This window comes from Puccinia triticina, chromosome 14A (genome assembly GCF_026914185.1).
Source record: "Puccinia triticina chromosome 14A, complete sequence".
Taxonomy (NCBI): domain Eukaryota; kingdom Fungi; phylum Basidiomycota; class Pucciniomycetes; order Pucciniales; family Pucciniaceae; genus Puccinia; species Puccinia triticina.
In genome coordinates, this window is record NC_070571.1 from 2,959,271 (window position 1) to 3,025,193 (window position 65,923).

The following is a 65,923-nucleotide window of genomic DNA, read 5'->3' on the forward strand; positions in this document are numbered from 1 at the left end:
ATCGAACTCGTGTTTCATCAGGAGTTTCCAAGCGTCGGCCGGCCGTCCGAAGGAGCCACATCCCGCTACTCCGCCGAATGCTATCCTTGTGTCCAGGAGTATCTTATCGTCGAAATCTTTGATCATCAAATACGGCCATTGGCCGGGGGCTGTGGGTATCTGGCGGTAAGCCTTTTCCCAGTCGAACAATGCCAGCAATACTGGTTGTTCGAGCGCTCTTCGGGCACCTCCCAAAAAAAAAAACCACCATGGGTGAGCCGTTCCCCAAGTCCTTTGTTTGACTGTCCAGCTGAATGTCCAGCCCTTTTGCCCCTCCTCCAAGTCAGCCTCCGTTCCAACATTCTTGACCTTGTCTTCCGAGCCATCACCATCGACCACCACGCACTCGCCCTTCTCCAGTTTTCTCTTTGCAAAGGACCACGAACCACCCTCATGTGACAAATACAATCCAAAAAGAAGTAAGTCGATTTTCCTTCATCTCTGTCTGTAGATGCTCTGGTTGCTGGCAAGGCACAGCAGCGGTCTGCCCTCCAGAGCATCTACAGACATTCTCACTCCCCTCACACTACAGCCCTCAGTAACTGACATACTCTTTTTATTCACCATCTCAATTCATCATTCCTCCCTCCCAGGCTTCAATTATTCCGCTGGGCAGCTTCAATTATTCCGCTGGGAAATTGAGCCTCTTCAATACACTTCTCGAGTATCTCTACCCACTGGCGGACTGACCCGGCCTGTCGACTCTTGCTTGACCGTGCACTTTCCGGTACACTGACGGCCGCCCAGCAAGTAACACGCCTGAAGCAGTGGTGCCAGTGGAGAGTTCTCTGTCTCCCACCCCCTCCGGTCCTTCTTCAGTCCGTCTGGTAAAGGCATTGCTAAACTCCGTAACGCCCTCAACCCACCCTGGTTCCATGGCCTCACTAGCTCTCCGAGTTTTGTCGCAAACCACTCGGATGATCGGGCCGGGAGACAGGTTGAAGATGCACTCAGGCATGCAGAGCAACACCAGCCCATTAGGTTTGCAAATTGTAAGTCGTCCATCCTCTGAACATCCTGACAGCATGTAGCTTATTTTGCTGCATTTGATGCGGTTGATTGCTTCTTGCCAGATGTCAATTTGGCATCTCTCTCCCTCGGCCACAGAATTCCTGTCCCAAGCCTCAGCTCACGGCAAGTCCGCCAATCTGACTTCCCCTGGAAGGAGGAGCGGGTGAACAACGCGACTCTCGATGCAACCTTCGTTGGAACCAAGCCTAAGGGATCACCCTTCGACCAGCCCTCCTATTTGAACAAGCGTGGTGGTGGTGGTGGACAGGTCTATCGCCGAAATACCGCGTCGGTTAACCGTCCGGCGCCACATCTCCAGTTGCATGACGGCCATTGTGGCGACGGCAGCAGCGAGGAGGAGCCGTGTTGGCTGATGGGGGATTTTCTTGGGTTAGTGGAGGTGGCGAACACGATGTAACGGATGGCAGAGGTGTATGTGGACCAAGCGCTCCCTGGGAATGTTAACCAACTCGACTTCCTGAGCTTTGCGGGCGGAGAAATTGGCCTGCGCATCCACACGCACGTATCCGCCTGCCTCCTGCCCCGCTTGCACAAGAAACAAAAGACTGAAAAAAGGACTTGATGATGATTTGCGTAGACTGCTAAAGGGCAACCATCTTCCAGCCTCTCAGGATATTCACAAGGTCTTTCCCGGCCATCATCAGTGAAAACAAACATACATTTGCGCGTTGAACCTTACCCCGAACAACTCGGTCAAGGGCGAAAGACGTATCGGACGCTGCAAGATGTGCAAATTTGACAACGGCGTCGGCTTCTTGATTGACGAACGTGTTGACCAAACCCCACAAGATGGTAGGTTTTCGGCATCAGCTCTCAAATATCCGTCCCCCTCCCCACACGCGCTGATCCCCTGTTCTTCTACAGTCAAGATCCACTGGACGGACATCTTAGCGGATGCTTTGATCAAGTCACTCGCCAAGGAATCTAGTCCCCTCCCCCCCTGTGTTTTCTTCCAGCTGTGTGACAACTTGATGCTTTTTTCCTCTAGGGAGAAATTGTCGAATACACCCTCAACATCACCGCCAATGGTTATTATGCTTCATATGTGACCGATCCCGGAGGGCGCCCGAAAATGAGCGCGGAGCAGGCCATTGTTCAAGCTAGTTGAGCCCACATTTCCCTGGGACAGATAGATGTTTGAGTTGAAACTGACTTCTTGTCCAGTCGACAAACAAGCTATAAGCTTTTCAAGCCAGCCGCTAAATCTACCCCTCAAGATTTACCAATCTAAATGGGAAAGTCTGATCCGTAAGTTGCTGCTTCAATATTTACGTTCTGATCCAATTTTCTCTAGCCCCCGGAGATGGTAAAACCTTGCTCAGTCAACCAGCCAATCAAAGTTCTAACTCTGCTACCACTCCGCGGGCCGCACCGACGAATGATCTGAAGAACACCCCAGCCAGTGCTCCCCAAACCAGAATGGCAAGGCTGGCAAATTTCCCACCGAACAACTCAAAGGGCTCATCACCGAGCCCCGAGGATCAGATAGGCCCCAATGCCAAGACCGCAACCAGGTCTCCCAGGCTGGCAGCCGCTGGTCTACATCAACCAAATCACCCTCACCCTCCCTCCGGAGTCCCAGGTCACATCCGCAGAGCTGTACACCAACCGGGCCAAGATGTGACGTTCCCAATGCTTGCCTAGAATAACTTAGAGCTCAATGATGTGGTCCAATACCCCTCCTCTGCAAATTGGATGTACTCTACTACTCTACTACTACTACCCCTCATCCTAAGAGCATCCGCATTGGTTGCGGATTAAGGGAGGATTAGCGTAACTAATCCTCCTTGGCAACTGTAAACTCCTCCCGGGAGTACAATTTGGAGCAAACTTAACTAAGTCCCTCCCCTACCTGAGGCTTTGCCGGAGGGACTTGTGACTAATCTGCAATTCTTGCATGAGAGATCTGGATAATTTACCACGCTTGTGGTTATATTCCTCATAACTCCGCCATTTCTCAACCCTTCCTCACAAGACCCATTTTTTCTGAATGACACTGCTCTCAACAAAATTATCATGTATTTTACATTACTTGAATCTAGCATGTCTATCTGTAAAATAAATATTTCAAAAAACATAATAAAAATAAAAATAGTTGTGAGGTTGAGCACACACTTCATTTCATTCTCAATTCATAATGCACTGACCTAGCCTTTTGATAACATTGTATCAGCAAATGGACCTTGAGATGACGGCGCACAGGCGGTTATTTTCTGATCCGGTGGAATTTCCAAGAATTTTGAGGAAATGGTTGTTTTAAAAAAATAAAAGGGGGGTGAAGATGCAGGCAGCGGAGGTTGAAATTAGATCAGAAGGAGGGGCAGATGCAGGTGTAACATCCACCAAAAACTCAGAAGGTTTGGGATGGACAGGGTTGAGTTCTGGTGGTTCAAATGAAAACACCACCAAAACCAAAATATCTCTCATGCAAGAATTGCAGATTAGTCATAAGTCTCTCTGGCGAAGCCTCAGGCAGGGGGGGGACTTAGTTAAGTTCTATTTTGGAGTAAGCGGGAGTAAATTTACTCCTTGCTAATCCTGGGAGTAAGAACTGCATGCAGACGCTCCTCCCCACCCAAAAGTATGCACCAAACACAGCTTACATAAGCTGTGGGTGCATACAACATAATTACACATCTTTCTATCCCACACTGATGCGGTTTCTGGCCCAGATTAGTGCAAATCCGGGAGTAAGCAGATTTGTTACTCCTCAAGTTACACTGTGAGCCTGAGTCTCTATAGTGACAGCAGGACACAAGAAATGGGGGACAACAGTTTGATTTCTTGGGATAAAGAAAATACAACTGTAAGAGAAAAAGAGAAAGAGAGAGAAAGAAACCAAGCAGGCTAAGATAGAAGAGAAGTACTAGGTTATTCTAGTGGGAATGCACGTCCACTGGCAATGCTACTCTTCAGAAGAGTGCTGCTAATCTGTGCTAGAAGTGCTACAGCTTCCTCTCAGGAGGGTATCTGGATTAGATAAGTTTAATCCAGCCACAGTTTTTTAGACTTCTCTCTGGACAGTCAAGGTTCTTAATGGGAAACCTGAGGGACAGCCCTGCAACCTAGATTTTGAGGCAAAGGCCAAGTGATTATAAGGGACAGCCCTGTGATCAAGATAGAGGCAAAGGCCTGTAGAATTGAAGGGACAGCCCTGTGATCAAGATAGAGGCAAAGGCCTGTAGAATTGGAGGGACAGCCCTGTGATCAAGGAGGAGGCAAAGCAAGAAGAAAAGGCAGATCAAGCAAGACACAGAGTTGTACCTCTGAGATAATCAAGGTTCAGTGAAAGAGGTTACTTACTGTCAATATCCTAGGCGCCTGTGACGGTAGGTATACTGGGAGTAGAGTAGGCTCTTTGGTGGTGATCCTGGGGTTATCTGGGTGGTGGTTCTGGTGTGCTGAAGTCTGTGTATCCTCCAGCTGCATGGGGGATCCTGACTTCGAAAATTTTCAAGGTTGGCTGACATAATCACATATGTACATGTGGTTGGAGAGCTCTGTTGCGCCTACAGGGCGCTGCTGCGCATGCTCATCACAAACAAGGAACTCTATGAAGGAGTTGAGCTGTTGGAAAGTGGCCAGTGGACACTAGGGTTGAAATTGCATGGGAAAACAGAATCTGAAGTCAAAACAAGGTTAAACCTTAAACTTAAAAAGATATAAGAGAGTTGAGGTAGAAATAATGACAAAGGCAGACATTAGGTCAGCTGCGCTGACTCTAAGGCTGACATTCCCTACCACCAAAATTGGTTTGATTTTTCAAATTAAACCAAAAAACTGATGGGTTAGTTCACTCAGATTGGGGTCAAGAGTAATTTGGATAATTAGCTATTTCTAGATCAAAATCAATCAGGGGATCTGAAGTACCATCCTGCTACATAGTATTCACCCAGTGGGTGTTTCCTTCTTTAATTTAAATCAGCTCAATATTTGTTTTCAGGGGTCTCATTGATTTTATATCCTTTTTTTTTTACATGTCAAATCATAATGAGGATTGATTTAAACATTGATTTTCATGTTCCTTTCTTCAGGAAAGTCTCTGGAGAGGTTAGTAACTTGATTGAAGAACTGGCAGTTGAACTTTCTTAACAATTGGCTGCACAGGAATATTTTCTTTCTCTTCAGTCTCTTCAGTCTTTCTCATTTTTTGTTTCTTATTGCAAATGAAGCAAGGGATTGTTTTTACTCAGGTTAGGGGGACTCTGATTGGTTTCCATCAATGAATATAAACTAGAAATTATCTAATGATCACCTGAAAGAATACAGCAGCTTCTCTTAGTTTGCTCAAATATTGTATAATCATTATTGCCAAGTCAATAATTTGCATCATTGCAGACAACATATTCTCCCTTTTTTCGTTCAGGTTGTCAGCTTTTCCTAAAGATTTTGATTAATTGCTACAACTTTAATGGGATATGGCCTGCTAGTTCAATCATTGGTATCTCCATACTGATATCTGATTCCAATGCACCACCTTGCAGTTTCAGTCAGTAGAATGGTAAGTCAGCTGATTATCATACTGTCTAACATCTTATAGTCTCTCATAAAAAGCTCTGGGTTCTTGATCCAAACCTCATGGTTATATGGAAGTTCACCAGAGAATTTATCCCAATTAGTGTTCTTTGGGGTACTTTGTTACAGTCCTGTCTAGATCCATTGGTCCAGACTCCATGATCAATCAAAGGGAATTCACCTTGTGGAGGGATTTTCATCTCAATGGTTGAAAGATTGACTTCATTCATCTTCTGATGGTTCTCAGGATCAAGAACAGGAACAAGAGCATAATTATCTTGTGCAGTTGCTGTTCTTGTTGGAAATTCATGAGTGGATTATTATGGTTCAAATGAGGAGGTTAATCTCTATCAGTTGTTTCCAATAAAGATTCCAATTCAGAATTGACAGCATTTACAATGGAAGAGATGTCATTCAATATTCTCTTAGATTCTTTTGAATCTACTGTTTTCCTTTGCATGAAGTGAATTGATCTGGTTACTAAGGCATGAGACTCATTTACCAAAATAAGTTCTTGCAAACTTTCTAATTTCTCATCAATGTGTCTTTTCAATTTGGTCCAGTTCATCAAAACTCAAAATGGTTCTCTCTTTGGCAGTTTATCCTACATAGGAAATGATGTTATCAAGTAAAGATGGCATGAATTATTCTTTAAAAATGTCTAAAATGGAACTATTCAATACTTCTTTGAATTTGTTCACACAAGACTCCAGCAAGGTATCAGGAATTTTCCAACAGTGGTAGACAATTCTGATAGAAATTCAGAGAAAGGGACTTGTAATTTTTTCTTCTAATAACAAGGGAAAATCCTTAGACAAATCATTATTAAAATTATTCAAAAATTCTCTAGTTGAGGGGCTAGAGATGTTGTCAATATCCAAGCTAAGTACAATTGCAGAACATTCTTGAGGGGGTTAGGACTGTTGAATTGTGTAAGGGGGCTCCATAGACTGATAGTGGTGTTGCTGTTGTTGGGGCTATCCTCCAAATGGTTGAGAGGGATGGTGCTGGATCATTGAGTTCCCACCTTGCTTTATGGAAGCTAGCAAGGGTCTCGCAAGCTGTTGCGGTGGCGGCGTCGGCGGCAGAGGGCTGCTTCCCTGGTTGTGGTGATGTGTATGACACTGGTAAGCCGGCGCTAAGGCTCGGTGTTGGAAAGCTGTAGGCTCGCGGGTCGGCGTAGCCATCTGAGGTAGGTAGGAGGGGTGTCGAGCTGAGGGCAAGCTCGTATTGGTCTGCACTATTGGCGCCGGTGCACTCAATGGTGTGTTGTTGGTCCAGTGGTATAAGGACCACTTGAGGCTGTCAAGCTTGTCCGGTGGAGCCCATCCTCAACATAGTCTGAGGGTCTTGTCCCACCCGACTAATTCCATCATCATATGTTTAGTTGTAGCGGCTTGGGAGAGAAGCAGCCTAAGAGATTTTTTGTTCTGAGCCTCTCGAGCCCTGACGGAGAGATTGAGCAGCTTGTTGAACAGGTTGACAAAGCTTGCAAGCTTGGATGACCTCCATCGGTTCGGAGGATATCTCCAGGCGTGGGGTCTGAGCAAATGGATGGAGGGCTAGAGATGGTGACGCATCCAGCAGTAAGACTTTGTGGCGTGCACCTTTTCTAGGCTGTTGGTCATGAAGGGACACAAGAACAGCACCTCTTGAGCTGTACCCAGGTAGCAGCTCATTAGATTCAAGATCTTCTGATCTACCGGACGCGGAAATGGCGCGGATCTGTTCTACTCCAGCACTGGGGACGTAGCCCTTGAGTTAATTAGCACTCGTGGAATACACATATCCGGCGAGAGAGGTTCCTCCTGCGGGAAACACGGAAAGTCTTTGTTGACTGGAGGCAATGCCGACTCTAAGCTGTAGAAGCCGCTCTTTGGCAGCGGGGCAGAGATGGTATTGGAGCTTTTGCTCGGCGGAGAGGTTTCGTCCATTCCGGCTGCTTAGTCGGCGATAGGTGCTTTACAGTGTTGTGCTGGTCTCTTAGACTGAATTTTTGAATCCTCAGGCTTCCAATCCGGGTAGACAAACGGGATAGCCTCCCTTTTCTTTTGACGGCAAGATCTGGGCACCTTCGAAGTGGCAATAGGAGGCCACTTGTCTTTATTGATAGAATTTCCTTCTTTTGGCCGCTCAAGGCTGCTTTGGTCGAGGAGCTCTAGCTCAGCGGAATCGGAAGAGATTCACGAAAGGTCTGAAGACGCTGGTGGGGATTCCACCACACTCTTCCTAGTTTATTAGGTTCTTCCTAGGGGATGATATTGAGGGTGAGCTCTTCTCCTTCCCTGACCGCGCCAGGTGTTGCTCCCTGTTCTTTGTGTCACTCTCATGAGATAATCTCCGACTTGAGGAGCCTCTCTGTTGAGTACCTGGGGAAATTCTAACTCTTCCCTGATCCTCTCCAACCTCTCCAAGTGGTTTGGTGCAGCACATTTTTAACTTGGTGCACTATATCTAAATAAGAGAGTGGAGTCCCAGTGGTATGCACCAGACAGTTGGAAATAAGAATGAGGGGCTGTCAGGATTCTATATCGCAGTGTGGAAGCTTCGGGGGTCTCACAGGCTGCTACGGCGGTAGACACATTATCATCTAAAGGCTTTAGTTAAGAGTTTTCATACGCTCCTGGGTACACGGAGGCGGGGGCTGGACATGGCTGTAGGCTTGGGCATGAAACGGGTAGTCTATCTCTTGAGCCCGGCGTTGAAAAGATGTATGCTGGGAGGTGGGAATAGCCATTAGCGGTAGGTCTTGGGTTGTCTCGGCTCGTCGTGGACAAGATCCGTTGCTCTGGAGATGGGCGCCGGCATTGGGCTCGGAATGGACGGTGGAAGGTTCCGAATGGGGGAAAGGAGCAGGAAGGACGGTGACACCGTCGACCGTAGGCGTTCTTGGTTCGCTAGGTTTGTAGTCATGAACGGACGCTGGGCGATCGCGTTCAGATTTGGCGCTGTGAGCAACGTCTCCAGATCAATAGGACGGTGGATAGGATTCTATCTGTTTGAGACCAACACCAAGGACGTTGCTCTCGAGTTGATGAGGGGCAGAGTGACATCCATGTCTAGCGGCAGGCTGGAGGAACAACATATCGAAGGAGATCGGCGGTAGCAAAGATCCTAAGCCTTCGAAGCTGCTATTCTGCTGCGGGGCTAAGGCGGTAGCGGAGCCTTTGCTGAACTGAGAGGTCCCTTGCATTCCAATAGTCTGATCGGTCTCTGCTGTTTTCTTTCGTCTAGAAGCTCTCTTTGGCTGAGTCGCGGAATGCGCTGGAGTCCACTCGGGATAACGGACGGGCACCGCTTTCTTTTTCTTTCGGCTACTCGGTTTCGGGTCCGTCGACGTAGCAATAGGAATCCAACTCTAAGTTATCGATCAAGGTTCTTCCTTTAGGCCGATGCGATGGTCGTTGGAGTTTTCAAGCATGGCGGAGTCTGGCGAGACAGGTCCTAGATCTTCGGAATCAGGCGGAGCAGCGGAGCGGAAGTCGTCGGGATTTTCTAGCTCAGCGGAGTCTGGCGGAAGAACTTCTAGTTCTGCGGAATCAGGCGGAGTAGAGGAGCGGAGGTATATCGATCAGCTCAGATGTTTTCTTCCTCTGCGCTGTCCTGCGGCGTTTGACAACTTTTTACGGTCTATATCGGCAATTACAGATAAGAAGCCGAGGAATCTTTCGAGCGTATTTAGATTTTTTTTATCTCTTCTTGTTTCGAAGATATAGACGATGCAATGGGGAATAAGTCCGACAAAAGGGTAAATAGCGGTGCGGAGGAGTCGCAATTCTGCACTTTCACAAGTACACAGGGCGTAAATTTTTTTTTCAAGGGTTCAGTTAGGAAATTTATCAATATAGAATCAATTTTAGGATGTTTTTGAAGAATTTTGACATTAGTAGGATATGTAGAAAGATTTGTTTAGTGAATTTTCGAAATTTTTAAGAGTTTTTTGTTTGATTTAATCAGGATGATCAGTCCTTTGGCTTTTAAGCAGTCTAGAATTATGAAAAGGTGAGTAATTTTCCCGATGAGGCCCCCAATTGTGAGCCTGAGTCTCTATAGTGACAGCAGGACACAAGAAATGGGGGACAACAGTTTGATTTCTTGGGATAAAGAAAATACAACTGTAAGAGAAAAAGAGAAAGAGAGAGAAAGAAACCAAGCAGGCTAAGATAGAAGAGAAGTACTAGGTTATTCTAGTGGGAATGCACGTCCACTGGCAATGCTACTCTTCAGAAGAGTGCTGCTAATCTGTGCTAGAAGTGCTACAGCTTCCTCTCAGGAGGGTATCTGGATTAGATAAGTTTAATCCAGCCACAGTTTTTTAGACTTCTCTCTGGACAGTCAAGGTTCTTAATGGGAAACCTGAGGGACAGCCCTGCAACCTAGATTTTGAGGCAAAGGCCAAGTGATTATAAGGGACAGCCCTGTGATCAAGATAGAGGCAAAGGCCTGTAGAATTGAAGGGACAGCCCTGTGATCAAGATAGAGGCAAAGGCCTGTAGAATTGGAGGGACAGCCCTGTGATCAAGGAGGAGGCAAAGCAAGAAGAAAAGGCAGATCAAGCAAGACACAGAGTTGTACCTCTGAGATAATCAAGGTTCAGTGAAAGAGGTTACTTACTGTCAATATCCTAGGCGCCTGTGACGGTAGGTATACTGGGAGTAGAGTAGGCTCTTTGGTGGTGATCCTGGGGTTATCTGGGTGGTGGTTCTGGTGTGCTGAAGTCTGTGTATCCTCCAGCTGCATGGGGGATCCTGACTTCGAAAATTTTCAAGGTTGGCTGACATAATCACATATGTACATGTGGTTGGAGAGCTCTGTTGCGCCTACAGGGCGCTGCTGCGCATGCTCATCACAAACAAGGAACTCTATGAAGGAGTTGAGCTGTTGGAAAGTGGCCAGTGGACACTAGGGTTGAAATTGCATGGGAAAACAGAATCTGAAGTCAAAACAAGGTTAAACCTTAAACTTAAAAAGATATAAGAGAGTTGAGGTAGAAATAATGACAAAGGCAGACATTAGGTCAGCTGCGCTGACTCTAAGGCTGACATACACCCACACCAATGTGGATGCTCTAGATGCAATTTTAGCATCAGTCTTGGAGCCTGATCACTAGGGGCCCAGCCCTGGTGCACACCCACAGGTTTGATTTCTGTTGAGGTCTGTTATGTGGAGAGGAAGATGGGGTCTGGGTTCTGGGGTTCTGGGGGTTCTGGATCCAAGATGGTAGATTGCAGGATGAGGAAGAGGCTTGGATCTCCAGCCTCTTGAACCTTGAGTATGGTCCGTTACATGTACGTGTAGTCTATGTACATGTGAGTCTGCGCTGCAGAGCCCGCGCTACGGCTCATAACAATTTCCACATTGGCTTTTATGCCTTGGAGCCCTTTTTTTTGGGGGGGGGGCTCCATCGAGTTTTTTTTTTTTTTGAGTTTTTAAAGAAAGAGTTTGGTACTGCCCCAAGAGCAACCCTTGTGGTGCCCCCACGCCTCAGCCAGCCAATGAACTTTTTCATTATCACTGATGAGTCTGCCCACCCCATCCATTCCTTGCACCTGCCGTGACTAAGCCCCTCATGGACTTAGTGGGCGTGGGAGGGAAGTGCTCTGCGCCCTCGTAGAGCGCTAAGAGAGCTTCCTTTATCTCATTTCCCTTCTTTACATTTTCGAGCAGGCGCGGCAGCGTAGGCCTCCAGCGCCCGCTCTAGGCCGGCCCAAGCGCCCTCTAGGGCTGCTTCAAGCCGGCCGTGTGTGGGTCGGGGGGGGGCTTTCCACCCCGTGTCCCCCGAGCCTCTGGAGACGCCCCAGAATTCCTTCTGGGCTTTGGAGGCTCGAGAGGAGGGAAGAACCCCCCGGAGAAGAAGAAAAAAGAGAGCACGCGAGTGGGGGATCAGTGCTAGACCCATCTTCTCTGGCGTGAAGACCAAAAGCCTGAGCCTTGCATGATACCCCATTCCTTTTGGTCGAATTGCCTGATCTGGCTGCTTCGTCCTCATGCTAATTAACTTCCGTTTACCCATCTGTCCTCTAATGTGGACAGTAAAGATAGAGAATGATTTAGTTGAGCCGTAGAATATTGCCTAATGTAGAGTTTGTAGCAGTTAGATTGCCACCGCCCTAGGGAGCATATCTCCTCGGCGCTGATTCCAAGGGCCATGCGCAAGGAGGCTCCTCCTACGCGAAATGAGTGGCCAGATAGCCTATGAAAACCCCCTCGTGCCCATGTCCTGGACAGGATAGAAATCTTCGCTGCTCGCGTCAGGTTTCGGCGTTCTCCTTCCGCGTTGTAGCCAAAGAGTGAGGTTTTCTTTCCGCTGGCTTCATCTAGTCGCCTTCGGACCGCCAAAGTCGGGCATAGCGCGTGGGGCAACTTCGCCAGCTTTATCTGCTGTGTTTTGCCAGGCTTGCACGTCTTGGCGCTGCGCAGCGTTAGGACCGTTTGGTTTGGATCGGCCGTGGAAACGTCGGAAGTGAGAAGCTTCATTGACTTGTCCAGTGGCCCTTCCTTCGACTCGTAGGTTAGCTCCGCCAACCTCGCCATCCCCCAGAATGCCACGAGTGCGAGGTCTAGGACTGCTCTCTCCTCGGCGGTGCCTTCGATCAATTGCTCGGCCAGGAAGAAAAGGTGGCGTAGATGGACTGCCTCTTTCTTTTCTTTCTTTGGGGTTGCTGCGTCGGCTTTCGCTGAGGCCTTGAGGAAGATGTCGATACGGTCCTCCCACTGCCTTGGGTAAGGCTTCTTGTGGTATAGATGCCACGCCTTGAGGCCTGACAGGTACTTCACCAGCGTGGTGGACGCTACTTCGTGTCCTTCAAGATTATCGTCGTCTCTCCCGGCCCAACAGCAGAACGTCTCGATATCATCGTCTGTTAGAGGGAGTTCAAAACCTTCTGGATGCTTCTGAGCCAGGCTCTTCTTGAGTTTCTTGACGGCGGTGTTATAGCTTTTCAGCGTATTCCAGGCATACCCCTTGAGGTAGAACTCTTGCTTCTTTGTTGGGTTGAGCGGGTTGGTCCCGTTAGCCGTAAAATCAGCAATCTTCCCTAGCTCCATTGTGTCTCTGGGGGTATGAGCCCTGGTAGGCTTCTGAGGGGCGCTCTCTCACTGGGAGCGGCGGCTCTGATGGCTTTATCCTGTATAGCCTGAAACCTCAAGGGCCACTAAGATAGAAGAAACAAGGGGGGGGAAACGGTATGTTTTTATTTAATACAGGTTTCCCGGCACCACACTCTGCGGCGGCCTAATGCTGCCAAAACAGGAGATCTAGGTCTAGTGGTAGCATAATAGGAAGTTGAAACTCGGCTCCTAGCCCCGTTCAGTCCCCTCTGGAGAGCGCGTCTGCCTTGTTCTCGGCCAACGTGACTCGCCTTGCCACGATATCTATCTGTAACTCTACCAAGAGTTTCTGGATGGCCTTCCATTCCTTGTTGACATGGAAGTCGTGAGATCTTCGGTTGCGTACCGCCGCCTCTGTTGTGGTGTTGTTGGTCCAGACAATGAAGGTCTTGCCAGCCCGGGCTCCTAGTTTCTGGAGCATACAGATCCCGATACGAACCGCTACTGTCTCCACCCAGGCGATGTTCCTGTGTGGTTTGGAGACGCCTTCCCAACCTTCTGCCAGCTGGAATCGGGCCCAGTGTTGGCCGATTAAGACGCCTATGCCGTAGCTGGTCGATGCGTCACCCATCCAACCGATTTCGGTGGGCTCCGGGTTGGGAATGATGTGAGTCTCCTTGAAGGAGCATAATGTCAACAACCAGTGTTCCAGGTCTATCTTCACGGTAGCTGTGACGGGCCGCTTTGCCTTCTTGTTCTTCCAACTTTTTAACCATGCATAGAGTCCACAGAGGTAGCACCTCAATTGTGGGAGGAGGTAGGAGACGTGGTTTAAACGTCCTGCCAGGACCTCTACTTGGTTATAGAGGAATTTCTTTTTGGGCGTCCGGAATTCTCGGATCTGGGTCAATTGCTCTTGCAGTTTCCCCGGTGGTAGGCGTACCGTTTTCCGTGTTCCATTCCAAATGAAGCCGATAAATTTCTGTTCTTCGGCGAAGTTACAGAATTTCTCTTTGTTTGTCTTCAAGCCTAACTGCGCGGAACGGTTTACCACCTCGTTCATGTCCACTGCCGAGTCGAGTTCTTTAACAAACAGGTTGTCATCGACCCAGCGGAATACGGTAATTAGGTTGAACTCTTTCATCATCAGGTGCTTCCACGCGTCCGCCGGGCGGCCAAAAGATCCGCAGCCGGCCACCCCGCCAAAGGTGATTCTTGTATCCACATAGAGCTGATCATTAAAATCCTGTACTAAAAGGTATGGCCATTGGTCCTTCGCTGTTGGGATTTGGCGGTAAGCCTTTTCCCAGTCGAAAAGTGCTAGCAGGCAAGGTTCCGTCCGGCTTCGGAAGAAGCTAGAGACCCGGTTGAAGTCGTCCCAAGTTGTTGGGAAATTATCCGCGTCCACAAAGGAATTGACGGACGGGACTATGGGGTTGTCTCGCGGAAAGGAGAGGTCATTGATCGGCCGCAGTGACCCGTCACCATTGATGACTGCCCCGAGGGGGTTGGATCGAAAGAAAGGAAAATGCTTGTGGACTTCTTCATGCGTGTACGGCCCGAACATGCGCTTCGCTGCCACCTCCTTCTGGATGGACGCTTTGATTTTGTCCCTTGCCAATAAAGCCAAGGCGTGGTTTGGTGGGGTAAAATGTTGGAGGCCCTCGCATTTGTGCTGGGGGATTCCTTGAGGGAAGCCGTTCTCAAAACCATCAAGAACGTCCTGGAACTCTGGTAGAAGGTCCGCTTCTGCGAGCGCCTTTCTCCACTCCGGAAGGTTCATTTCACACAATACCCTTAGGGGCCAGGGGCAACTTGTATGTGCTTCATTTTCCCCCTCGGGATTTGGAGGGGAAGTGTTGCATTTGAACGTGAAGTCGTAAGACGGGCTATTTACAAAAGTTTCACGCAGATACAAGAGATTTAGACATCAGAAATTGAAATTCTACTCGTGTCTTGGTTTCTTGATGGGTTTTAGGTCTGTTTCCTACATTCAGGGGAGTGGGCCGTACCATCTTAGTCCGTTGTGGACGTTTAGGGAAAGACAGGGTTCATAGAAACAGGGGGAACTCACGAGGTGGCCTCCTGGCTTTTTGGGGCACTTCCTCCACCTCCCGCTGTTGCGTTGAGTTCTTTGTGAAGTGGGTTAAACTTTTTCCCCTTGTAGCCACCAGATCTGCCTGTCTTTGGTCCGTTTTGGCCGGCATGGTCGCCATCATCCAAGGGTCGGCCGAAGTTCGTCTTCTGGCCTGGGCCTCTGTTCTGCTTGGGCGCTCCCGTTAGAGGATCCCATCCTGCCCGGAGTCCGCCCTCAGAGTACGGGTTGTTGGTCATGCCGATCTCCCCAAAGTTCCGGGCGTCCGAGTAGGTTTCTTTGGCGATGTCTTGCCTGAAGACAGAGATGTCTGCGACCGTGGGCTGAGGCATTCAATTGAGGGTTATTATCAGGAGAATGTCTCAGAGTAGCTACATGTATGTAGGACTCACTTTGCCATTGACCATGACCCTGTGGGCAAAGACTGTGGACCTGACGTTCACATTGTATCTGAGTGCCGCCATGAAGCCATGGCGTGCTAGGATTCGGTCGCAATGGCCCTTGTGGATGAGTACCCAGCCCGCAAAGGTTCGGAACTGGTACACGTCGCGTAGCGCGATGTAGAAACCTTGGTGGTTAGTGGTCCACTCGCTGAAAGATTGGACCCAATCAGACGGGTAGGGGAGTCCGGTGTAGCAGTTGCGGCTTTCAGAACCGGATTCTTCCCCCTTCGGTCGCTTCTCTGCATAGTGGAGGATGGCGCGGTCTTGCCATTTCTTGTTGAAAATGGTGAGAGGGAGTGGAGCTCGAAGCTCCTTTAGGTTTTTGTCAAAATAGGGCGTGAAACCCACATCCTTGTGGGAGTTCGTCTTGTTTACAGCTGGTAGAGTCTGCTTGTCAGCTGGCGCTACCTTCCGTGCCTAAAGGAATGAATTTGGAGGCGGCTTACCAAACTCCAGATCACCCTCTTGCAACACGGTCACCTCGTGATCGACTGGGTTGCCGTCCGCTTTATTGCTGGACTGGCCAAGGATCTCGACCGACTCGTCGCGAGCGTGCTTTGCCGGGACTGATCTTGCCGGCTCCTCTGGTGCTGGGTTGGAGGCCACAGCTTTGTAGACCTCCCACAGCATCGCAGCTAGCTCCTTGTCTCCTGACTTGGTGGCGGCTAGGGCTTCGGCCATGATGGTCGCTTGCTCGTTTGTCCACTCTTTATTGCCGCGGGATTGAGTCTTTCCCTTTGGTTCTGTCGAACGCGAAAAGTAGGTATGAACCATCAAAGGGTGGTATCTTTCCCCAAGAAAAAGGGAATATTTGGCTTACCGCTGCGCTCCCCTAACAGGGAGATGGTCTCTGGGGGACCTTTGGCGGATTTCTGGGCGGGGCCCTTCCCTTTGGCTGCCATACTGGCTGTCGCGGACTCGGTGTCCTCGGAATCGGGGGGTACCCCTATCTTGGCGGCGCTCCTGGTTAGGACGCCTTTCTTCGGGGCTTGCCCTTTCCCTGCCACAGGGGCTTGGGAGCTGGTCGGGCCCTCTGTCTGCCTTTGGTCGCCTGCTGACTCCTTGGAGTGTACAGCTGGGTCCCTAGCATCAGTGACTGCTGGAGTGGCAGTAGGCTCGGGTTCCTCGGTTGGGTTTAGGCTCGGGCCTGCGGCCGCGGGGCGGATTCGTTTGGTGAATTCGGAGAATCAATCAGACATGGTATGAAGAGAGTTTGCGGAGGTCTAAAGAGTTCTAGTAAAGGAGTGTTGTCTGGATTGGTTTGTCAAAAAAATGTAGAGGAAATTGAGGACTGAAGGGATGTGATGCTCTAGGCGAATGCGGAAGGCTGGAGCTGGGGGATAAACCATGGCGGGAGCCGCCGGTTTATAAGCTGGCCAGCGCCCTTCCTCTTTGGGGCTAGGCCTTGATCCACATTGAGCTGACACGTGTAACCGGAGCTGTTTCCAGGTTACCACGTGATCATGGCGGAGGCGTCAGGAGAAGGCTACGGGCGTGTTCCCTAGCCTACTCGTGGCTGCCATCTTCCGGACGGGAAAAGCCTCGCGTAGGCGTCGGAAGGAGGAGTGGGCGCCACCCATTCTTCCTGTGGCTTTCCCCTTCCCAGGGGAAGGAAGACAACCCCTCCGGCGTGTCTCAAGGCCTGTCACTATGGGTTTATCCCATGGACCACAGGACCTCGCTGCGCTGCGCTCCGGTACCCTACCAAGAAAGGCTTGGGGGCTTCAGCAACCACAACTGACACTGGAAGACTTCCTGTCAAGATCTGTGGGTCTCCCAGAAGTGATCTAGAGCCCAAAAAGCTATATTTCCCTTCAAAAGTCCAGACTTTTTTGGTCTAAAACAACATCTGCGGGGGCCCCAGATTGCCCAGGAATTCCTCCATTGCTGTGTAGCCTTGCCAAATTACCACATCAATTACACTCATCCCAGTCAAAGCAACATGCCTTGAACCCTAGAAAAGACTGGGATGCATGGAGACCCAGGATATACCTGAAAAATTAACACTTAAGAACTTCTGAATGCCCCAAAGGTAGAGCATCCACATCCGTTGCCAGATTAGCCTGGGCTAAACTAGCTTTGATTACAATTAAGGTTCTGATCCAGAACCCGCAGATCCGCAGGAATCCGGAAACCCCGCAGGCCGGATCAGGGTTTGGGATTGAGCTCAACAGATCCGGAATCCGGTCGGATAGTGAAAAGCACTCCAAAAGCAAGATTTATGCGGGTAAACCTCAGAAAACACCCAAAAATAGGGTCTTTTTGCGGGGAATACCCGTCAAACCCGCATGAATTGGGAACTCTACCGGGGAATCCCCGGCATACCCAATCAAATTGGCACTTTTTTTGGGAAATGCCTCTTGCTTTCAGATCCGGGAAAATCCGGCCGGATTCCGGATAAGACCAGGGTCAGGGTGCAGGATGGGTGATATCCGGCTCCGGGGCACTGGATCAGAACCTTAATTCCAATTGGCCATCCGCATGGGTGGGGATTAGTGGGTCCAAGCTGTTGGAGGTTATGTGTTTAGGTGCCTATATGTTATGTGTTTGGCACCTGAACACATAAATTTCATGCTTACAAGCATTATGAATATTAAATTTGAGATTGAATGACCCAGGAAAGCCCCTATGGAACACAGTAATGAAAATGTATGAATTTTTTGTCAAAAATCAAAAAACCTACGCGCCCCAAATGTATGAAAAGTCATTTTGACCGGTAAAGGTAATCACCTCAAATGTATGATTTTTTTGAGGGCAAGGAGGGTAGTAACTAAAAATGTATGAGAATCAGGGGATGATGCAGTGATGACTCAAGCCCCCCCCCCCCCCCCCCCCCCCTTAACAGCAGTCTGGCGTCCATACTTTTTTTCTTCCCCCCCCCCCCCCCCCTTGGCAGCAGCATCATTGATGGCAATATTGCTAGGTGACTGTGAGTGTGGTAGTAACCTGATTAACCAGACAGCATAACTGCTCAAAAAAAAGTATTGCTGGGAGTATTTCTTCACAGCAGCCAAAAAAATGTGCACACAAAATTTGTATGAATTTTTTGACCAAGCTCTGAACTTACACACAAAATTTGTATGAATGAGCTCCAAAAATATGAGAAGTTAGGTTACTGTGCTCTATAGGTGCTTTCCTGAGTCCTGAAATTAATCCCAGGATTTGTGGGGTCTACATTTAGACCCCACTAGCTCCAAATGGAGCTCCGGGTCAAGTTGATCCCCAGTTAACCCAACCCAATATTTGTGGGGTCTACATTTAGCCCCCACTAGCTCCAGACGGAGCTCCGGGTCAAGTTGTTCCCCAGTTAATCCAGCCCGATGTCGAACTAAGTGCCCTGATCTGGGCTAACTTAGCGCCCGTTGTGGATGGTCTTACGACACAGCCTCTCTAGAGGAGAGCCCCACAGCCAATCATAGTGAAGGGTTGGGAGAATAAATCATTGCAGATTTCCACAATCGCATAAAGGGGGGGGGCTAAAAACAAAGAGACAAAATATAGAGGAGCACATTTTCGTAACGGAGGGCCTTTGGAGTAGAAGCTATTGAAAAGAATGTGGAAGCAAAAAACTAACAATCCAGTAAAGAATCAGTGAAACAAAACAAACGTAAACAGTAAGAGAAAAGAGCCGGAGCAAATTAGAATGGAAGTGAATGATACGAGCAGCTGGAGGAGCTTTCCCCTTCACATTGAGTAGACGAAATCGGACAGCTGAGTGGGTTAATGAACTGGAAAACCTTCAAGGCGTAGTAAGAAAGAATAGTAACACAAAAGAGTTGGGAGGTAGGCAGACAAAACCTGTCGACAAGGGCTAATCCTTGTAAGCAGCTGATCTATAAGCCTATCTACAGAAATTTACGTGGCCGAGACAACGCGTACAAGGGCTTTGCTTTTGGGAAATTTCAGAGGGGTCGGCCACCAGGCGCTGCCTTGACATTCTGGGCGATCTCGCCGATCACATTTCCGGCACTATTTAACAGTGCAATTCATCAATCAATTCTGCGCGAGATGCAGTGGATAGAAAATCAAGCCGGCTTACGGGTTATAATTACAGGCCCAGAAGGTAACTGGAGATTGGGGGAGATTCGCTCCGCGAACGTCCTTGCACATGCCCATGTGGCAGCCGACTTCAGTCGTTGCTTGCCAGACGACCTCTGCAAAAATGAAAAAAGGTTGACACGCTGTTAACAAGATTCACTGGGCTATAGTCCAAAGAAATAAGTCCCCGCGCTCACGAGTGAAGTGGGAAGGCTCGGTGTTGCCGCCGGTGTAAGAGTCTTTTTCCTCAGGCCCAGTCACCCAACCCGTCACGACCTCCTCGATGCTCGACTGGCCCGCGGACATGTTCTGGAAGTGGATTTGGCCAGTTCAGTAAATTGTGGTACCTCTGGTACGACAAAATGGTCCAACAACTGACTTCACCGAATTCATTGTTCTGGGTGTGTTTCCACACGCATGTGTCAGTAAGGCGCTTGGAAGCCGCGACTAGAGTTTCGCTCCATTTGAGGGGACCGGCTTTGTACTGAGCTCTGAACTTATTATGAAATCCCAACCACCTAACGAGGTGACCAACATTTGTTAGGATAGAATGGACTTCAAAAAAAACAAGGGGTTTCAAGTTAAAGGCACTTACTGATGGATATCCGATCCATTAGTGGGAATCCGGGGACCAGTATACTTCTGGTAGAGATGTTAAGTTAGTTTTGAGAATACTTCGACGCAATTACGAAACTTACAGGGATGGTCTTGGGTGGCCGACGATATGAGCCTTGGGATGATGGCACAGGGCGCGGGTTGAAGTGAGCACCTACGTTGGCGCTGCTATACGAGTCTGAATTCGCACTGGCGGAGGCATAAGAGTACGAATTTCCATTCGAGGAGGAATAAGAGTCTGAATTTTGATTGACGGGTGTGGACTGTGGAGGTTGAGACGATGTCCCAGATTTGTATCCGTCTTGCGTTGACCATGTCCACCAGCGCCAGTTGTTTCTTTTATCGAGCTCGGTGCCCGATCCGACCGGACGAGGCGATGCCAAAGACAAGATTCCTTGAGATTGGGAGAGAAATATGAAACAGACCCATGCGGCGCAAAGCATTTTGTTCGTCATCGGGGCTAACAGAGGATATCAACAAGAGCTATCTAAAGATGGTTGAAAGGGTGGTTTCTATTGAACCAGAAAGAATGTCTGAAGGGTTGGCAATGGTTCAGAATGAAGGCGACGAAACTGGTTGATGTGAGTGGGATAAAGGGCCTTATGATGTGTTGCGGAATGCACCGATATGCACTCCAATTTGGTTTAGATTGAGCTTGTGCGCAAACGAGTGGCACTGCCTGCTCGGCTGGATCTTGAGCTGCAAAGAAACCAAGGGAAGTCGTGATGCTTGGACAGTTTGATATCAACCAACTAGCAAGGCGTGTTATGATATCACTAAGGGAGATTGTGTGAAGGTCCGCAGATGAGCGGAGGCGACGAAAGGGTTGCCTTTTGTACCCGATTCCAGTATGCTCTTTTATAACAAAGGGCAACAAAATTCCCAAAGGCACTTTCGCCTCTCAAGTCCGCCGCTCGTTGGCCTTTCTGGGCCCATGATGCCCGGCCCATCTTGCGAGCCAACCACAAACAAACATCTCACCTGCGGATGTGGAGGAGTAGGGAGACACTGGGAGACAGAGACATGCTAACCCCTCATCCTTACAATCTTACAAATTTGCATGAACGATGTTTATGTAAAAAGACGAGAACATCTCTTCATCATGCGGTTTCCTTGCAGTTGCACCCCCTTGCTCATGGCAAGAAGACTGCATGATCAAAATGTTACAGAGCACAGCTGTTGTTAACGAAAACATTCATCTAAATATATTTTACATATTTAAATATGTATTTACAGCACACAGTCCTCCATATTTCAAATATATCTTTTGTAGCTTGGGTCGTGACTCGATGCATCAGCGTGCACTTGCAGCAACATGCACAATTACCCGAGTTGCGGAATAAAAAAATTGTGATTCTTTTCCAGGGTACGAATACATTTACATCCATATTCATGAACATCAATTTACCGACTCTCCATATTCACGGTGAGGAGTTTAATGACAGAACATGTGTTGGAACCGTTGGGTTACATCCGCAGTCAGTGTGTAAATTCTGCAGTGACTGCGCGTTGTGCGACAAACTCGACACCGTGATATGTAGAGCAGCGGAGAAATCCGAGCGAGGACGGCTGGACCTGAAGACGGTCGGCCGATGATGCATGAAGCTTCCATCTGAAGATGTAAGTATTTCGTGATCCAAAATTTACCGGCATTTCAAGGCATGGTTCCTTTGCTTTCGCTTTTACATACGAGAAAACACGGCATCAGCGATCATGGTTTAGCTGCCTGTCTGCATGAGTCGTACAACTGAGAATGAAAATCTTTTGTATGGCCGAGAAACGGTCTCGGTTAACTCTATTCTCTTCACTGCCTCACAGGACATTGCCGCATGTCTCAATCACACAATGTCTTGAGAGAGATACCTAAGTATGGAATCATGAGGCACCGAGCGTTAATAACCAGGTAGAGGTGGTGCAGAGCTCTCCTCCTGAATTTAAGCCAATCCTTGTATTTTCTTTTGGAGAAAGCTTGGATTTTTCCCAATTTTTCCGGTTTTGTTGGTATATTGGAATTATGGTGAGTTCAAGATTGACTGGTCTGCCTCAACTATCCCACAGCCTCCCTCATATAATGGACCCAGCACTTACATAGTTGGCTCCTCCCTGCCCCTCCTTAATTCATGAGAGAGAAGTGGCTTATTGAATGGATGACTTCCCGTTGGCATTTGGAGAACACTAGATGTACCTATAACTCCAAAGTTAAGACACCTACCAAAACAAAAAACAGCACACATGAAAACAACAAACTACAGGCCTGGGAAAACATTTTCCTTTTTCCTGAAAATCAAGAATTTGTATGTACCACTGACTTCCTGTTGGTTCTGGGCAGTGGGAGCCTCCCAGAAAATTCTTTAGGCCCTGTTTGGCAACGTCATATTACGCAGTGTAATAATAGGAAACATGCTACATTACATATGGTAAAACATGTCTTCTTAGGATAATCTTTTGAAAGTAAACCCTCATAAGGCTTGGCAGTTTACTTCCAAAAGATCAGGCGGAAAAGTAATGTCTTACACAATGTAGGGGGACATGGCAAGATTATTTATTGTGTAATAATCATGCTGCCAAACAGGGCCTTGCACTTTTCAATTCTAAAATGCTCAAAATCTGCTTCTGTCTTCTGCCTTGTGTAAATTAACAACTGATTCCTGTAAAGGTCCAAGTGAACTAGGGGGGTTCACAATTGAATTTTAGGAGCTGAATTCCAGGCCTTTATGAAAAAAATATCAAAATTTTGGTAAAATGCACAGGAGCAAGTGGTACTGACCAATCAGTCCAATTGTTAACTGTTTGAAATGCTCATAAACACTTTAACATGTTTCCTAAATTTTTGTAAATTTCAATTGTGAACCTCACAGTGGGCCACTACGCTAAACTACGCTATTTTAGCCCTAAAGTTTAGCGTAGCAGCAAAAAGCGCCAACCTTTTTTTAATAGATTTAGCGCGCTGTTAGCGCCGCTACGCTTTGCTAATTTTCAGCGGCGCTAACAGCATACCAATTTTTGTTTAGCGTTAGCGCTGCACTACAGCCGCTACGCTACGCTACGTTGCGCTAAGGCCGTTGTGGTATGCTTTACGGTATCCCATATGCCAAAATCAAAATTTTCTGCTTTTCTTTCTTATTTCTATTAGTTTCACTCTTAATCTCCCTTTTCCTCTTTATTTCTATTAGTTTCACTCTTAATCTCCCTTTTCCTCTTAGAAATTACTTAATACTCCTCAAGATTCAGCTTCTTGGGACAAATTTACCCCTAGTCTTGCTTTACAGAACACTCATAATGGTACTCATTCAGAAGTTACATACTCTTACACACTCACAACACCCCTTACAACCTCAAACAGTTACACAATCCACATTTACAACACTTAGTTACACAAACGGTTACATAGATAGCTACATACATACTTACACACAGCTGCATCATCACTTACACACATACAGTGTACACATGCAGGTACACATGCGGGTACACATGCAGGCACACATGCAGGTGCTAGCTGCATGTAATAGCTGCATGTAATAGCTGCATGCAATAGCTGCATGCGCTAGTGGATTTTCGTTGCATAACAACAGCAGGTGACCTGGTTACAGCATGACTACACTAACATCCAGTCCTGACCAATCACACCTCCTGATTCAGCCTGCAGGTCATAACCCATAATCACCTGTACAGTCCTGACCAATCACATTCACCCATTCAACATATGTACTAGCCAAAAACCCTCATGTACCTAGCTAAAATCTCTCATGTGGAGCTCCTCTGGAGCTAAAATCCCTCACCATTGTCTATAAAAGGAGGCTCTCCTCCCCTGTTGTAACTTTCCCCCAGCAGACTACTAGCAGACTACTAGCAGACTACCTGCACTCAGTTTCCCCTACAACAAAGTACACAACTGCTCACTCCACAATATATCAGTCACCCTATATTTTGGTTTTACATACATTACAAAACACTTACATACAAAATAACAACTCTACACAACACTCACATTACATAACACAAACCTCTGAGGGGTCCTCTTTGACCAACTATCACCTGGTTGAAGTCCAGACTCCTCACTCATAACACATTTTAGCAACTTCATCGCACCCACTTTATAACAACAGTTATCTTTTGATAACACTCCACTATCACTACATTAAACCTGCCAATCTGAGATTGGTGGGCTTGTTTTAGTGTCTAGTGAACCCGGAAAGGCAGAGGTTTCCTCATACATCCCTTTCCGCACTCAGCAAAAGGTTCTCAGGAACACTTTTGAGCTTTACAAGGGAGTCCCCAACGTGATATAGGATCCTGTTGTTAGCAAGTGGCTCAATATACATCTTGAACTACTGTAGCGAAATTTTATTAGCATATTTTTTTTAGTGAATTTAGTTAGTTTACGGCAGGAGAACTTACCTGTTTTTGGCGAAGTGCAAGGACCATATCTCCGTTTTAACACTTCCAAATTAGTTTTATACCAATAGTTTAGTAAATAACCCTAGTACGAATCCGGATTAAATAGTTAAATACTTGACAAAATCACCTATAACATAGAAAACGAGGGGACCGGCGAAACTGGCATATTGAGCCTTAGGATATAAATTTTAACCACCAAAGTGGTGGCCGTACAAAACTCAATATAGCACATTATTAAGTCTATGACAACCTCTGACTATTAGCATAGTTGAAGAATAAAGTAGTATCATATTATTTAGTTTTTTAGTATTATTTTAGTGAATTACCCCCCCAACTTGCCCTGGAAAAAATCCAGAGACCAGTTTTTTAGGACGACTATTAGCAAAATCAAACCTACTAGCGGAAAACAAATTAACAAGGAATCATTTAAAACTCGGACATGGCTTTTCCACAAGCTGAAGATTTGGAAAATGTCTTACCAACAAACAATCCAAATCCACTCGGACTATTTAATGGAACTCAAAACAGTCAGAACACAAGAATGAATGTTGATCCACCACCTCCACGACCAATGTCTCATACTCGAACAAGGATGTATCGCGGAAGGCTGGCCAACAATGGAAATACTCAACAAAATAATCAGACTCACCCTCCTGGAACTTATGGCTTGCCGGCGGATCCTGAAGGCAACAACCAACCCAGGGCAGATCCCAAAAGAAAAGTGACAATCATCAAGGCGGCAAAGCTATTATACGATGGCGAAAACTTCAAGGAATTTCTGTACCGATTTGAACTGGCGGCGGGAGTTTACGGAGCAGAAGGCTACGATATGGTTTGACAGATTTGCAGCTTTGTGGGACCAGAAGACCTGAAGCAGGAACTGGAATCGATGGACAGTTACGAACAACAAGACTGGGACATGCTTAGGCGCAGCATGAAGGAAATATGGGGCGACACCCATGCAAAAATTCGATTCACCATTTGGGATCTGCAAAACTTTGTGGATGAACAAGCAAAGGCTGGTGGACCAAAAGGATTTAAAGAATACAAAAACTACAAATCAAAATTTCTATTAATAACAAAGTATTTGGTTGCTAATGAGCACATTAGAGACCAACAAGACGTTACTCACCTCTTTTTTATGGCTTTTTCTAAAGAATTACAGAAGTCAATCAAACACGAAATGGTCAAGCAAGACCTGATTCCCTATGGCAAGGATGGTTATCCCAAGACGCCCCACCTAGAAGATTTGATGGATGTGGCTGAGGATGAAGTCCAAGCTGCAGCAGACGAGACGTTTGTAGGAAGCGGGTTCAGTGAAGCCAATCGAGCAATGCAGAAGAAGTTGGACGAGAAAAAAGGTGACAGCAAGAAGCGTGAGAAAATGGTTGAAGAAAACCCACCTGAGGTGCTTCAAAAGCAGGTTGACAGTCTGGCAAAAGCAATTGATGCTCTAACTGGCAAGTTAACAAACCCACCCAAGGCGGAATACTCTTGCGGAAACGAACGACCAAGCGGACAACTCTACGAAGCTCGACCTTGCGCTTACTGCCATCGAGAAGGTCATCCAACATCCATGTGTTATGAAGCACAGAAAGATGAAAGAGAAGGCTTAGTAAAACGGGAGGGAAAGGACTTCTGCTTACCTAATGGGGATAAAATTCCTTGGAATCCCTCCAGACCCATTCGAACGGTGGTAGCTGCGGACTCCGCAAAACCTAAAACCCAAGTCAACGCAGCATTCAGAACCAATCACCCGGCTGTGTTTTCAATCAACAGTGAAGAAAATCAGCAACAATCCAACTGTACCTCTTCAATGCACAAAATCGACTGGGAACCACCACGACTGGGATCGGCAAACTTCGAAAAAGTAAAACTTGAAGCAAATGTGGCGACAACTAGAGCAGAAGCGCTCCGTGGACGACGAAAACCCCCGGCACAAGCGGATGACTCAGCAATGGACGTGGACCCAGAAGACGGACCAGAAGAGGTCATTCAAGAAGTACCGGCAACCAGGAAGACACCAGGACAGATCTTGGACCCTAATAAGAAAGCAGCTCTTCCAAAGGGAGAAAAATCAGCGGAAGCGGCCTTAGTCATGGAATTGGAAAACTTGAAGATACCAACCACATTTTCTCAACTTACGGCAATTTCCCCAACTTACGCTCAAGAAGTTATCAACAAACTTCAAACTCGAATTCCAGGGTACAAAACTTCTGCAATGTCATACAAGAACGGAAAAAAATCAGATCCTAAAGTTTCAGCTTTGATGTTACTTAACCAAGAGGAAGAAGACTCGGAATATAACTGTTACTACAGTTGTGCTTTGGGATTTATCGACACTAAAATATCCGGACAAAAAGTACCATTCATGGTGGATTCAGGATCAATGGTGAACGTAATCCCCAGCCAGGCGGCAATTGATCTAGATCTAGAAGTAGTCAAAGTAGAAATTCCAATGAGAGGCATTGGTGGGGAAAGATGTGATATCAAAGGAGTAGTGGAAAATTGCACCCTTGGAATTGGGCGATTCTCTGGACCCGTACACCTCTTTGTTTCACCTCAAGCTCAAGAATGTATTCTCGGACGACCTTTCCTTTTCGACTACGACTGCACGTTGGACTATCCAGGCTCAGGCGAATTTCTATCTTTTCAAGGCAACAGCGGATGAAGGATAACGGTACCAATCGCTAAAGTAGGACAAGGACAAGGATGGAATCAATTGAAAAATTTAGGACACAACCCCACACAATCGGCGCAAACAACAGCTTACATGACTCAGCACCCGAATCAGTCACGCTTCTCGAACGACACCGACTCCATCAAAATTTGATCTAAAATATCAAAGAAGCTGGGATGGGTTAAGAACATGTGCCTGCGTCTCAGAAAAAAACCGGAAAAGGAGAAAAACATACCTCAGATCACAATTCAACCTCCGACTTTGGACGAAGATTTACAAATCAATAGTTTACTAGTCACCGGACTAGGGGCCTCAGCGCAGCAAGATCTCTGTAAAAATTGGAAAGAAGATAACTTGTGGTGTATGACTAAATACAAACCGGTTGCCAAGAAAGTTCGACCTATCAACCAAGCTATGCCACAGTCAATTAATCCACCTCTTCAACGACCTACCTTATCACGAGATCCTTATAAAACACCTCTAATACCGAATCCACCGGAGTTTCAACCTACAGCAAAAATAACCAAAGAACGTCTGAAAGTCATCAATATTGGACCTGAAGGTTGGCTCTGGCCAGAGGAAATAAAATTATTTAAACATCTTATTACTATCCGACAAAATGCTTTAGCATTCTGCCCGGCAGAACGTGGACTGTTGAAACACTCCTATGGCTTACCCTATGTCATACCAGTGGTAGAACATACTCCATGGCAGAAGAAACCAATACCTATTCCGGCAGCAATTAAGGAAGAATACACGGAATTAGTATGCAAACGAATTAGGACCGGACTTTACGAACCCTCAACCTCAAGCTATTCAAGTCCAGTATTTTGTGTTGCCAAACACAACGGGAAACTCAGAATCGTACACGATCTACAAGAAATGAACAAAGTAACGATTAAAGATGCTGGCTTACCTCCTGCGACGGAAGAATTCATTGAATCCTTCGCTGGAAGAGCTTGCTATGGGCTCAGTGATATCATGGGAGGATACAATGAACAGGAATTAGCGGACGAATCAAGGCCTCTCACAACTTTTGACACTCCATTGGGACGATTTCAACTCACTCGATTACCTCAAGGCGCAACGAATTCAGTGGCGGTGTACCAGGCCCAGATGATGTGGATTCTGCAAGACGAGATTCCAGAACATGTGGGGGTATTCATTGACGACGGAGGCATCAAAGGACCAAGATCAACCTGCGGCGGACAAACTCTGGAGGAAAATCCTGGGATTCAAAAATTTATCTGGGAATACGCTCAAACACTCAAACGCATATTGTTTAGAGTAGAAGAAGCAGGACTCACAGTTTCTGGGAAGAAGTTTTCTTGTTGTGTCCCAGCTCTGGATATTGTTGGACACGTGGTCTCGCAGATTGGACGACAAGTTTCTACACAAAAGAAAAACAAGATATTAACCTGGCCTACCCCTTTGAATGTCACGGAACTTCGCGGATTTCTTGGAATAATCACCTACGTACAAATATTTATTGAAAACCTGTCAGAAAAGGCAGCACCTTTACGACAGCTCACCAGGAAGGACGCCGAATGGATTTGGACGGATAAATGCAATCAAGCGTTCAAGCAGCTCAAGGAAATAATCGGCAAAGACATTGTACTCAAAAGCATTGATTACTCGGCGGACGCAGGGTTGATTAAACTGGCGGTTGACTTGAGCTTCATAGCGGCAGGCGCGGTGTTGATGCAACAAGAACTCAAGACTGGATTAGATCGACCTATACTGTACGAATCAATAGTATTTTCACCAGTGGAATCACGATACTCTCAACCTAAGTTGGAGTTGTGCGGAGTAGCTAGGGTTTTAAAGAAGTTGCAGATCTACCTCTGGGGCCAACAATTTGAACTCCAAGTGGACGCCAAGTCATTAATTCAAATGATAAACTCCCCATCGTTGCCCAACGCACCTATGACTCAATGGGTGTCTTTTATTCAGCTATTTTCTTACGACATAGTTCATAAACCTGGGAAAACTTTCACACTACCGGATGGGCTTTCAAGGCGCCCTATTTCTAGCGACGACGAGGAATTCTACGAGGACCAGGATGACTTTGACAAGGAGGAACCTCTGATCAAACCATGTTACACTTTCAGAATTTGCACTCAATCAACAGTTCTAGAGCTCAAGGAATGGGAGTCTTCAGGATATTGGAGAAAACTTCGACACTACCTGGAAACCTTGGAACCACCGGATGGAATGGACAAAGTGGATTTTGCAAAATTACGACGGAACTCAGCTAAATTCTTCAGTAGCAATGGACGACTTATGAGAAAACACTCACCCTCTCCACAAATAGTAATCTCCAAGGACACCTATCAAGAAAAATCACTCCGGCAGGTTCACGAAGAACTGGGACACTGTGGAATAGAAGAAACTTATCAGTGATTGGTAACTCGGTTTTGGTGGCCCAGCCTGAAGAAGAAGGTCAAGAACTGGGTTCAAAGCTGTGAAGCTTGTCAAAAGCGGGATCCAACGGTACCTAGAGAAATTCAAAATCCAACTGGGGATAGCTACATCTTTGGACGAGTGGCTCTGGACGCCTGCCACATCAAAGCTGGACAATACAAATATCTTATCGTGGCACGGGACGACTTATCTGGATGGGATGAGGCCGCCCCTCTGGTGAAACTCACTGCAAGTAATGTAGCCAAGTTTCTTTTGGAAAACTGGGTCTACAGGTATGGTTCAATCAAGACAGTCACAGTGGATAACGGTGCAGAATTTAAAGAAGACTTCATTGAAGCTGTGAAAAGTATTGGAGCAACGCTGAAACCTACAACACCTTACTACCCGGAGGCAAATGGAATGATTGAACGTGGACATCGACCCATCAAGGATGCTCTGGTCAAAATGTGTGGCGAATCTGGCGGGAAATGGCGAGAGTACCTTCCACTAGTTTTATTTTCAGACAGAATCTCAACAAAACGGACCACCGGACGAACTCCCTACGAACTTGTATTTGGACAACTGCCGGTTTTGCCAGTGGACTTGGAAATGGACACCTATTTAGGAATAGATTGGTTAGCAATCAAAACTACGGAACAACTTTTGGAAGCTCGGGCGATGCAACTCAAACGACGGGAAGAAATTCTGGAAGAAGCTCACACCAAGATGATGAAAGCCAGAGAAGCTTCTGTCCGGTATTGGGATAGGAAAATGGCGGCACGATTACAACAACCTTTGGATTCTGGCGAACTAGTTCTCATCTACAATAAAAGTTTGGAAGATCAGTGGGGAAAATTATTTTCAAACCGCTGGAATGGTCCCTTTAGGATCAAGAAACAACTACCTAAAGGATCTTACTCACTAGAAGAGTTGGATGGAACAGAGCTCCACAGAAATTATGCGGCATCTCACATCAAGCGATTTTACCCTTGTGGGCGGCCTTTGGATCAAGTTATTAATGATGAACAAGATCCTGAGCTCAACAGTCAAGATGAAGAAAGTTTACATTCTTCTGATGAAGAGGATTTGGATGCTTCTGATTAAGCATGATCTCCTGGGCATGAGACTAAACTGTTCAACCTCAAATACTAACCTTATGAAACAGCTAATAAAACCTTTCTTTCACTTTCTTTTCTATCAATTTTCTTCTCTTAGAAATCCTTACCAAGTCAAATTATTGCTATATCTGGAAAAACCATAAAAAATCAAAAATCATTATAAACTCATCAAAAACATCAAAGACTCACTTCAAAAATCAACATAAAAATACCCTACTCAGAATCTTAAATCTTAGTAGTTTCAATCTTATAAGTTGGGGGAGGTGCTCTCACTTCTCTCATCCTTGAATCTTTTTCCCTTATTTTCTCTCATCTATGTTATTCTCCCAGTTCTCTCTTTGGCTCTCTCTGCTTCTCTCTCTCAAAGGATCTCAACTCGCACATATAGGTTGGGGACAACCATTTTTAAGTTGGGGGAGGGGTTTGGAGTAGATTACTAGGACTTAAAATGTTCACTAGAGCAGGAGGGCCAACAAAAGAAGCTACATAAATAATTTTTTAGGTTTTAGACTCGTATCTCCAATTTTTTTTTTTGATTTTTTTTGTTATCTATCGATTTTTTTCTGTTTTATACTTTTCTTACCCCTATGAGATGTCCATCACCGAAGGAGGTGGCATCTGAAGACGGAACGAGGTCGAAACGGCAAACGAAGTCATCAGCTTAAGGACCACGAAAGCCAAAGAAAAAAAAGAAACACGTACTTAGAATGGAACACGACACATGGCAGCGCGGTAACAACGAGAGGCGAATCGGAAGAGTTGGACACGGCCGTCTCTCTCCAAAGCATTGGCCGCCAGGTATCGAGTGAAGTGACCGACCATGGCGGAGGCGAGCTCTTGATAGAAGACAGTGTAAGCTTGCGGGGCGAATCGGTATTGATCGTATTGGCCGAAGTCGGGGCGGCGGTCGAGTAAAGCCTCAACTTGATGAGGGGCAAGGCGATGGTAGTCGTCCACGTCATAGAACCCGAATGGAATCGGGGAGGGTACCCGAGTTTGGGTACGAACTTGAGGCTCCACCCAACTGTTGTCATCAGAAGTCCCCGACCCAATGGGCTCATCGGGAACCCAATTCACATACAGGTGATCAGGATCAACCCGGGGGGTGCTAGCTCTAGCGGCTGGAGGAGGAGTGAAATTCGGGTTGATCATGGCTCGATTGGAGATTAAAAACTATGTAGCATGATTAGTTTCAAACTTTTAACGAAAGGGTTCATAAAAGAAGGAAACAAAAGGGAACTTACGGGACCGGTACGGGCGCGAGTGCTGCCAGTTGCACGACCACAACCACGACCACGACCATTTCCACGACCACGACCACGACCACGACCACGAACGCGCCCAGAGGCACGAGCTTGGGCACGACCACCTCGTCGAGAGCGGAGAGGAGGCGCACAATATATGGTGTCCTCCGCGCTGCGGATGGCGGCTCGAACTTCAGAAGTTGGGGGAGAAAGGCTTCTCCCGAAGATCTCGCGCTCAAGCTGACGGATAGAGCGGCCCACAGGGGCAGGAACAGGCTGAGCAATGGCCTCGTCAAGGTCCATGCCTGGAGCGGAGCTTGGAGGGGCAATAGGCGAAGCATTGGTGTTGATGGGAGCGGAGGAATCAGAACTAATGGAGATGGCAGTCGGGTCTTCCATAATCTACTCGGATAGAAATGAAAGAAAAGAGAAGGAAGTTTAGTAATTAGGTCTCGACTACACTAAGGAAACGACCCACAGGAGGTATAACGATGTGGGCAGAAAGACTTCGGAGGCGGGATACACAAGATGGGATAACAAATGGATACGGTGTTGGAGGACAAGGGGGCCAAGACATATGAAAACGGCTGGGGAGAAGTGGCGATTCGCGGCTGGATTGGGTACTTATACCTGTATTCAAAATCTGGGAAGAACGTTCCAGAAAAGAGACCCACCCCAAGGCCTCATTGCTGGCCAATAGCAGGCCACGGTTCGAAGGCCACCACCGGGAAGAGAAGGGAATAGAGCGGGAGTCGAGAGGCTTCAGTTCTGACCAATAACTGAGCACGGTTGGGGGGCTGAAGCCTTCACGGTACCAGGAGGAAGGCCCACGCATCACGAAATGACCTAAAAAAGATCACGAAGAACAATTAGAAGTCAGCTGGTCAGCAAAGTGAGATTAAAGAAAAGAAAGAACTTACTCGGACAACTGGCTACCCACTGGACAATCCGATCAAACCTGTCAGAAGATTGGAAGACAAATACGAAATCGATATTGAGCGGCGAGGATGTAACTGGCCGGGCATATGTATATGTATACTCGGGCCGGTCGGATGAAACTACGAAGACCAGAACGGACAAGCGCAGACGGCGCGGCGCGCAGGCGAAGCGGCCGCAGTTTAGGACATACAAAAAACTCACCTTTTTGGGCAAGCAACGAGTCCCTGGCGGGGGGGCTCTGCCCTCGGACGACACTCGAACGAGTCGCAGCCGCGGCTGTGACACTTACACCCCCTGCGACTCTAGGACAACACCCGAGCGCATTGACGCGCGCCCCGACGAACATACCTTTCCAAGCGGGGCACCAATCACCACGCACCACCCAAAAAGAATACACTCTCACTAGAAAAACACATAAAATACAAACTCAAAAAAAAAAAAAAAAAAAAAACCACCTAATATCCTACATAATTAAATACATGTCATCAAAACAACCTATAAATCTATTAACAAAAAAAAAAAAAAAAAAACAGTCAAAAATAAAACACTAAATAAAACAAACAAAACAAATACAAATACAAATAATCAACATATTTTTTCTTTCATATTTTTTTTTCTCTTCATCTATCAACTCATCAAAACCTACAAACTCAAACACGGACATCAACAAATTTCAACAGAACTCGACATCAAAATAAAAACAAACACAAGTAAACCTCACAATGAAATTGTCTGGGGACAGACAATAAGTTGGGGGAGGATGTGGTATGCTTTACGGTATCCCATATGCCAAAATCAAAATTTTCTGCTTTTCTTTCTTATTTCTATTAGTTTCACTCTTAATCTCCCTTTTCCTCTTAAAAATTACTTAATACTCCTCAAGATTCAGCTTCTTGGGACAAATTTACCCCTAGTCTTGCTTTACAGAACACTCATAATGGTACTCATTCAGAAGTTACATACTCTTACACACTCACAACACCCCTTACAACCTCAAACAGTTACACAATCCACATTTACAACACTTAGTTACACACACGGTTACATAGATAGCTACATACATACTTACACACAGCTGCATCATCACTTACACACATACAGTGTACACATGCAGGTACACATGCGGGTACACATGCAGGCACACATGCAGGTGCTAGCTGCATGTAATAGCTGCATGTAATAGCTGCATGCAATAGCTGCATGCGCTAGTGGATTTTTGTTGCATAACAACAGCAGGTGACCTGGTTACAGCATGACTACACTAACATCCAGTCCTGACCAATCACACCTCCTGATTCAGCCTGCAGGTCATAACCCATAATCACCTGTACAGTCCTGACCAATCACATTCACCCATTCAACATATGTACTAGCCAAAAACCCTCATGTACCTAGCTAAAATCTCTCATGTGGAGCTCCTCTGGAGCTAAAATCCCTCACCATTGTCTATAAAAGGAGGCTCTCCTCCCCTGTTGTAACTTTCCCCCAGCAGACTACTAGCAGACTACTAGCAGACTACCTGCACTCAGTTTCCCCTACAACAAAGTACACAACTGCTCACTCCACAATATATCAGTCACCCTATATTTTGGTTTTACATACATTACAAAACACTTACATACAAAATAACAACTCTACACAACACTCACATTACATAACACAAACCTCTGAGGGGTCCTCTTTGACCAACTATCACCTGGTTGAAGTCCAGACTCCTCACTCATAACACATTTTAGCAACTTCATCGCACCCACTTTATAACAACAGTTATCTTTTGATAACACTCCACTATCACTACATTAAACCTGCCAATCTGAGATTGGTGGGCTTGTTTTAGTGTCTAGTGAACCAGGAAAGGCAGAGGTTTCCAGCCACATCCTCATCTGAGAAAAAACCACATCCAACAGCACAACACCTCCACACATCCTTTCCACCTCCCAAATAAATGCAAGCTGATTTGCTGAATGGATGAAAATTGGCTACAATTGAACTAGCTACCAAATGTGTAGCATCAATCATGCTCAACCTAGTACAGATATATTTCAAACAACAAAAACAGCTGCAGACAACGTGAAAATTTCATAAGGATTGCCAAGTGATACTCGTTTGGCAGTACCTGGCACCTGCAGGCGAGTTTTCTGGGTCTGGGTGTTGGAATTTGGCGAAAAAAAACACCAGGTACCTGGGCACCTGTGGTCAACACCTGCCACTCTAGGTGGATATATGTGCCGCATCATCCCTCTCAACAACCAGTCAATGATGGTCATTGAGAGGATTCATTGCTCTTGATGATGGGTGCAGACCAGTCATCAAGAGGACCCAAACCTCTCAATGAACAGTCTTTCCCTTCATCAAAAGGGTAGGGTACAAATTCTGGTCATCAAGGGGTTTGAGCCATCTTGATGACCAGTATGAACCTGTCATCAAGAGGGATGTTTCCTCCTGATGACCGGCATCAACTGGTAGTTGAGGGGATCAATTACTTGCAATGGCTGGTTTGTAACAGTCATTAGGGGGTTTCAAATTTGGCCAGATGCAACTTGCATGCCCTTTTGCAAGTTGGTGTTTGAGTTCATTCTTGAACACTGAGTTGCAAAAGTGCATGCAAGCCACACTGTACTACACCCCCTAAGCCTTCTTGAATGTTTTTTTTTAAATTTGGTTTTCAATAAAGGCCTTGGACACCAGCTTGCAAAGTGCATGCAAGTTGTGCATGGCCAACTTTGAATCCCCCTAATATGCAACATGGGAGATGACACAACTGATAATCATACTTGCAGCGTCAAAGCCGCCTTGGCCTCTAGTGTATATTCAAATGTTTCAGAATCTTTTGCCCACATTGTGGAAGAATAAGGCTTTGGAAAATTAGGAAATTTCTCAAAGTGCTGCCTCCCAAAAAGTCTAGATTTTCACAGGGAAATCAGCTTTTTGATTACTTCTGGGAGAACCGCAGATCCCTAGCTTAATAAGTCCCGGGGGTTCTCCGCAGGAGAGGCTTACACCTACAGCCATTCCGAAAAAGCTTGGCTTTGTTGGAAGGAATTTCCACCCAAACTTTGTATTGGATTTGCCAATAATCACTGGCAAGGTTGGACATATGTATATTCATGCCCACCTCATTCTTATATGCAGGGTGCATATACAGCAGCCAGATGCCCTCAATCATCTTGTTCCTTTCATATTTTCCTAATTCTGAGTTCAGAATTGAGCGATTTGGCTGATTCTACCCTGAATGACATTCTGATCCTGTTTGAAAGGTTGGATGGTGCTGGTCCCAGCAGCCGGCGTGTTTTTTTTTTCACTACCGAACGGCTTGATTGGTGGTATTCTGCAAGCAACTGCGCTTGCAGGTCAGGATATCATTTGTCCAACCTTGATGTTGGATGCACATACATTGGCAAATCCAGAAGGAATTTCGCTGGAAATTCCTTCCAAAGAAGCCAAGCTTTTTTGGAATGGCTGTAATGTCTGAAGTCTGGCAGGGAAAGGAAGGATATTCAACCCCAAAATCACAATATGTACAATTAAACTGAATAGACAGTTTCATTGGCAGTGCTGATGTGCACCCTCACCCAAAACCTTGAGCAAAAAGCTCCAAAACTGATTGAAGGAATCCCTTCTGAAGTTCAAAGGAATCCTGAAGGTATCACATTGCTCTGAAGATCCATTTTTGGATTTTCTGATAATATGCACAATTAAATTTCCTATCTGCAACAAAATGCAACACTACATGTGTAGGATCTGCAGGTTTGCAGATCCAGGATACACCATGAGCATGATGTTTGTGCATCCATAGTTTACATTTCTTCATGTTTTTCTATTTTTAAGTCATTAGTACAGTGCAAATGGTTTGGATTGAGGAGATGAGACTGATGTCAAATGAAAGCTGAGGTCCAGAAGTATCTTTTGGCTCTGGGGCAGGTCCACAGGACCTGAGGGGGAGGCTGGCTGAGGCTTAGGCCCCGTTTGGCCGTGCAATGTGATGTGATAAATTGGGCAATTTATAATGGGGGTTGCCCGGGGTATAACAGCCAGTTATTCCGTGTTTGTGGCAGCCAGTAATATCATAAAAGACAACATGACCGGGCATGACAGAAAATTTATCATCCCTGCCATTTTGGAAATACAGGTCTGGACCTGTATTTCTGGGGTGATAAATCCACTTGTTGTCCCCAAGTCCAAGTTGTGGATTTTTACTCATCTCATCTCGCACTTGATAACTCGCACACATTATGGCTTGACCCAAATCAACCCAAAATCCTTGTCCAACTCCGAAATGCACCACCAAGCCTTGGAACCCGTTGAAATCTCCAAGGATTTCATTGACTCCAGCTCAGCAAGAATCTTGTCCAACTCAGGCCACTAGCACTCAGAACTCAGAACCAATGGATTCTCAAATGGCTTCTCAACAATCAGGCCCAAATGCTTCTCAAGAGGCTCCAATTACAACCCAAACCCAGGTCCAAGCAAAGTCTGATTGGCTCATATTACAAACAACAAAACAATCAATACAAACAACAAAATGATCAATCAGATCAAAAATGCAACACCTAGTTTGCTTTTTTTTGTGCTAGTTGCTAATCATCTTGTACCAATCTCGTCAAAAATTCTGAAACAATATGGCTGCTTTTGAGCAACATCTTATTGGCTCAAATTACAATCAGGAAAAGATTACAGCGCCTAGTTATCATGTCCTGCTGCTCCTAGTTCTCTTGTGATTCTGCTGTTTTTCACTACTCATCTCGTCAAACATTGATCAAACGTATGATTGTTTTTTTTCTACTCATAGTAATACCAGTAAAATCAAGAGAAAAGCATGAACAAGAAATAAAAGCACATTTAAACAAAGAAAAGGATGAACCAAAACAAGAGCACATTTCAACGACCGCGTTGATGAAGATAAGTGCAGTACTGCTCCCACATTTGCTCGGCCAATGAGTCCCTCCAGATCTTGTGTGCAGCACGTTCTTGAGCTCGGCTAACAGAGGGTTCACCTTCTTCATCATTGGGGATCTCATCTTCCTCTGGCGAAGTGATCTGGTGGGTAGTTTGGAATGATGCCGCGCCAAACGGTGCAGTAATAAATGGACTCTGGAGAAAAATTTGTGTGGCTGCGCCAAACGCACATGTTATAAGTGATGTGTTGGTTTTATTGTTTCTATGACAACTCAAACCCGGCTACATGTGTTATGTAAACTAAGAGCATCCTTACCGGTGACTAGTTTAGCTCAAAATTAGCTAGTTTAGCCACCAATCTCAACCACACCGGGTGTAGCTAAGCCCAAGCTAAATTAGTGAGAAGCTTGAATTTCAGCTAACCGTCACTACATTTAGTGACAGTTAGCTCGAAGCTAACTGCCATTTCCCGCGCCCACCACTCAGCTCCACCCCGCGCAAGCCGAACCGATACGGCTGAATCGCTGTCGCTAACTTAGTTTGCAACAGCTGCGAGTCAAAACTCGCGCCAACATAGCTCGACCGGTAAGGATGCTCTAACACACAATTTATCATATCAATTGCGCGGCCAAACGGGGCCTTAATATTTTCCCTCCAGCCATTTGTGATTTCTTTCCCAGCCAAAAGTTCAACATTATGCACAAGTCCCTCCCTGCGGGAGGGGCCGCTTTGCGGCCAGCCACAGCGAGCCTCCCACCAGGGGGGACTTGTGTTAAGTTAGCGCAGATCCCAACAGGAAGTCACCTATCACAGTTGTCTTCTAACCAACATGATATTCTTACAAGGATCTAACAAAAACTCTGCATGAGTTAAACAATGGCACTCATAAGCAGGTGCCAAGCAAACTCCCGTGCTGGTTACAAGGATACAGGTGACACCGAGTTGTTTTTTCGGGACAGTTGAAAAGGACATAAAGTCGATGCATAGAAAAAGGGATCTCAAAAAGGTTTATGAATTGAGATGATGTAGATCCGAGACGAGATAGTCGGTTCTGTTTAAGTGAAACGGATCCATCTCCGATACCAGGGCAACGATTCTCCTCGGATTGCTCGTTGGACGCCCTCGTTTAGTTCTTCGTAATGCCCTGGAAATGAGGCAGGATTCCGCATCGATTGGGGGAAGGGATACTGTAATTGCATGGTTGAATGATTCAAAACCCGCACACAACAGTCAGGGAAAAAGAAGAGGCGGAGGGCAAAAGAGGATTACTCTTACTTGTTTTGAGATACTCCCGTTCGAAAGATTCTCGAGGCTTGACCACATGCGTTCTGCGCCCTTCAAAGTGCGTTCTTCGAGCTCTTGGGGCGAAATTGAACGGTTGAGATCGCTTTTATAGGTGTTTGAGAAGATGCGGTCGATGGCTTTGGAGATTGAAGCGGAGAATTGCAGGTCAGGCTGGTTGAGTCTCAACGGATCCACCGGCCACGATCGTTGTATCTGCTTCAACTGGGTCTGAATCTTCGAAAGTTTTTGTGAAGCTACCATGGTTGTAGGGTTACGTAGTATTACCGTGGTTCCAAGTAGGGGTGACTGCTCGTAAGTCGTCCAAATTGAATATATTCAAAATACTCTCTTCACATCCATATCGCTGATTTTTTGTCCCAATTCCGAATGAGATGTATGACCTCTGCCTATTACCAACACCAGGTGAGTTCCTTTTCCTTGCTTCCTATTTATAATTCCCAAATTCCTGATTCCTCGCCATTTTGACGCCTCGCAACTTGAAGCCTATTTCGACATTGGGTCAATAAAACGATGACTTCAAAAAACGGTTCGATATCTGTCTCTGTAGCCCTGGCCACGGAAAAGGCGAAGGGAGACTACGTTGGTCCGGCACTTGGTAAGACTGGCAAGATTGTATATAACAAGAGACTGGTGTACTAAAATTTCTCAAGTTATACAGCCACTTTCCCAGATGTCCACCCGGACCCATCAACGATCCGTTTCCAGCTGTACAATCACAAATCGAACGAGAAAGCACCAACCCTGCTCCTTGGGGAGACAGACGAGCGCGAGTTCCAGTCCGAGAACCAGACCGACCAGGCCCATTGCACATACATGCTGGGAGTACACCACGCCAGTGCCGGAAAATTGACCCTCTTCCCGACCCAACTCTACCATCTACGTCCGGTCGTCAAACAGCTGAGGGACGCGGATGAGAAGCGAGTTTCCGAACAGCCGACGGATAACTATGCGGCTCGAAGCACACTCGGCACGACTTTTGGGACGAAGAAAGCGCGGCGGGCAATCCAGGCTGCCGCACGGAACAAGGTGGATCCGGAGACGATGACTCATCTCGAACGGCAGATCACGACGGCCATCGCCGAGGACTCAAGCTGCTTGCCCTCTGCGGCCGTCCAAGCCCAAGAGATCGACGCCAATCGCCCGATCCCGGCCTACAACATCAACGCCACCGAGCCCAAAGACATCTACTTGCTCTCGGACGTCGTCACCAATGCCGAGCTCAACTCGATTCCTTTGGGCCCGATCCTCAATGCCCGTACTGCTCAAGAAGCTGCGCGTCTCTTGCCCTCGTCGCACTCCAGTTTCACGATGATCAGACTCGAGGCGCTGTGGAAACGCTGTCCGGATGGCAAGCTCGACAAGAAAGACACCAAACGACTGCGCATCCTAGTCTACATCAACTACCTGATCACCATCCGGCGCCACCACAAGCTCACCGCCGATTCCCTTGCCCGCAGGCTTGGTCTCGACAAAGACTCGCCGGCCATCGTCGACGGTATCCTCGCCCGATTCACGGAAACCGTCAAGCAGACCGACGGGTCTTTGAAACACAATCTGACCTCCTTCTCGACCATCAAGCTGTATTCATATATCGCCGTCCTAAGTTTGATCCACGACGACTTCATGACTCGGGTGATAGGGCTGCCGGAAGACCTACAAGAACCGGCATCAAGGTAAGTTTACACTTCCCCCACATCGCTTACACTTTCCCCACATCCATCTCAAAGGAAAAGAACACTGACCGTGTTGGGTCGTGTAGTATCAACGACATCTTCCTGAATGTGGGGTGCAAGATGTCCAAGCTTACGCTGGCTGAATTCGAGGCCCTGGACCAGGGCCCAATAAGCATGGATGCGAAGGAATCCAACGCCCAGCGGACGATCGCCAAGCTCGTCGTCCCCCTTGTCTTCCCGCCGCCAAAGATCCGGAAACGACGCGCCAAGGCTGCATGAAATGCCGACTCCTCCTTGCCCTGTTTTCTTAATTTTTATTCTCAGGAGAAAATAAGAGGGTGTATTTGTCTTCTTTATTCGGGACTACAATATTCACTTGTCTCTCTGCCAGTTTCACAACGCAGGTGAGACCAGGCAAATTTTCCTCGGTCTTACATAATGGTGACCTGTTCTGTTTAAATACCTTGTCATCCGGAAAGAATCACCTGGCAGCATGATTGGGGGTGAGCGGTACTTTTGGGCGGTACCCCGATACCGCCCCACTTTTTCCAAAAATAAAAACGGCACCCGGCACCGCGCGGAGGGTGCGCGGCGAGTGCAAGAGGTGTGTCAAACAACTTGATGGCAATCATGACACAGAAAAGGGAACTAATCCATTGATTCTGGACATTAGGTGTCATTGTGTTATGCCAATTGAGCAATGATTGGTGAAGTGATGTTGTGCCTAATCACACGCAGCAATGTGTAGTTACAATATGCTGCAATAACTGCTGGTATCCGTGTAGTGTAATGCTTTCTGTTACTACGCTCAGGCATGATTGGAATCAGTAACAGCTGGTTTTAAGCCCAGGCCAGGATTTTTGTTGTGTTTGTTACTAGTAACATAACACCTTAACCACTGGAGAACAAAATAAAGAGGGGCAAATGGCCCCCTCTGGTTAATATATTTTCTGATATCTGCCCCTCTACACCGGCAGATATGTCAAAAAATAAAGTTCCTTGAGGTGTGATACTGATATTGTAACACACTTCTGTGACAGTTAACATGAACAGTAACAAGCAAAAAATTGTCAAAATCTTGGTACTTGATCAACAACCTTACCGTGCCTACCCATTGCTTTCACAAAGAGGCTCACACAAGCTGGTATTCCCAACAGGTACCTTGGAACTAGAGACAAAATGATCCTCAGTGCTTAATGAAGGAGCATGAAGGAAGCCAGGTGAGAGCTACAAACCTTGTCAATCTCCTTCAACCAACACCCCAACTATTACGCTAAATTACATTAGCGGCGCTAATTCCGTAGCATAGCAAACCATTGCTAAATAAATTGGCGGTTAGCATTAGCGGTAGCGCAAAATACACTTTTTAGGGGTAGCGTAGCGAAGGTGCCGCTCATCTTTTTACGCCTCCCATGTAGCGTAGCTACAAATGAGGGCGCTAACACTAAGTTTACATGTACTTTAGCGGTGCAGCGGCTTTCAATCGCTAAAGTACCCGCTACACCGCTACATTGAGTAATTAGCAGTGTAGGGGTACTTTAGCGGGGCTTTGACCTGGTTGGAACACACCAGCACCTCTAAAAATGAGCAATCAGTCTTTTAGCGGGCACTTTAGCTACTGCTTGAAATCTTGTACCCATGGAAGCGTGCAGGTGCCAGGGTTGTAACAAGTTTCAGCCCCGGGTTTATTGGGGGCAAAACATAGCTCGGCTACAGTTGAAAGGACTTTTTTGGCTGCATCAGACGTCTGCGCGCCGGGGCGAAGCAGCGTGGCTGCTCCAACAATCAAAAAATTGGTCAGCGCTCACATGTGGTTGAAGGGCGTAAAAGCCACTGGTTATTTTGCGGACTGCCCGGCAGTTTATGACGAAGCTGAAAAAAAACTCAAGTTTGCAACCCAAATACAAAAGGAAAAGCTCAAACATCATAAGAGCAATATTAAGACTCTCTTGATGCAATCAAATACAAAGTAGTTGATATACATTCAAAGATACCAATAATTCACTCTTATTACTAATTAATTCAATGAAACTATATGTGAGTTGCATACCTACTCCCGTCGCTAATTAGCAAGCTAACTTAGCTAATTAATCGCTGCATTAGCGAATGGGGCGCTAAAAGAAATGTAGCGTAGTTTTTTGCGCTACAAACGCTAAACATTAGCGATTAAATTTGTCTGTTATTCTCCCAACTCAGGTTGCAATTGTAACTGTAGCTGAAAGACAACTGCGCTAAATTGCAGCGTAGCTGGCAGACCGCTACGCTAAAAAATTTACTATATGCACTAAATGTAGCGTAATAGTTGGGGTGTTGCTTCAACATAGACTTTTGCTGAAGTGGTGCACTTTTTCTGCCCATTTATTGTTTCCCCCAGTGGGCTCTTGTTGCAAACTGTGAAGCTGTCACACATTTCTCCAGAGCATTGTGAAGCCCCTGCTTCCTGCACGTTTTCACAAATATTATCACAAAACTGTTGTGATCTGATATTAGTCTATGTGCCCTTCTGTGTCATAGCAGGTAGGGATCCTGTCTTCCACATCTCTCCCGGATAATTAAGCCTTCCTCTTTTCCTTCTTCTCTCTCCTTCCTGCTGATTCCTTAGTTGCACATGCTGAGAGATCCTGTCTTCCCAATCTCTCCTGGCCAGCCTCTGTTTCCAGCATATGCAAAGAAGCCCACCTATGAGCTAGACTTTCTCTCAGAGGATTCTGGCTCTTTCAGCCTTAGAGCCAGCGCAGCTGGCCTGAAGTCTGCCTTTTTCTACTTCATTTTACCTAAATTGCTTTACATCTTTTTTATTAGGTTTAAACCTTAACTTAAAAATATATAAAGTAATTTATGTATAATGAAATAGAAAAGAGTGGACTTTAGGCCAGCTGCCCTGACTCTAAGGCTGACATGCTCTACTCTGTAATGAAAATTGAAGGACTCTTCCTTGAGTACTTACAAGCACAGTCTTGATTATAACCATTGTAGAGTTATCAGTTACCTGGATGCTCAATTGGGCTGCATGGAATGAATGTTGGGCCCCTACGCTAAACAATGCTAAATGGCCCCTGTGTGATAGTGTAGTGTCTTTTAGCTTTTACTGCTTCATATATAACATTAGCAGACTGTTAACAATGCTACACTAACAATATGCTAATTCATGCCACTCTTAGAAGTTTTTTTGGCTAAAAAGTGGCAAAACGCAGCATAGCGGCATTAGTTTTTGTTTGCCTTTGGTTAGCACTAGCTTGAATCCACTAACAGCTAAAGGGTAAACGTGTTAGTTTTAGAAGAATTAAGCTATGCAGAATTGTGTTGTTGCTAGTGATAGTGAAGCTGACCCAGTTTTGATGGAATCCCCATTGAGTTGTACAACCCACTCGTTGATTCACCAACACCAAGTAGCTTTACTGATGCAAAAGGTGTCTGATGAAGCAGACCTAGAGGTGTGCTGCTCTGTCAACCAATGCCAAGGCGAAGGCAAGGATCTCCACACTGCAAGAAAAATTCAAGTAACTGAAAGCAGTGGACATCTAAGAACTCCAAGCAAGTTTGTGGTATTGCAAAAGCCTTTGTCAAGGCTTACTGTTCACAAAGCTTCAATGCACAGTAGCTGTAGAAAAATGTGTGTTTGGGTAGAGATAGGAAAGCAGTTCCACAGCAGTAACCCACATGTCAACTGCTAGCAGTTTAGATAGTTTTTCTTGTGGTGCCAAGATCAATGTTAAACATGCAGAAAAAAACAACTGCAACATCAGTGATGGGTAGTTATGTTGTGTAATTTGGGTGACATAACTAACCTCGTTACCTGCGGCTGCCTGTTAGGTTATTTGTAACAGGGTCTTTGCAGGCCTCACGCGTAACATAACAGGCTCTTTTTTGGAGGTGGTTACTGCGGGTTATCCACCGGATAATGTGGAATGGGCCAAAATAGGTCCTTATAGGCCGTTATCTGGTGGTCTGCAGGTGCCAGTAACATAAAAAATATCTGTATTTTTCTCTTAAGTTGTAGAGGTACTGTAACACACTGCTGTCAGTTTACGAGTAAAGCTAACAATAACAGCTCAAAAATCATTATGTTACTGTTATGTTACCATTAATTGGCAATGTAACTACCCATTGTTGCTAACACCAACACCAATAAAAATTTTAACAGCAGGCAAGAATGATGTACCTATCTACTTTGATAACTGAAAAACTTCAGATGACTAAGACAATTTTATTGCTGTAGTTTGGGTCTGTAGTAACAATAACAACTGCAGTAGAATATAGCAAGAGTTTAAATGCATGTTGATTTACCTAAGAGCAGGCATTGGGCTGCTCTCTATGACTCATGAGTAAGGATAAATTAGGATAAACAATGAAATCGTGGTCACTACAATTGACTCAAGGTAATCTGTGTACAGTTGTGATTTGTTGAATTTCTGTCTCTTTTCCACTCATCCCTAAAATCCCTACACTTTCTCCTCCCACCATTCCACCCTTTTTATCCTCCTCTATGGGCATGTTTTCAGATCAAAAATATCCAACACTTATGAGTCCCCATCCATTCAGGTCTGTCTCTTATTATGGTCATGCATGCTTTCTTACTATTTTGTAGAGCTTGATCCCTGATTAGATTAGATTTTCAGCTTTCCATCTTATTGCTTATCCTCTTGTGTGCACACTCTCTGCTGGGGATATTCATGTACCTTTTGACATGTCACAATGAGTTTGAGAAGTTTCAAATTCATTATCATTTTATTCATTATTATTCTCAACCACAGATTGATGCTTGTGCATAGTCTACTTATAGTTAGCCCTGTACAAGAAATCAATCTTCATTGGTTCTCTCCTTCTTTTTCCGTGCCCCATCTGAGCCGCATCTGGTGAGATTGCCATCCTCACTGCCCTTTTCTCAAGCCTCTGGCTCATGTCTTGTCATTACTCGTATGAGCTCTGCAGTCAAAAACCCAACATGATTCATTAGTTCTCTTTCATTTATGTCTTAGCATTTTAGCCTCTGCTGTTCTTACGCTCTTTGAGCCACTTGGCCCTTAGGGTCTGTTTTTTTTGGCGTCGGCAAAACAGGGGAGGAGCCTTGCGAATTTGTCTGTTGCAAAGTTTTGCTCCTCATGAGCCTTTAGTCTCTATTGCCTAGCTTGGGGATCAGAAACTTACCAATTGTTTTCCCTTCTCTTTGAGAGAAATTGGTTTGGTCAATCTCTTCCTGTTTGACTTTGTCTAAGGAAGTTTGGATGAGGCGTTAGCGCTCATCTGGTCAGCTGAGAGTATGAAAGTCAACAACTCACCTTTGGTGGAGGTTGATATTCTTGCTCCAAGTTCCTGGGAGCCGGGTTTCTCCATGTGCCTAAGTTTGTTGGTCGTTGGAGTAGAGTCTGCATACATCAGATTTGATGTGTCAGTTTTTTCACCCCCGCGGAACCAGTTTTGGACTGTGGAAAAAGGTTTGCTTTGCTTACCAGTTTCCGCAGCTAGTACAGACCCCAACCATTTTCTCAATTTATGAGATTGTGGTTGTTCACCTAGTTGTACAATCTCACAATAACCACTTCCTTTTTGAGGTGGCCTGGAAGGTTGCTGAATTTGAGTAAAGGATTGAGAGTGAGTGGGACTCCTGCTAGGCTGTTAGGTTGGACTCTGAGTGACAGTCACACTTGATGGATGGCTGGGGTTTTTTTGAATTGGTATTTTAAGTGCTTGGTTGCCTTGGGCTCCATGATGAAGTGGATGACATGGTCTGTGTTGTTGATGAAAGGTGGAGAGCTTTGGTGTTAATGGTGAAAAGCTAGATTTCCCTGCAACAAGCTAGACTGTTTAGGTCTAAACCAACATCTGTGGGGGTACCAGATGGCATTCTAAGTCCTCCAATGGCTAAGGTGCCAGCTGGTGAAACCCTCCTGTAAATTTAGAGGGTGGTTGCTCCTTACAAGTAATCCAGTCAAAATCAGGCTAGATCTTGAGTTGGAGGGGTCTCCAGAAGTGACATGAACTCCTGCCCTTATGCTTCTTTTTAATGGCAAAAATCAACTGATGTTGAGTTTTCACAAGCAAATGAAGTTCAAAACCCCTGTATAGCAGGGGTTTTCCCAGGAAATCTAGTCCCAGAGGCTGCAGATCTAACTTTGTAACCCTCTACAGAGTCAAATAGAAGTCCATTTAGCCAAGGGGAAGTGCTTCATGGAAAGTTGAAACTGTCAACTTTTGGTTATTGAAGAACAAGGCTGGGTTGAATTATGAATATAACCAGTAGTTCTGGATTTGGAGAATCCCCCGTAGCTAATAAGGAAGCACCCATGCGAGTCAGAGGATTTAGGCCAGTTATGAAGGCCTCTCAAGCAACATCCCACAGGACGCTCTCCATAGGATGGGCTTATAGACTATAATGTGAAGTTAGGGGGCGTCGTAGCTAGGAAATGTGAACCTCATCGAAGAACTAGGCTTGCTGCCGTCGACATCCGAGCAGACCTGACAGATGTTTTATGATCTAATATTTCAGGGGATAAGCTTTCCAAGTTTCATCAAGACATCGGGATCAGGTTTGGCCTAGGATGGCAGGTCATCGTCGGGCTTTTCTGCTTCACTGAAGACCATGGCCCGCTGGCGGGGTAGAAGATCGTCGCTTGCCAGCATCACCTTCGAAGAAACCCCCATCATCCAACTACGGGAGCCCCGAACATTGGCAGCCCATACCCGGTATCCTTGATTCACGAGACGACGCAGGCGTTTTGGGCCGATTGGCTCACCTCGGCTCTATGTCTACATTCCGCCTCCTGGCTCGGGTGTCAAGCAGACCTCCTTCTGACATGCAAGAAAGAAGCTCGGTTTATGTTTCTGTGCTATCCAACTCGGACCTAGATCATCTACAAAACTCCACTTCGCTCATTTGTTGCGTTGATTCCACAACATCTCAAAGCCTGGAAATGCATGGACTTGATTTCATTATCTTGTTGAACTCGTAATATTGTCACCCTTTTCTTCACATCAAAAGCATCACTTTCTTTCATCTTGACAGTATAACCCTGCTAGGTATATCGCGTCACAGGCCACTCAAGCCCTCAAAGGACATACTTATTTCTCACACATCAAATCAAACCATGTACTCCAAAAAATCAGCCTTGATACGGGTGCCGGCTTCAACTCTTGCGTTGTTCACCTTGGTGATTCTGAGCACAAGCCCGCCTGTCTTTTCAAAATCAACTTCTGAGAAGTCTGCATCCCCATCTGCGGCAGCGAAGTCTGCATCCTCATTCGAATCGGATCCATGCGGTGTCAACACTGCCAACTTCAGTCTCACCCCAGAACTGTGGAATTCAGCTGGAATGGACGAATACATTGCAAAGCATCCGCTCACTCAGAATTCAACCATCTCGGTTCGTTCCCAATCATTATGTCTCCCTGTTATCAAACATTCTCCATCCTGAATGCCTCAGCAGTGCCAGGCTGGTTCCCGAAACAAAGATCCGTTTGGCGACTTTCTGATGGAGCTGATCTAATTATCCTAGCGCTAGCTAATCTAGATAATTTTGATTATTTTTATATCAGCAATTTGCAGCCTCACTAGGAATGCCTAATTTCTTCTGCGGCATCGGTTCAGAATGTGGGGCTGGTCAAGTTGAGCATACAAATCTGAGCTTTTGGGAAGATGAAGAAAACAATTTGCTGTTCCGCTCTGACTACGTCACTTCCTCTCTTCAGCTTTGTTATCCGGCAATTGGGAAGGATTACCTTATTTTGTATGCAGTTCAGCAATGGAATAATTTTATGAATGAGCTCTATAGGGTGGTTGCCAGTATCACCATGATGTTGTCAGGTGAACAGCGCTTGTCTTTAATCAGCACTTGCTCTACTGCTCTAACCAAAGTTTTTTTTCTTTCTTTTTTTTGCAACAGATACATCCGCTGTCATTGTTACTGATTTGTAAGCTGCCATGTTTTCTAACTCTGAGCTTCCGTTGAAGACGACTCTCACATAGCCTGGTCAATACTCTCTCGAAAATTTCGCACATTAACCATGATTGCCTGTATCAAATTGGCTTGAATCCATAGTATTCCACTCGGGCTCCCGCCTGATAAATCTATATTCGGCTGGGGAATTGCGACTATTGTATTTGCAAGCCTTGGTGAGGATTTTTCTTCTCAATCAAGCGTCACAGCCAGCTAATCTACCACTTTGTGTATACCTTCTCATCAACTCTATAGCGATGTTTACGGGACCATTGGTTGCTTGTCTTGCACCAGCCCAAGCAATTCCTAAAGTTGTATCAGCTGCAAAGACTGCAGAAGGTGCCATAAAGGCCGCTAATGGTGCAAAATCGGTCGATGAGGCTGCACGTGCGAGTGACATGGCGGACGGTGCAGAAATGGCGAAAATGATTGACAAGGCTAAGGTCCCGGCTGTTTATCCACATGTCCCAATCCCCGAGCATTTAGAGACCCAATACAAAGGTGTTCTGTTCCGCGGCAAGCCCTCGACTACCGAGACAAATCATCTAGCGGCACGCTCTCTTGATCACAAAAGGTCGCACCGTTTACAAAAGAGAGGGCCACCCAATGTCTTAGCATACGTAAGCTATCACAAACGTGTGACTGAGAAAAACATCATAAACTTAAAAAACCCCTGATAGAGTGTTTCTTTCCTCGACTGCGTGAATACAGAGTAGGTGGAGTTTCCTGGACATTCACTTAGGAAGGCTGCGCACCAAGATACAAGACTTTATTTCGATCACCGTCAAGACTGCACTGGCAACTCCGATTTATAGTGATGCTGGCCTTGCACCAATCCTAATGCAAGGTGCATTCCTTGCCCAAAATCCTTCCTGGGAGACCATGACCGCAGATAACACAAAACTTGCAAATATTGTCCTTCTTTCAAATTTTTTCAAAGGCCTTGTAAGAAACTCGTCTCCTATCTTTTTCTTAAAAAATACCTGTTTTTTGCACGGCTGGAAAATACTAACTCCCCTGTTGCTTATTTGAACCACTTTTGAAAAAAGGGATTTGTGGCCACAATTGGTCAGGTAGGATGTCCTCGTATGTTTTTTTGAAACCTAGGAACTCGATTTTAATCATATTTGGAATTTGCCTTAGGATCCATGTCACTTCGAGGGTCCGGCCGGTGCCTGGGGTGGAGACAATGTTCTTTCTCACTGTGATGAGCAGGGAGTGTAAGTTCACTTACCCAATCATATCATTACCATACACCATCACTCTCCTTCTATAACATGAAATTTCACCCCTGAATTACAATTGGAAAGCTGACTTGGTCCACTTCTCATTTAAATTAGGATGAGAAGCATAGTTATGACTGATGGTGATAATTTTGATCACAGAATTAGGAATGCAAATCTGATATCTCAAAAGTACAAGTATAACGTGTATGACCTGGTTACACAAGCAGCTGAGTGTCAAGCTAAATTTGGTCTTGAGGCTGAAACTAAGTAAGGCAACCTTCTTTTAACAGTTGATAAAATTTTTATTTGGTTTTTGACTTGCTTGATTGTTACCTCACAATATTGAAAATCTAATTCTCTCATGCTCCAGGGCACCGTAAGTTTCATGTTCTTCTGTGTTTCAACCAAGGGACACACTGGATCTGAAAATTTCTGTCCAAATATTTGATTACAGTACCCCAGTCAAGGAGAATTCTCTCTGTGCTTTCCAATTGCCTGTTTGTGACATGTCAACTCCTGGTTTGTGTTTATTCTCAACCATATCTTCACTTTCCAGAATAAATTTCCAAATATTCCCAAAAGTATCCCTGACTATTTTGGATTCTTTTTTCAATATCATATGATTAGAGATGAAACGGCGATTGGCTGAAAAACATGTTAAGGAGAAATACAAGGCCAAGGCATGTCGGGAAGAATACAAGCTTCCTATCTAGAATTACTTGTTACACATCTTCTGTGTTCAACTTCATTGCAGATAAATAGTTTGTAAGCTTGTTGTCTTTTCGTGAGAGAATACTCAACCCAGCTGAAGTAGCATCTTACAATCCAGTCATACCTTTTTCCTTATTTCCCCTCCTTCTCATTATGTTTTGGACAATTTCAAAGTTGTATGTTTTCTTGGGAAACAAATGATCTTAACACAAGGATTAAGAAAATTTGGACAGTCTGAAGGAGGAATGAATTTTATCCAGCAGAAATGCAATAGTAGGGTTCACAAATGAAATTTATACAACTTCAGAGCCCTTTTTGTGGTATATCCAAGTTTATTAAAATCACAGAAACACAGAAGGCAAGATTAAAGTTTTTGCCTGTGCTCATTAGCAAAAATCCCATAACCATTGAAATTAATCCCCAAACACCCCGGAGGGCACCTTGGATTGACCCTCCAGCCTGTGCCGGAGCAACAGGCAAAAGAAGGTTGGTCAAAAATGTAATCAAGGAGGCCCTACACCACGGGACATGTCCGATGTTCATTGGATGTGGACTTGGACATGTTTTCTGCCGTCCAGAACTCGCGGGGCAGGAAGCGTCCAGTGGACACTAGTCTGCTGGACGGATCCTTAACATTTCAGAGCATCACATCTGCTGGATGGTATTGAGGCATCCAGCGGATGTGACAAACCCATTGAGCGGATATGACAAACCCATCTGCTGGATGTCATCAAGCCATCCAGCGGATGTGACAATACCACCCGCTGGATGGTATCGAGCCATCCAGCGGATGTGAGAGAACCATCCACTGGATGGTATCCTATGGCATTGAACCATCCAGCAGATGCGACAAAACCATCCAGCAGATATGAGTTTTGACTTTACAGCCCTGAGTGTCAATGTCCACCGGATATTCTAACTTGCCTGGTCGGATCTGCAGCCAAGCTGCTGCGGCCCATTTTTTTCACACCACTTTTGCTGCGGCCCATTTTTTTTTGCACCTGCGGACCCAATTTGTTTTTTTTGCACCTGCAGCCTTTTTTTTTGGCTGGCTCACGTACATAATAACATTTTCAGTACTTTAAAATTTTCACCGGTGAAATTGTAGCAAACAACACATAGAAAATGTTGAGGGAGAAGCCTGTAATCCTAGCAGGATGATATTGGAGATGGTCATTGAGATGTTATCTAAAGTTGTTCCAGGTCCCACCTCCAGGAGACTGGTCAGATACAATGAAAAAATGAGAAATTTGGTGGGAGGGGCTAGTTGGGCCTCAGATCCTACCAGAGCAAGATTTTAGATGCTTGTCGAGCTGTTCTTGTTCTACCGGCACAAGTTCAATAGGCCTCAGATCCCACCGGAACGAGATCGGTGATGCTCATCAGGTTTTTCTTGAGCCTTGTTAGAGGTCCTACCGGCACGAGATTGCAGAAGAATGTTGAGTTGTTCCTGAACCTTGTCATTGGTGGGCATTTCAATGGTGTTTTTCTTTGCAATTTGTGCAAACGTTTTCCCCTGCCCAAAGAGGGCATGATCCTTGGCCAGGACTGCCTTGCCCCAGCTTTAATGAATAAAAAATGTCAGGCTACTTTTTTGATGAACATAAATGCGGAATTGCGGAAAAAAGTCGTCCAATCCAAGTGAGATGGTCAACTGCAGGGGGGATTAATGGTCAATCAAGTGGCTGATGCTGCTGGAGCTTTCAATATTGGATCATTTGAGAAAGTCAAACCGCACTTCATGGGCTGATGCTGGAGGGTTCAAGTCCTTTTGAGCAAGTCCCAACATGGCATTCGGCCCATAGAGCTGGTCACTGGTGCTTGAGGAACATTTGAGCAAGTTCTGCAGTCATCACTCACTGCGGGAACAGGCCCCTTGCAAGGGTAACACCGCACTGATTCTCATAAGTTAGCCCCCCTCAAATCAATCAACTGCACTCGCGCACAATCAATGGCTGAGATCAACATGAACAAAAAACAAGGTCAGCTCATTTTGGTCTTATTTCATGAGAAAAAAAATGACCCTTAACACCACTTTTGCAGAAAAAGTACCGGATTCCTTTGTAGCTAGACTCAGAATCAGGGACAGACGTATGGTTTGGAGATGTGAGTTGTGTCAGGGCGGGGATTTTTTAAACTGGCGTCAGCATGCATTGGGAAAAAATCATCTGGAGAATCTCCAAGTGCATGATGAGCAAGTTTCAAGGGAAAGACTTGAAAGATACAAGGCCAAACTTGAAGAAAGCCTCCCTCAGCCGGATGTGCAAGATAATGATCTCTATCAGGATGACAATCACCAAACGTACAATCATCAAGACGACCTCAATGCCATGGAAGCAACCACTGCACTTCAGGAATCACAAATCCAGAGCAGGTTGATCACGGACAACAAAATCAGTCTTCATGATTTGATTACTGCGCATCTTGAGGAAATGCTGCGTGAGGAGGATGCTGAAGTGTTTGATGGGCTTCCAGACAGCAAAAATAATAATGATCCAGGCAATTCTGCAAGGTGGTTCCCATTCAAGAACAAGATGGTGCGTCTTTTTTTTCTAAAATTGGGATCAGCAGTAAATATATTAAATATATCATGGTAGAAACCTGACCAAAATAACCATGTCCACCTGCAGGAACTTGTGGGCCCAATGTTGATTGGGCACACCCACTCCCTGATCTCAAGAGCAATCTACAACAAGGTCCGTGCTGTGATGTCAATCTGTGACATTAAGCTACCAGCCTGGGCAACTGTACGCAGTGCACAAGTGCGTGTCCGCAAATTGCTCCAGACTCAACTGAAAACTGCACCAAGTCCCTTTGGAACTCCTTGTTTTTCACTCAGTATCCAGGGAATCTTGTTGCAAGTAAGGAAGACTCATGGATGTTATTTTGATGATTTTTGGTCAAGAAATTGACTACTCTTTCCTATTTTTAACATATAGGATTTGGCAAACCCCTTAGTGAGTCGGCACATAGATTATTATCCCGAAATGACAAGTCAGGGCCACTTCAAATTTTCGCAATCCAAGAAATGGCTTGAGGAGCTGGCGCCACAACATCGTGCTCCAATGTGTGAAGTCAACGGAGAAAATTACTATCTCTACAAACCGGTTGAATTAGCTTCTGGATTACTCTTGATTCCAATTTACTTTTACATTCAAGATTCTCAACTTGTTTCCAAATGCATTGCCCCGGATCTTGAACCATTTGTCAAAAATCATCAAAACTTAATCAAAATGAAAATACCTCAAGATATCGAGTTCAATCATCCGCAACTTCTAGTTATCCCTGCAAGTGAATTCAAGAATTGCTACTGAAAAATTCAATTTAATGGGCAAAACCTCTCTAAAATATGTGGTGATGCTATTTTTGGTACTTTAAATTATCTGCTTCTTTGGGGTATCAATTTTGTTTCAATTACTAAAAACTAATCCCCTTCCTTATAGAATGTGATGGTCAAAACAACCAAACAAAACAAAAATTACCCAATCCTTGGCGCAAGAGAGCTGAAGGAAAAGTTATTTGACATATTCCAATCACCCTATATTGCGACGATACTTCCAGAAATATATCAAATAAATTCAACAAACACATTTCTTTTTATTTCACGCTTTCTGGTCTTCCGCCAAACTTATCCAATCAGGAATACAACTGCCATTTCTTATCCACCTCCAACAGAGCCTCAGCATTGGAAATTCTGGAGCAATTAGTTGCTGAAATGAAGTAAGTGCCACTTTTCTTTAGTTTTGATGACTTTTATTCTGACTAAATTTTAAATTTTTGCAGTGTTATTACACAAACTGGTTTCACAGAATTTGATTCATCTATTATGCAGGAGGTTTTAGTTACTGGACATGTATTTTGCATTTTGGGAGACTCACCAATGCATGCCGAGCTCACAAACACGCCAAATCCTGGAAGCTCTGACTCCATGTCGGATATGTACTTTACACGCAGATGGAAAGGATCAGCGTAAAACATTGGATTATGTGTTTCAATTCTTGCGAATGAGTCGAGATGGATCTGAAGTAAGTATGATGTGATTTTCCACATTTGGGAAGGTTTGGGTCATGTATGTATCTGAAGAATGTTTTGTTTAAAATTTTGGGGCGGATTTTAGGCCACAGGCAATGAAAGGATTTGGAGTCTTACCCACGAAAGAACCTATGAATTATATTCTACTGCCATTGAAGAAACTAATGCAGAGTATCTTCGAAAGAAGCGTCAATGGGGCCTCACCAACTCAATCAACACACGTTTTTTGGAAGAATCAAAGAATAATTTCAGAACTAGAGAACTTATGGAAACTCTTGAACAAAATCAGCCTGAAAGATTGTTCAACATTCTAGAGCTTGAAGGTTTGTCTAAAGCTATTTGACTTCCTGCTACCCTTTATTGAACTGAACAAATTCAATCATTCAATTCTTTTTAAATTGATTGCACAGGTTTTGATGGTGTTAAGGATACTCCGGTTGAAATACTCCATGTTGCTCTCCTTGGATTTGTAAAATATCTCGCAAGGGATGTACTTTCCGGAAACAAACTGAAACCCCATGAAAAAACCCAACTTGCCGCACGTCTCCAATCCTTCAACACTCTAGGTTTGAATATTCCACCGATAAATGGGAAATCTTTTGTCACTCACATCAAAAGTCTAGTTGGAAAAGAATTCAAGATTCTTGTTCAAGCCGCCCCATTTATTTTTTTTGATCTTTTGACTCCCAAACACAAAGAAATCTGGACGGCTCTCTGTCAACTTGCTCCCTTTATTTTTATTACAAAAATTGCTAATATGGACAAATACCAATCAAATCTGAATGCTTACATCAAGAATTTCCTTTATCATGCCATCAAAACTACTGCACAATGGGTCAACAAACCAAAATTCCACCACCTTCTCCATCTCCCTGAATCAATCCTTTGATTTGGACCAGCGGTTTTTTTTTTTCAACTGAGAAGTTTGAATCATTCAATGGCTTATTACGGAACACATCAATCCACTCAAACAGACAAAGTCCAGGACAAGACATTGCTATCACTTTTGATAATTATTATGTACTCCGGTTTATTCTATCTGGCGGCTATATGTATGATCATTTAAATCAGACCTATTCCCAAGCCTCCCAAGAAGTCCTCAATATTTTCCTATGCAACGAAGTTGTCCGCAAGTCTTTGGGTTACAACCTTGCCACTGCAAATCCGCTCTTGCCCCAACAGTATCCATTTGCAAAAATTACCAAAGTCCCTCAAGAAGACCAGCTTGGAGTACCTCAACCATTAATTGAACACTGCTCAAGCAACAGAATCAGACAAATTCACCAAGTTCAAATAAACCAACATGAATTTTTGGAGAGAGGATGTTTTGTTCTGGTTAGTCACTTAAATTCTTGTTGTAATTGATTTTGTATTTTAACCATTTACCATCATTTATTGATTCAATTTCTCCTCACAGGTTCCGCAACATGGCTCACAATTAATTGTTGGATCAGTTGAATCATTATGGGAACATTATTCAAGTGACAGGTCAAAGTTCTATGTCCACGTTAATCATTTCAAGCTAATGGGAACAAATGAGCTTTATTCAATGTGAGAGATCTGCCGCACAAAGACAAATCAGTGTGTTAATGTCAAAGTGAGTTTTTTAATTGGAATGATCCATTCAAAATTCAAGAATATTAACTTGGGGCACCTTTGTAGGATGTGCAAGCTTGTATCAATGTTCAGCATAATTGTCACAAAGGAAAATGTCCAATCATGAACACAGGACCATCCAGAATTGAACGCCAAGAAACAAAAATCAGGACCACTCAAGTCAAACACACAGACAACAGAAACTATGTCATCAACACTGCTTCATTTAATGATCAATTTCATCACCATCAAATCTCCCAGACTCATCTACCACAGATTTCCAATCAAGATATGGTTCAATCTGTTCTAGATGGCTTACAAAACTGGGGCTTACATCACTTTGAATATCAACAAACCCACACAGGGGATGAAGATAATGATCTAAGTATATTAAATCCACACTTTCGTGGAAATTGGGATCAAGGGTTTCCCCTGCAATTTTCTGAAAAGGGGCTTAAAATTTAGCCCCCTGTGCGCAAATGGCAAGCACTTGCGTCCAACCTCCAATTTTCTCAGGTATCAGCATATTACACTTGATACCACAAGAAAATTAATTTAAAGTCCCCAAACATAAATGCCTCGGACTTGCCCCCCAATTCCTGAACCAGGAATGAAAAGGGGCAGGATTCAACCCCCTCGTGCCTGTTGCAATTGCAAGGGCAGGAGGGGGGAAAAAAAAAAGCTCAGCGTGCAATTGCAGAGAATGTCCGCCTCAGGTCAAAAACAATTGTAATTGACGGAGGGGGGGTTAAAAACCTGTGCAAATGCAACAGGGCAGTAAAAAAATTTTGTTCCCCTTGGGCCTATTGCAAGTGCAAAGGTGGAGGGGGAAAGGACGGGGTCTGCTCAAACTGCGCAAATGCAACAGTGGAGCTGGAGCCACCGCCGGGGAAAAAGATAGTCAGGGAGCCTGACATTTAAGCTCTTCCCCAGGCGCCTGAACCAAGGGATTGGTTTCAGGCAGGAAGTCATTTTGGAATACAAGTAACCTCAAACTGGTTCCTGTACGCGGCGTCGAGCGCCTCGCGTTTCGGACCTTCAACCAAATACAGGGTATGCCACCGCGCCCCATCTGATTTGGCAGGAGGATCGATAGGGATTGATGTCATCACTTGCTGTATCAAGCAAGTCGTCTACGAAACGCTTCGGAGGTGTGTTTGAGGCTGGACCCTCATTGGGAGCGGTGCCTTCCAAACCGTTGCCCCGCCAGCTCGCCGAGAGGAAAGTTCCTCCCGGCGAGCTGGTATATGTTCGCCGGGAGGAACTTCCCTCTTGGCGAGCTGGTATACACCATACCAGCTCGCCGGGAGGAGAGTCCCTCTCGGCGAGCTGGTATACCCATACCAGCTCGCCGGGAGGAACTTCCCTCTCGCCGAGCTGGTATACACATACCAGCTCGCCGGGAGGAGTTTCCCTCTCTCCGAGCTGGTATATACATACCAGCTCGCCGGGAGGAGAGTCCCTCTCGGCGAGCTGGTATACGTATACCAGCTTGCCGAGAGGAGGGTCCCTCTTGACGATACCAGCTCGCCGGGAGGAACTTCCCCTCGGCGAGCTGGTATACACATACCAGCTTGCTGGGAGGAGTTTCCCTCTCGGCAAGCTGGTATACACATACCAGCTTGCTGGGAGGAGTTTCCCTCTCGGCGAGCTGGTATACACACATACCAGCTCGCCGGGAGGGAGTAGAGTCCCTCTCGGCGAGCTGGTATAAATATATACCAGCTCGCCCACCAGCTCGCCGAGAGGGTTCCCTCTCGGCGAGCTGGTATCCACATACCAGCTCGCCGGGAGTAGAGTCCCTCTCGGCGAGCTGGTATAAATATATACCAGCTCGCCCAGAGGAGAGTCCCTCTCGCCGAGCTGGTATACCCATACCAGCTCGCCGGGAGGAACTTCCCCCTCTCCCCGAGCTGGTATACACATACCAGCTCGCCGGGAGGAGTTTCCCTCTCGCCGAGCTGGTATACACATACCAGCTCGCCGGGAGGAGAGTCCTTCTCGGCGAGCTGGTATACGTATACCAGCTTGCCGAGAGGAGAGTCCCTCTTGGCGAGCTGGTATACACATACCAGCTTGCTGGGAGGAGTTTCCCTCTTGGCGAGCTGGTATACACACATACCAGCTCGCCATACATATACCCCCTCGCACGCCCCTACACGCCCCTGCAGGGGCGTGCACACCCCCGCACACCCACACCCACACCTGTGCAAAGCACACGCCCAACAATGGGCATGTGTGGGCGGGCATAGGAAAAAAAGGGTGTGCCCTTTGTATCAAGCGAGTCCAAGGTGATGTGCTTTGAAGTTGAACTGTGTCCGCTGCAGGTAACCCATGTGACGGTTTTGTCTGATAATGTGCTGGACAATGATTCCAATGGGACCTCAAGCTCACTTGATGGCGGCTCTTTTCTCAGCACTCCTAGGAATAAACAGGTGGTGGTTTTATGTGTATGATTTCCGTGATCAATTCTTCTGGTGTAGGGACCGCAATTGGATGTGTATAGGGGTTACTTATAAAAACATCTACTTGAGACAAGTTTCCATTGAAAATTTTCTTCAGAAAACATCTTTCCCTCTCTGCATTCTTGACTTGGGAAAAGGTTGTATGGCCAGTATGAGTAGGATTTAGATTGGCAAGCCTCCTTTGTGTTACGAGTTGGCAGCACTTGAGTTTGAAAAAGTGTTGTGCTCTCAAGTTGAGGGCGGGCTGGGAGCTACAAGGTTATTTGCTTTGGTGATTTTCTGGAGCTGCCCTGGGAGTACTGCGGCGTAGTGGCCTTGTACTCTGGTATTTAAATTCAGACAGTTTAGTTATTCTTTCCACATTTACTTAAACAGTACAGTAGCTCTTTTGTTACAAATTGAGGATTGTTAGAGTAGTTCCTTTTTTGTTACAAACTCAGTTGTGAGGATTTGTCAAGAAATGTTTGAGTAACAACTGTTGTATCATTTGTTATAAAGACTCCAGTCTTTAGTCTTGGTTGGTTTGGTCTTCATGGGGTTTATCATGTTTTCTTTTTTTATTTACTCTTGTTTGACAAATTTCATACTTTTACTTTTGGACTCTATGAAAAAATTAAGAGTTTAATATCCTCAATTTCTGAGGAAAGTCCAGGTATTCTTTGCATCTTTACATTGGGCAGGCAGGGGCACATGGCAGGGTGGTGGGCTGGGGTGGGAGACTTGTATTTTGGTCCCTGCGAGTGCAGCGGCGTAGCCGCCTTGGACTCTAGTGTGGATAATTCTATAGAGTTTTAAATTTTAGGCAGTGTTGGAATCTTGGATTCTTACCGTATTTTAGGTTATAACTTATAATTTTGTTGAGAAATTACATAACAAATGAGAAATGATTGTTAACCCAAAATATGATATTGGAGGGTTTGAATTTTTTTGATACATTTTCTGGAGTAAATGACTTGTAAACAAAAAATCCAGGTAATGAAAAACAATGCTACCGTGTAGCAATGGTGAAATTAGGCACAGTTTGCTGGTGACTGCACTTGAGGTCAATTGTTCAATCAATGTCCCATTGGACACTTGTGCTCAGAGTGTGTGAGTGGCAGTCCTTTTTCTGGCTCCATCGGAGTGTCCGAAAAATGCTGATGGTGGGTGTCCATCGGACACACTTGATCCGGAGTGTCCGATGGACGGTGTCTTGTTAGTGCCAATCGGACACTCTCAGTTGAGAGTGTGCGGTTGTGGGTGTCCATCGGACCCTCTTGATCCAGAGTGTTTGATGGACGCTGTCTTGGTGGTGTCCATTGGACGCTCTTGGTCGAGAGTGTCCGATGGACGCTGTCTTGTTGGTGTCCATCGGACACTCTCAGACAAGAGTGTCCACCGGACAGTGATGCTTTGGTGTCCATCGGACACTCTGCCTGGAGTGTCCGATGGATGTTTGACCCAAGGTGTCCATTGGACACTCTCAATGGAGAATGTCCAAAGGACAGTTTTTTGGGATGTCCACTTGACGCTCTTAAGAGCGGAGCATCACATGAACGCTTTCAAAAAACGTCCACGTGATGCTCAGCGCACCTGGCATCCGCGGGATGCTCCCTGGCCATCCAGTGGACACTCTTCAGTCCCAAGTGTCCACCAGACGTGTGCCGATTCCAGGAACACAATCCGTGGTGTAATCAAGTGATTAGTGGGCTCCAGGGAGGGGGGTGGGACGAAACCACATCCCCTGGGGGGACAAACAGCTTCCCCCACACCCTTTAAGTATCCGACCAGCTGCACACAACCTGGGCCCTAAGAGCATCTCCACCGCGGGCCCTATATTGGGGGACTATACCAAATTTAGCCCAGTTTAGTCCCTCCACCGGAGGGAGTAAAGGAGGTCCTAAACTTGGAAAAACCCTTCCGGGCCCTATACCAGTCCCAGCTTTGAGACCGTATAGCTCCCCAGATAGTCCCCCTCATCCACATATCACACAGAAAACCTTCTTGTGATACTGCACTACCTTGCGTACACAACCCCCAATATCTCCACCCCACACCTCGACCCAAATCAGCAAATCCAGGTCATCTCTCCATTCAACTGAAATGCCAAGAAGAAAAAACCACCCCAGCAACATCAACGCGGGCAATGAATGTCAGCCTTAGAGTCATCACAGCTGACCTAAAAGCTGCCTGTTCTACCTTTGTTACATATAAATTACTTTATATCTTTTTCATCTTAAGAGATAACCTTGTTTTGACTTCATATTCTGTTTCCTCATGCAATTTTAACCCTAGTTACAACTTATCAATTCCTTGTAACTATACTCCTTCCCTGAGTTACTGAGTTATGGCGCCCTTGCGCAGTTGTGACGTGTCAGCGCTACCAGGCGCGCCAAACCACATGTACATATGTAAATTACATAAGCAAACTGTGAAAATTTTCGTAGTCAGGATCCCCCTTGCCTGAGGCGGATCTACAGACTTCAGCACACCAGAACCACCACCCAGATAACCCCAGGATCACCACCAAAGAGCCTACTCTACTCCCAGTATACCTACCGTCACAGGCGCCTAGGATATTGACAGTAAGTAACCTCTTTCACTGAACCTTGATTATCTCAGAGGTACAACTCTGTGTCTTGCTTGATCTGCCTTTTCTTCTTGCTTTGCCTCCTCCTTGATCACAGGGCTGTCCCTTCAATTCTACAGGCCTTTGCCTCTATCTTGATCACAGGGCTGTCCCTTATAATCACTTGGCCTTTGCCTCAAAATCTAGGTTGCAGGGCTGTCCCTCAGGTTTCCCATTAAGAACCTTGACTGTCCAGAGAGAAGTCTAAAAAACTGTGGCTGGATTAAACTTATCTAATCCAGATACCCTCCTGAGAGGAAGCTGTAGCACTTCTAGCACAGATTAGCAGCACTCTTCTGAAGAGTAGCATTGCCAGTGGACGTGCATTCCCACTAGAATAACCTAGTACTTCTCTTCTATCTTAGCCTGCTTGGTTTCTTTCTCTCTCTTTCTCTTTTTCTCTTACAGTTGTATTTTCTTTATCCCAAGAAATCAAACTGTTGTCCCCCATTTCTTGTGTCCTGCTGTCACTATAGAGACTCAGGCTCACAATTGGGGGCCTCATCGGGAAAATTACTCACCTTTTCATAATTCTAGACTGCTATAAAGCCAAAGGACTGATCATCCTGACTAAATCAAACAAAAAACTCTTAAAATTCGAAAAAATCACTTAAAAATTTTTCTACATATCCTACTAACGCTGAAATTCTCCCAAAATTATCTAAAATTGCTTTTATATTGATAAATTTCCTAACTGAACCCTTGAAAAAATTTTTTACGCCTTGTGTACTCGTGAAAGTGCAGAATTGCGACTCCTCCGTGCCGCTATTCACCCCTTCGTCGGACTTATCCTCCCCAGAACCCTCCATATCTTCGAATCAAGAGGAGATAGAGAAAAACGGAGTACGCTCAAAAGATTCTCCTGCTTCTCATCTACAATTACCGCAGTTGACCGTAAAAAAATTCTTGACGGCGCAGAATAGCGCAGACGAAGAAAACTACGACGACAAAATAGTAGCAAATCCTTGTAACGGAAATTTGATTAGTAGCACCGCGTGGACTCCTATTGCTACCGCAAAAGCGCCGAAAACTCGTCGAAAAAGGACCGTAGCTCCTGTTAACATAGCCGAGTGGACCTCTAATTCCTCTGCGAAGCCAAGCGCGAAAGAAAACAAGAAAAAATCGTCTTCTACTACTAGGAAAAGCAAAAGGATTTCCGCTAAATCCAGATCTTCAGGTATTTAACCTTAAACAACCCTTAATCCTCCTTTTTACCGCTTAATTACCCTCTTTTCTTACATATAATCATCATGCCTCCTCACCTTAGAAATGGCCGAGACCTCTCCGAAGAGCTCCGCCACCGGTACCGCCTTAGCCCAGCCGCCGAAGAACGGCTTCGAAGGGCTAGAAGCAGCCTTGCCGGAACTGCAAGAGGATTTCCTCAAGCTCCCGGAAGAGGAGCCGCTCCCCCCAGATACCGGGATCCCTCCGGCCCTATACCAGCCGAGGGAAACTTCCATAGCCCTAGCGTCGAGCAGATCCACGCCGGTTCCGCGACCTATCGACAGGGAACAGATAGACTTGACGGTGAACCTTCCTCCGACGAGTCAACCGCCCTCCCAGCCTATCAACCCAGAGGGCATGAGATCCACGGCGCCGCCCAATCTAGCCCTCCTTCCGTACACTCAGAGCCCTCGACGGGAGGAGTCCTCCGGTCCCATGGACCTTATCCCGGAAGAGGAAGAGCTCTCCAGCCTCATCAGCATGTTCAACGAACAGTTCGACCTATTTGTCCGCGCCAGGGAGGCGCAGAACACGTTAACCATGAGGCGCCTCCTCTCCCAAGCAGCTATGACGCAGGAAATGATAATAGAATTGGTTGGGAGGAAAGACGGTATCCGTCTCTGTCAAGAATGGATACCCAGAGACGAGCTACACAACCTGGAAGTTTCTCTAATGAACCAGAACAACGGCCTAGGTCCGCAGAACTCCACGGCGCAAGTATCCCGGCCTCATTCGCAGCTAGCTTTAGTGCCGCACGCCAGCCAACAACCCATTCTAGCGACGCCAACGCCAGAACCCACGGGTTCTCAGCTACGAGCTATAGCGCAGGAGTTCCAGGGTCCTATCCCCTCCAACCAGGCTCAGTTTCAACAGCAGCCTCAATCCCAGCCGCGCCTAGAGAGCCAACACTATCAAGGAACTCCCTTGCCGCCGCCGCCACCGCCGCAGACGCTCCAAGTGAGGCCGCCACCAGCTTCTATACCGCGGGAGGTGGTTCAATTATTCCGCCCCAGCCCGCATCTTCAAACTGGCGGCTACAATCCACCCCATTATCCGCAAATGCCGCAAGAATTCGCAGGCCACAACCCCCCTCCTCCTCAAAACAACTGGAGAGGATCAGGGAGGAACTGGAGACGCCCTCAGGACGACACTCAGAGAGTTCTAGAAATAGGAGAATACCTGATGAGAGCCACACGAGGAGTGAGGAGAGGCTATGGACGAGGGAGAGCCAGAGGGAGAGGCCCTTATTAGATGAATCTTTACCTAAAAGTTCCTTAAGTAGTGATTCACCACTAGGCCTCAGTTTAGACATTGATAATCTCTCTGATCCTTCAAATAGAGAATTTTTTCTCAATAATCTTAACTCTGAAATGTCTAGAAATGGTCCTTTGTTTCTAGAAGAAAAATTACAAGTCTTGTTCTCAAAATTTCTCTCTGAATTATCTGGTACAGTTGAAACCATTCCTGGTACCCTTCTTGAATCTTGTGTCAGCAATTTTAAAGATGTCCTGAATCATTCCATTCTTGATCTATTTAAAAATGAATTCATCCCCTTTTTGCTTGATCAAATCCTGAACAACATAGGTGAAAGTGCCAGAGAGAAGTCCACAGTGAATAACAATGTGTTAGAACAACTGAAGAAACACATAGATGATAAGTTTGAGACTGTTCAAGATTTGATTCTGGTAAATGAATCACAATGTCATTCTAACATGGATACAATTGGCCAAAATCTGAAAGATTTTGAAGAGAAAGTGAGCAACAATCTTACTTCCATTGGTAATCAGATCAATGACCTTCATGCCAATGAGCACAACAGATTTGAACAATCTAAGAGAAGATTCAGTGACATATCTTCTGTAGTAAACACTGTGAGCTCAAAGCTGGATTCAGTGTTAATACCAGATGACAGAGACCATCCCCCTCATCTCTTATACAATAATCCCTTCCAGAATGTCCACCATGAGCAACAACATGAACACAGACCACCTCCTCCTGTTCCTACTCCTGAACCCCAGAGACCACCAAGAGATAGCTTTCCTAAACCTGCTAGCAATACTCCTGACGCTAAGACCCAAGAGGAATTCCCCTACATTGATCATGGAGCAATAGACTTTGAAATGAGGAAAGAACTGTGGAAAAGTATCCCCAAAAATGGAGACTGGGAGAAATTCTCTGGAGAATTGCCTTACAATCATGAGCTTTGGATTAAAAATACTGATATCCTAGTCAGAGACTACTTGATGCTGGATAACATGATAATCAGTAGATTAACAATCTTGTTAACTGACACTGCAAGGAATTGGTACCTAGGCATTAGAGATGAATATGGAAACAAATCTTGGGCTTGGTGGAAGAATGCCATCAGAAATAAGTTTGGCACTGAGAACTGGAAATGGAAAATGCAACAAGAGTTTGAGAATGATCACTTCACCTATGATGGGAGGAAAATCCACAAATGGTTTGGTAATCAGAGAGAAAGACTGAAAGCTTATCAACCTGAACTCAATCAGTATCTTATTTGTGAGAAAATCTTAAAGCAGTGCCCTCCAAACCTTGAGCATGCTATTAAAAGCAGATACAAAAGAGATGCCACTGAAATGAGTTTTGAGGATATGGTTATAATTGCTGAAGAGGTCATAGACAGAGTCATGAAAAGGAACAAGCCTGTGACAAACAATTATAACACTCCAAACAGATCCCAATGGAGAAGCAATCCTGCCCCTGAGAAAACTGATAAGCCAACTGACTCCTCTACCAAAAAGAATCCTGTCTCTGCCCCTGAGAAAGAAAAACTTATATGCCATTTCTGTAAACAAACTGGCCACTTCTCCAGGGAATGCCCTAAGAAGAAGAACAGGATCAATAATGTAGGAATGGATGATGATGATGATCCCAAGAGTGACAATGGAGAAGATCAAGGTGAACCACATAAATCTGAATCAGAACTAGATGAAGAAGAAGAGAATCATAGAACCAATCACATGATTCTTGCCATGGACAATGGAAATGGTGCCAATTATGATCCCTTAGTTGATTTTGACTTTGGAGCACATGCTGTAGAGTGTGAAATAAACCAAGATTTCTCCATTGCTGAAATTCAAGCTGAAACTCATCAACCTCAGACCTGGGACAAATCCTGTCAGTCTTCCCACATAGAAGATGCTAGACTGATGAAATGTAAGCCTGATAGAGGAAAAGCTCATCTTACTGGAAAAGCAAATCTTACTACTGTCCTCATTGAATCCAGAGAACAATCATGTCTTCTTGATAGTGGAGCCTCTTGCTCAATCATCAGCAACAAATTGCTAGATTCTATATTACCAGAATGGGAAAATAAGCTCATGCCAATTAACCATGCTAAATTTCACAGCTGTAGTGACCAATTACAGCCCATGGGCATAATAGAAATGGCTTTGATTTTTCCTCACACTAAAGGTTCCATTAGAATTCTAGCAGAATTTGTAGTCATGAGAAATGCAAGAATTAACTATCTTATCCTTGGAAATGATTACATGTCTCTTTATGGCTTTGACATCACAAACAGCAAAGAGAGATTCTTTACCATTGGGAATGAGAACAAGAGGAAGAAATTCAGCTTTAAGTCTCATCATCTGGAGAAAATGAGCCCTTCCAATGAA

At 45.6% G+C, this 65,923-nt stretch overlaps 5 protein-coding genes across 5 annotated transcripts; 3 read left to right on the forward strand and 2 right to left on the reverse strand.

The window, feature by feature from the left end:
* Positions 1 to 914: 914 nt before the first annotated feature.
* On the forward strand, positions 915 to 2,715 carry PtA15_14A287 (uncharacterized protein; the record flags this gene model as incomplete). Its single annotated transcript, XM_053162986.1, has 8 exons — positions 915 to 1,020; positions 1,113 to 1,415; positions 1,675 to 1,694; positions 1,770 to 1,863; positions 1,936 to 2,015; positions 2,060 to 2,174; positions 2,236 to 2,319; positions 2,471 to 2,715. The coding sequence occupies 8 exons, from the start codon at positions 915 to 917 to the stop codon at positions 2,713 to 2,715; spliced, it is 1,047 nt and encodes a 348-aa protein (XP_053026958.1).
* Positions 2,716 to 19,076: 16,361 nt separating this feature from the next.
* On the reverse strand, positions 19,077 to 20,282 carry PtA15_14A288 (uncharacterized protein; the record flags this gene model as incomplete). The annotated part of the gene is made up of 6 exons (XM_053162987.1): positions 19,077 to 19,143; positions 19,214 to 19,328; positions 19,410 to 19,521; positions 19,592 to 19,730; positions 19,808 to 19,854; positions 19,911 to 20,282. 6 exons carry the CDS (start codon positions 20,280 to 20,282, stop codon positions 19,077 to 19,079), a joined length of 852 nt encoding a protein of 283 aa, XP_053026959.1.
* Positions 20,283 to 38,563: 18,281 nt separating this feature from the next.
* PtA15_14A289 (uncharacterized protein) lies at positions 38,564 to 39,053 on the reverse strand (the record flags this gene model as incomplete). Its single annotated transcript, XM_053162988.1, has 2 exons — positions 38,564 to 38,695; positions 38,784 to 39,053. The coding sequence occupies 2 exons, from the start codon at positions 39,051 to 39,053 to the stop codon at positions 38,564 to 38,566; spliced, it is 402 nt and encodes a 133-aa protein (XP_053026960.1).
* A 270-nt stretch (positions 39,054 to 39,323) lies between these two features.
* On the forward strand, positions 39,324 to 40,765 carry PtA15_14A290 (uncharacterized protein; the record flags this gene model as incomplete). The annotated part of the gene is made up of 3 exons (XM_053162990.1): positions 39,324 to 39,408; positions 39,472 to 40,486; positions 40,573 to 40,765. The coding sequence occupies 3 exons, from the start codon at positions 39,324 to 39,326 to the stop codon at positions 40,763 to 40,765; spliced, it is 1,293 nt and encodes a 430-aa protein (XP_053026961.1).
* Positions 40,766 to 47,571: 6,806 nt separating this feature from the next.
* On the forward strand, positions 47,572 to 50,359 carry PtA15_14A291 (uncharacterized protein; the record flags this gene model as incomplete). The annotated part of the gene is made up of 13 exons (XM_053162991.1): positions 47,572 to 47,847; positions 48,020 to 48,088; positions 48,173 to 48,287; positions 48,367 to 48,394; positions 48,523 to 48,596; positions 48,676 to 49,040; positions 49,132 to 49,365; positions 49,470 to 49,493; positions 49,564 to 49,640; positions 49,761 to 49,913; positions 50,017 to 50,022; positions 50,101 to 50,165; positions 50,274 to 50,359. 13 exons carry the CDS (start codon positions 47,572 to 47,574, stop codon positions 50,357 to 50,359), a joined length of 1,572 nt encoding a protein of 523 aa, XP_053026962.1.
* Between the last annotated feature and the right edge of the window lie 15,564 nt (positions 50,360 to 65,923).